The 70,562-nt window shown below is 41.9% G+C and overlaps 5 protein-coding genes across 10 annotated transcripts in view; 1 reads left to right on the top strand and 4 right to left on the bottom strand.

The window, feature by feature from the left end:
* Positions 1-73, bottom strand: part of nr5a5 (nuclear receptor subfamily 5, group A, member 5) — a 9,700-nt gene extending 9,627 nt beyond the window's left edge. Inside the window, exon 1 of the mRNA XM_017454532.3 lies at positions 1-73. This exon is cut by the window's left edge and continues 120 nt beyond it. The gene's annotated coding sequence lies outside the window, so the exon portion shown is untranslated.
* A 3,882-nt stretch (positions 74-3,955) lies between these two features.
* Positions 3,956-6,926, bottom strand: soul5 (heme-binding protein soul5). The gene is made up of 7 exons (XM_017454365.3): positions 6,787-6,926; positions 6,533-6,592; positions 6,106-6,190; positions 5,583-5,703; positions 5,302-5,441; positions 5,039-5,202; positions 3,956-4,845 (listed from the first exon to the last, which is right to left on the bottom strand). Coding segments are annotated over exons 1-7 (651 nt in total). The 5' UTR covers positions 6,789-6,926; the 3' UTR covers positions 3,956-4,766.
* A 3,578-nt stretch (positions 6,927-10,504) lies between these two features.
* shfl (shiftless antiviral inhibitor of ribosomal frameshifting) lies at positions 10,505-21,601 on the bottom strand. Of its 2 annotated transcripts, none has more exons than XM_017454359.3 (11): positions 21,452-21,601; positions 20,815-21,015; positions 17,961-18,096; positions 17,770-17,819; positions 17,636-17,674; positions 17,492-17,548; positions 15,031-15,072; positions 14,708-14,863; positions 14,214-14,317; positions 12,864-13,021; positions 10,505-12,012 (listed from the first exon to the last, which is right to left on the bottom strand). In XM_017454359.3, exons 2-11 carry the CDS (start codon positions 20,839-20,841, stop codon positions 11,786-11,788), a joined length of 996 nt encoding a protein of 331 aa, XP_017309848.1. In that variant the 5' UTR covers positions 20,842-21,015; positions 21,452-21,601; the 3' UTR covers positions 10,505-11,785. The 2 variants fall into 2 exon arrangements, with proteins under 2 accessions (XP_017309848.1, XP_017309849.1); XM_017454360.3 differs by having other exon boundaries at positions 21,365-21,544.
* A 59-nt stretch (positions 21,602-21,660) lies between these two features.
* zmp:0000001048 (retinol dehydrogenase 8) lies at positions 21,661-26,623 on the top strand. 4 transcript variants are annotated; one of them, XM_017454364.3, is made up of 8 exons: positions 21,661-21,767; positions 22,024-22,062; positions 22,488-22,608; positions 22,767-22,928; positions 23,124-23,303; positions 24,980-25,073; positions 25,237-25,420; positions 25,707-26,623. In XM_017454364.3, exons 3-8 carry the CDS (start codon positions 22,512-22,514, stop codon positions 25,920-25,922), a joined length of 933 nt encoding a protein of 310 aa, XP_017309853.1. In that variant the 5' UTR covers positions 21,661-21,767; positions 22,024-22,062; positions 22,488-22,511; the 3' UTR covers positions 25,923-26,623. The 4 variants fall into 4 exon arrangements, with proteins under 4 accessions (XP_017309853.1, XP_017309850.1, XP_047006542.1 ...); XM_017454361.3 differs by having other exon boundaries at positions 21,665-21,767; positions 22,426-22,608; XM_047150586.2 differs by lacking the exon at positions 21,661-21,767 and having other exon boundaries at positions 21,815-22,062.
* Positions 26,624-63,663, bottom strand: notch3 (notch receptor 3). 2 transcript variants are annotated; one of them, XM_053675442.1, is made up of 33 exons: positions 63,263-63,663; positions 61,212-61,278; positions 49,032-49,211; positions 48,341-48,676; positions 47,052-47,174; positions 46,727-46,960; positions 46,490-46,645; positions 46,025-46,210; positions 44,911-45,024; positions 43,185-43,298; positions 40,270-40,503; positions 39,788-39,898; positions 39,484-39,676; positions 39,120-39,265; positions 38,430-38,657; positions 38,198-38,350; positions 37,615-37,843; positions 36,577-36,778; positions 36,328-36,484; positions 36,040-36,224; positions 35,689-35,821; positions 35,355-35,609; positions 35,157-35,269; positions 34,552-35,072; positions 33,759-34,085; positions 33,516-33,667; positions 33,173-33,398; positions 32,999-33,089; positions 31,860-32,028; positions 31,372-31,676; positions 30,941-31,088; positions 30,676-30,773; positions 26,624-30,560 (listed from the first exon to the last, which is right to left on the bottom strand). In XM_053675442.1, exons 2-33 carry the CDS (start codon positions 61,240-61,242, stop codon positions 29,121-29,123), a joined length of 7,290 nt encoding a protein of 2,429 aa, XP_053531417.1. In that variant the 5' UTR covers positions 61,243-61,278; positions 63,263-63,663; the 3' UTR covers positions 26,624-29,120. The 2 variants fall into 2 exon arrangements, with proteins under 2 accessions (XP_053531417.1, XP_017309845.1); XM_017454356.3 differs by having other exon boundaries at positions 49,032-49,174.
* Between the last annotated feature and the right edge of the window lie 6,899 nt (positions 63,664-70,562).

The following is a 70,562-nucleotide window of genomic DNA, read 5'->3' as shown; positions in this document are numbered from 1 at the left end:
ACTCCAGGTGTGGACGCCCCGGGGACGAAGAGAGGGACAGGCTGAACAGCTGGTGCAGCGTGGAGGCCTGCTGGCGGACTTTGCTCCATGCTGAGGGTAATAAACCTACCTCTGGCACACCTTCACAGCGTGCAGAGAAAATGAGCGTAACACAAAACCACTGGTATTTCTACGCATTCCACATTCCTATACTATTGCAATTAGCATCGTGTCATTCCATAAATCTGCATATTCTTTTCGCATGTCTGGTGCTTTCTGGACTTACGGTACTACAGCGACAGGCAGTGTACCTGCTGGATGAAGTACCGTTATACCATAAACCATATTTCTTAATATAAGTAATAAGAAGTGATTTTCACACTAAGTGATAAATAGCCTGTATTTAATTTTTCCTTTGACACTTTAATCATAAAACAAACGTACAACTCTTGAATAGAGAAAGCCAGTTCAGGATTCGAGGGAATCTGTAGTGAAAGTAGATAAAAGAGTTCAAGGGTGACAGATAATCATGAGTCAGATGTCTGACATGACGAGCGAAAGATACGACTAATTGGATACCTTATGGCTTTTTATCTAAAACAGAAGATGTCTGCTGATATTCTCCACCAAGGACGTAATGGCATGGAAAATAGGTTATGCGAGATAACCACACAACGCAACGGAAAAATGAAATTAAATCGTATATAACGCCGCACTGACAACGGCATGAACGAAATCGGTCCTGTTTAGTTCAGGGAACGTCCAGCGGGTATTATATAATAGAGTTTTTATTGTTTTAAAGCTGTATTAATTTGTTAATCACAACAATGTACAAATAGGTATGGTGTCGCAGCAGGTAGCGGTGTCACAGGGTCTCCAGAGTCTGTGTGGAGATTCACGTGTTATCCTCACGTCCGTGTGGGATTCCTCTGGGATTTCTGGTTTCCTCCCGCCTCTCAAAAAGATGTATGCGTGAGGATTAGCGACTCTACATAGCCCCAGGTGTGAATAAATGTGTGCATGGTTCTCTGTGATGGACCTTTCCAGGGTGTATTTACACAACGTACACAAAACTGCAGCTTGTTTTATTCACTCATCCACTTATATGGCAAAGTTGAACGTTAATAAATATTATTTTTAACAACAAAAAAAAAAATCATGTTTCTTTACATGTAAGCATTTCCAGTTCCAAAGAAATCTTTTCCAAATCCAGGTCCAATCTTTGTCACAGGATTGGACTGAATTTGTTCTTTATCGCTGATATCCAATCCACCGCTGTGGCAAAATAAAACAACATCATGCTTCACAGACCCCATTTTGAGAACGACTGCGAAAGACAAGCCTAGTTTGAAATATTTACAAATATAAAATTATGTATATTTAATTGCAGTTTCATTCTCTCTGTGCAGTATTTGCCGAGGGAGCTCTCGTGGGTCGTGACCGAGTTAGACGCCACTCTAAGAGTTGAGGTGGTGCCATCTTTTGTACCTTTTAAATACAGTGGATATAAAAAAAAGTATAAAATATGTAAATGTCTAAAATCATGTCTGTTACAGTGACATTTTAACGTATTAATTAAAGTGAAACGCGATAAGAATACATTTTGGAAAAAAATATCAAATGTACAATAACCTGGTTGCATAAGTATGCACATCCCTAAACTAATACTTAGTTGAAGCACCTTTAGATTTTATCACAGCATTCAATCTTTTTGGGTCAGAGTCAGTCAGTTTGGCACGTCTTGACTTAACAGTCGTTTGCCATTCTTCCTTGCAAAAGCATTCTAACTCAGATGGGCTGGGCATCTCCTGTGCACAGCCCTCTCCTGGTCACCCCATTGATTTTTTTTCCATTGGATTAAGGTCTGGGTCGTTCCAAAAACTGTGAACTTGTGCTGGTGAAGCCATTTCCTTTGTTGATCTGGAGGTTTGTTTTGGGTCGCCGAAAACTGAAATTCCCCTTCATCTTAAGTGTTTTAGCAGAAGCCTTAAGTTTTTGCGCCAAAATTGACTGGTATTTGGAGTTGTTTATTATTCCATCCACCTTGATTAAAGCCCCAGTTGTAACGGGAGAAAATGGCCCCAAAGTGTGATGCTGCCACCTCCGTGCTTCCCCGTGGGGATGGTGGTTTTTTTGGTTATATGTTGTGTTTTTTGTGCCAAACATATCTCTTGTTATTATGGGTCTCATCAGACCATAACACATTATTCCGCATGGTTTAATGTATTTTTGAATTTATTTTTTGGTAAAAAATAAAAAGGCTTCCATCTTGCCACGCTTCCCCATAGCCCAGAGATATGAAGAATTCAGGAGATTGTAGGGAACAGCCAGTACTTGCCAGAAATTGCTGCAATTCTTTTAATGTTATTATAGGCCTCTTAGCCGCCTCCCTGACCAGTTTTCCCCTCAGCTTCTCATCAATTTTAGAGGGACGTCCTGTTCTCAGTTCTGTCACTGTCGTGCCATATTTTCTCCACTCGTTGATTATTGTCTTTACAGTGTTCCATGGTATATCCAATGTTTTGGAAAATGTTCTGTAACCCTCTCCTGACTGATTTTTGTTTTTTAACAATGAGATCCCGTACCTACTTTGTAAGCCCTTTGCGGCCCTTTCCAGCTGGATGTTACCAAGAAGATGTCAGGAAAATATCTAACTAAGAGTCTCTAACTATTTTTTTTTTTTTTTTTGTGGTATAAAAGGAAATTATTACACCTATGCCACACTTTCAAATTAAACTAATCAACTAAGACAGCAACAAAGAATTTGCTTCGAGTTTTGTTGAAAAACCATTTGGACGGTAAACATGGGAACACTGGGGATTGTGGGTTTAAAAAAAAAAAAAAAAATTTGGCTTAAAGCAGTCTTGCATTGTAACTGTTTTTTTTTCTTCTTCTCTCTAAGAAAACATTTTCCATACTTATAATATAATAACACTAACGCATGTCTTCATAACAGCATTGCCATCGTACCAGTGACGTACTTAAGCCCTAAAACAAACGGCGAGGGTCTTCTTTTTTTTTGTTCAGTCTTTCTTCTTTTTCTTTGTACCGTTTCATGCATTAGTTTTTCTCTCAAAACTGAAAACACCCTCATATTTCAAAGAAATATCAGATTGCAATTCCCAGAGTGAGTTGTGCATTTCCATGTCTTTTTTTTTTCCTGAGCTGTAACTGGGGGAAAAAAAACAACAATACCAAAAAAAAACAGCATAGAAGTTCCAGAAGTTTTTGTTTTACTCTACTTTACTATAGATTGCTTTAATGTAGATGTGCTTTTTATTGAAATAATTCAAATTCTGACAATTTATCACATCATTACTAAGCCGGTCTGGGAAATAGCCAGCTGCAATACAATTAATGATCACTAGGAGGCACAATGAATAAGCGTGAATAGAATAGACTGGATAGCTAAAAACATTCTGGTCCCCAGATGGAAGAGGCATGAGCTGAATACTTTCAGATGGTGGGAAAGGAGACTAACACGGTCCAGATATTTGTGGAATTCCTCTGATCCTATTGACTTCATGGAGCATGATGGAAGCCTTAGCATGATTAAATGTGAATTTCTCTGAAAAATAGCAAGTCAATAAGCTAATCTTTGAATTTCTTCTGGGTATTGCTCTAATGCTAAAAAAAAAGAAAAAAAAAAGTAGTGAAACATATAGCCTCGTACCTTAACTATTTCTTTAAGAGTAAGAAGGTACACACCGGGGGAAATGTTACACATCTGTTCTGGCCTGCTGTCTTTAAGACGTTTATAGGCTACTGTAAACAAGTGCACACTTTTTCTTTCAAATTTCTTCTTTTGTACATTTGATTATACAATTAAGAGAGGTAAGTTATAATAAATCTTATCTTTCGAAACTCTAAATAGCATATGCATAAAAGCAAATTCAGCCATGATAAACCCCTTCACTATCTTTTAAACTCAATGGAATATATATATATATATAAGAATGAGTCAAGAACCAGGAGATCTTCTTTCTCTAAATGTTTATTTGCATGCTTGAAGAACTTCAGAAAGGTTTAGCAGCTCAAATCTACAGACCAAACAGTCTGACCGTATGTCATAAAAATACGAAATAAAAGACATGAATTAACATAACGCTTCATCCAATGATTGTAAGAGTCAGTGGCACATATTTAAAACCATCAATATCTATAGCCATGGCCTTAATTTTGTTGTTTAGCTGTATTTATTTATTTATTTATTTATTTATTTATTTTTATATGTTTTCATATAAAAAAAAAAAATTAATCTGTTACACAATAAATTCACAAAAATATCTTGTAGTAATTGGGTTATTCAATCTTTTGGTAGTGGCGACCTCTGCTGCTGAGTTATAGACAAAAAACAAAGCCAAACGCTATTAAACATGGGGCTGCTGCTCAGTTCTTGCTTTCATACACTGAAAGGTATTCAAACCAATAAAATGAACAGTTCAATAATTAAAAAAAAATGTTCTGACAATAAAAGCCTTGAAGATTTTTAAAAACAAAACAAAACAAAAAAAAAAAAACAAATGTTACATTGGAATAATGAATCTGACTCAAAGGTTTAGTTCATCAACAATTATTCAAAAGACAGTTATGCTTTTTTTTTCTTTCCTTAAGTCTGGCATGAAACAATACAATCTGCTGTTTTTTGGAGCTGAAAAAAAAAATCAGAATATGAGGTAAATCTATGCGCAGTTATTCATTTATTTATTCATAAACAGCCACTTTATTTTGGGCTTTAAAGGTAACTGCTTTAGCTCAGATGTGCTGTAGATGATGCAGAGGCGTTGTTACTCAGCAGGTGGACACACCGGTTTTCCCTTGACCACATACCACACCTCATTATGTCTGTTCGTCAGCTTCATTGGGCTGGACACACACACACAAACAGGGAGAGAGAGAGAGAGAGAGGATTAAGTGAATGTTAGGATCTAAAACTTTCACTCGTTCATGTTGATTATTTTCCTATAACAGCACATCCCAAGATGGTTTATTCCTCTTATAACACACAAGTGCATTTTTATTTAATGTAGAATGACATGTTGTGTTTACTCAATGCTACCTGTTATAGCCAACGTCGTAGTGGTAGTCTTCATCGTAAGAGGCTTGAGCTTTATCGAGTGCCTCTTTCAGCTGGGCAGAATACTTTTTAGCTATCGGTGATACAATCCAGCCTCCGTAGCTCTTAACGTACACGTTCATATCCGGCATTTCCGTGAGGTACACCTGCAGTTCATGGACAAATAATGCAAATAATGTGTTTAGCATGCACGATTCGCAAACGTTCAGAGGTCACGATTTCAATGTTTTTCCCTGCACACTCACACTGGTGTCATTTGGCTGCGGAGCATGTTCCTGGTAGGCAGAGGGCAACAGGAAGCTGAGAACGTACACCGAGCTTTCCAACAAAGATACGTCCGCTTTCACTTTAGTGAGGACCGGAGCGGTCATGTCGATGTTGGCACCTGCAAGTACAGTATAAAAGTAGCAGATCTACTTAAGCAAATCTGCTCTAAAAAAAAGTCATATCGTCTGCATAACATTCATGAACACGTTCATCTCTCTCTCACTCACCATCAATCGTACCCACACGTTTATTGTCTCACCTGCTTCATTGTTACCGGTGATGTATTTGTAAAGTTTTCTGAAAGCTTTCACTTTGGCCACATCTATAAAAATGGACTCTACCTCTGTGGCCACCCATTTGGCCGCCTCATAATGACGCACCTAAAAAAAAAAAAAAAAAAAAATGCACAAGCTGCCAGTTTTATTCTTAAACTCGTTACGTAACGTTTGAATAAAAGAGCACAGAATTATACTTGTATGTATATACAGTGTATGTAATAGTTTCCCCTATTTTATTTAACTGAATCAAATATTACAATGACAGTCCAAACATTAAATATATATTCACACCGTTTTCAACCATATTACCCAGAACATAGCCAGTCAGACTCAACGTATTTAGTATTACACCATGAGCCATGAGCCTAAATTGGCTATGCAGGAAGAATGGCTTATAGCCACCAAGTGTAAGGGCTCAAATTTAATATGTATAATGAATGAATCTACAATCTGGGCTAGAAAGAAATCAGTCCCAGACTCGCTTCTGTCGTTTCAGAGACTCACCTCATATTCCTTTCCTTCACAGATCAGATCAAACAGCAGACACTCCTTGGTCTCTGTGCAATAGGATGTGGGCTCACTGGAGTTGCTGAGGAGTCAAAGTTCATGGAGGTCAAAGAAAGACACTAACTGAGACCGATCTAACTAATGAAAAGTCTAACTAATGAAATAATGAGCTGAATAAGATGACTTTTACATTTGCATCGGTGTAATGCTGCCCTGTAATTAACATCATGGCTGTAAAAAGCCTCAGAAACAAATCTGAAAATATTTCGAAACAATTTAACACTATTGGAGAGTGTTCGTTTGGTCACTATGACAAAACAACACACTTTTGTCAGCCTAAAGATAAACCTGACCCTGACTGTTTTTGTAGGGTTCGCAGAAAGCAAATAAAGTTGAAATAGAAGGATTTAGGTTGAACTCTTACCCAACTCTGGCTTCTGCTGTAATTGATAACAGCAACACAACTGCTCCGATTAAGCAATTCCTACACAAAAATAATCACAGCTTCAAGTCAGTTTGAAATGCCATCCTAATCCATTAACATCTCTGTAGCTGAAAGTGGGGCATAGTCATCAACATACCATTCACACCATAGTGCAGATAGTGCAAATGGTCTATAGACAGATTTACTGTGCAAAAGTTTAAAAAAATTGCAGTAATATAAAGAAGGTTGCTTACATTTTGGAGATGAAATCCTGTTCTGCAGTGTGAGGGGCAGATCTTTATTTAAAGCTGCAGATTATAAAAGAGTTCCGAAATGTGTTGTGAAATCAGTTATGAAAGCAGAGAAGTCCCATCCCACCCACGTGCGCTGTCTGGATGTTATAAAACACTCAGTAACCTTATCTAACTCCGACAGCACGTGTCATGGTGAAATGACGAGCCTGAGGCGGAGAAATGGTCATTTCCTTCCATCCATCTTCAGTAAACACTTTATCCTGGTCAGGATCGCTCGGATCCCGAGTCTGTCCCGGGAATACACCATTGTATATTCACGGATTTCAAAGGAAGGACTCGGTTTGCAGGTTTTTAAAAGCAATCAAACAAAACATTAGAGATAAACAGACACGATCAGGGTCATCCTTATCCTTTTTATGTAGTCCAAAAAAATATGACTAGGGTATGATGTAATTAGGCCCACAGCTGGAAAAGTTCGCAGTTATAAAAGCAAAGACTGGGGAATCAAGAGATCATTAGAGTACACAGTTCATAAGGACAGAAAAAAAAGAAGCAAACTTGTGTTCTGTAGAACCGTTTAGGTAGCTAACTACATAAGACTATATAAGACCCCTGAGAGAACCCTTTTTATAAATAAATAAATAAAAAGTATAAGCTAGGTAAGCATTTCCCAACTTTGAAACTTTGAAAATTGTAAATAAATAAATAAATAAATAAATAATTTCCGGCACACATCACGGCGTACCCGTCAAGTGCCGTGTGTGCGAGAGGCCTCATTCCACGTGGCGGTTCGTGCGACATTTTTTTTTTACTTACTGGAAATGGTTTTTAAAAATAGTGATTTGGATTTGTTCAACCTGCTGAAAGAATAAAGCTAAAGCTGAAAGTGTTTTTTTTTTGTGTGTGTGTGTGTGTGTGTGTGGGGTGGGGGGGGGGCACCATGTTTTCATTCATCAGTATCTTCACGAATAAACACAGTCACTCCACTCCACTACACCGTCAGACACAGTGATTACACCTCATTCTGCTGTCTTTATACATAGAGACGTTTACATTGACGTGGCCATGCAGAGTGATCGTCCTGTAATATCTTCCTTTTGTCTCTGTACATGAAGAGACATTTCCATTGACGGGTGTGTAACGTGTAAACAAAAACACAATGCAGTAATTTGCAAATCTCTTAACCCCATATGTTATTCCCCACAGGACATGGAAAACATATGAACTGCTTAAACTGAGGAAACGTACCGTTTTAAATGAAAGTTTAAATCCAATGGCCGCAAAACGTTTCAGAAAAGTTGGGACGGGGGCAAGAAACGGCTGGGAAAGTAAGCGTTGACTAAAAAGAAACACCGTTACAAGCAATGACGAATTAATCTCGGTTGACATTTGATGCAATGCTCACCTTCATTTTTGGCAAACAAGCATTTATCACACAATTTGGAACACCGCCTTATTATATTTTTATTGTGGAAGAACACTCACTCACTTTTAGTAAGTTGCAGTGGATCCCAGGAACACTGGCCATGAGGCGGGAATACACCCTGGATGAGACGCCAGTCCATTGCAGAGCACCATGCCCACACACTTACACTTAGAAAACCCAGCAGAAACCCATGCAAACATGTGGCGAATATGTGAAAATCCACACAAACAATAATGCAAGGTGGCAAAGTGACAGTAAAAGCTAAAATGTGAGCAAAGGTGCTTAATTTGTTGGCTACTTGACGGTTAATCATTGTGTAACGAGTCTGAGAGGCATCTGGGACATGCAGTCGCTGTGTGAGAATACCCGACTGACTTATATCGTAACTATCATTTTATCTCTTATAATCAATACTTAATTTTTTTGTCGATTCTTTTGTGTTTTCTTCTTTTTGTGAAAGGACAGAAAACAGATCGGAAAAACATTACCAAACATTTACCGCCTCCGCGAGTTATCTAAACTCTTACATAAGTGAGACTGACTGTTGCCACATGTGGCTACAAATGCAGCTGTTGTGGTTTTATGATCACCAGCTCACGCCACAGCAATGAGCCTGTAGTGGAACATCACCACCCAAACGTTAACTGTTTCAAGAGAGGACTACCTTCTCTTTTAGCTCAGGATGAAAAAAAACCATTCATATACACAGTGCAATTATAGGTCAGGCTTTGGAAAAGCTTAAGCACAATAGAAAGAATTCTAAAGATGAAAGTTAACAGATCAGTCTATATGTAGAGATGAGATGAGAGATATTAGTGCAACTCGAATCGTTTTCATCTTAGACATAGACAACACTGCATTGTGTGAATAGGGTCAGTTAAGATCAGGGTTGGTGAAATGTTAGGAATGCCTGTCCCTCCCTTCTTTTGTAGCTTTTGTGTTTTATTATTCTGAACCTAAATGTAGATGTGCAGGGTGTGACAACAGAATTCTCAGAAGGAATTTTAATCTGCAGTAGGACAATGTGACAGGATATTCTCAGTCACGTTACACCCTAGCCTAGGGATGAGAACCTAGCACAATAAATGTCATGTGTGTGCTGCATTCATGTGTATGGAGTGTTTCTGTTAATTTAAACAAATGTCTATTATTTTCACATTAAATACACATGCTGGTTTCATGTTCAGACTTGATTTGGGTCAAATCAACAAACCAGACACCAGGATAACTAACCCCAAGCCGACAGACAATACCGCACACTGTCAAGATCCCAATTTCAAACACAACACTCCAGCAAAACTAAAACAATACGATCTCAACAGGAATAAAAGCCCAATTACCATAAAGATGACATCTCAATAAAACAAACAATCCAGTCCAAATTCAACAAAGACAAAAACCCGAACGCAGATAAATCCCTAATCCTAAACAAAAGCCTAATCACAACAAAGGCAAAAGTCCAATCCCAAAAAAAAAAAAAAAACCAAGACAATGCACAAACTCCAAACCCCAACAAAAATAACAATACACCAATCCTAAACAACAAACACAAACTCCCAATCTCCACAAACAAAGACAATATACCAATCCCAAACAACAACATAAACAAAACCCCAATTCCAACCAAAAAACCCGAAGATCCCAATCCAATGAAAAATAAAATCCCAATCCCCAAAACACTAACAATCCAAAGACCTCAATCCCAAACAACAACATAAACAAAACCCCAATTCCAACCAAAAAACCCGAAGATCCCAATCCAATGAAAAATAAAATCCCAATCCCCAAAACACTAACAATCCAAAGACCTCAATCCCAAACAAAGGTGTAACACCAACCCCAACAAAGGCAAGGCTCCAATACCAACTGGGATAAGATGCCAATCCTAATAATAATAACAATAACAATAATAATAATAATAATAATAATAATAATAATAATAATAATATCCCAATACCAACACAACAAAATTTCCAAACTGCACAAACATGAAACTGACAATCCAATCCCAAGAAAAACTAAAACCCCAGTTACAACAAAACAACAGCACTTCTGTCAATCCAATCGTATGAGCTGATTGAGGGGAACGGTTCAGTTGTCACACAGAAAAAACAAACATGAATTGTGATAAATTCTGATTATAGTGACACATTCAAAACCTTGTTTGGATTTTGGGTTAAGGCTTTAGCTTTGCGTTGGAGTGGTTGAAGTTAGTGTTTATCCCATTCGTATAGGTTCACGGGCAGTGCTGCACAGTATAAGTGCAGTTTTAAGATAACACAGAGTAAATGGTGACATTAAAAGTGCTGTATTTTACACCGTAAAAAGAACACAAATATGCCTGGTTTATAAGGTGTTAGGAGAAAAGGGCTAGATTTTATGCCATTAACTTCATTTCTGACCACCCGCATCAGGAAAAATAAATAAATCCCTGGATCACATACCTCAGTAATCTTGTTAGACTAGGGGCAAACCCCCCCAAATATGGTTATTTTTCTAAGGGATGTCACTTCCCTGGTCTTCAATCTGAAGAAATTGTTAGTTTGGAAGTTCAAAAGCAGTCAAAGCAGAACTCAAAGGCTTTTTTTTTTGTGCTTCAGCTGGTATATTGTGTGGGTTTTAAATTAACAGCAATGTACAACAAAAACAGCTGTTCAAGAGTACAATTTCCAATAGATAAACTCTAGCAATATATTCACTGCTTTATACTCTCTTAATAAAACAGAATAACACTTGCGGTCTTCATAAAATCTAGAAATGACTCTTCAATCGTATGAAATGTTTAAAACCTCTGACGCATACACACACACACACACACACACATATATATATATGTTTATATATATGTGTATATATATATATATATATATATATATATATATATATATATATATATATATATTCAATCCCAGCAAAGCATTTCTAAGCAATGTTATGTAAGTATGGAAGGATGCTGTCTGAAACCCTACTACAGTGTCACACTAACCTACAAAAGCAGGAAGTGATTTAAAAGCAGGAAGTGATTAAAAGAAGAGACGCAAAACTGCATATGTTTCCCTGGCTGCATATTACCAAAATCATCAGCCTCAACATTTGCTTATGACTTAACTAACTACGAGAACAGTTTGAAGGTGATTTCAGTTTTTAAGTGCACTTTTTTTTTTTTATGGCAAGGCAACACATGACACACTTGCTGATATTTCTTCAACTAAACTGCCCTTGATAGAAAAGCATATGGATTGTTGACTGACTCGGGAAATAAATAATATTTGCTGACATACAATACGACCTTATTCTGTGTTAGGCACAAAAAAGATTGCATAGGTGTCAATCGAGCAAGTTTACACAGATAGAGATCCCTTAAGATTATAGAACATTTACAAACCACCAGCCCGAAAAATAACTCATGATATCTTCAAAATTCCTAGAGATATCGCTGCTTCTTTGAAACACTACTCCCTGCACTGTGCCACATTTAGTTTCACATTAGATGAATTTTACAATAATCAAACGTCTTTGGGTCAGTGCTTAAGGGCGAAGGTTTTGAGCTGTGGACGCACACTGGCATTCCCTTCAGCTGCTGGTGCTGCTTCCTGAGTCGTCGTTGTCGCTCTCTTCCTCCTCGCGGATGTCTTCCATGATGATGTCAAACAAATCCTCCAACAGGCTTCCCTGACTCAGGCACGTGTTCACCGTGGAGCCGCTGCTGATGTGGCGATCGCTGGGGTGCACCACCTGCGGCTTACCGTTCTTCTTCCTGCTGACCGGGTGCACGCACTCTGTACCAGGAACGTCAGGCTCTGCGACGGACACATACAAAATGTTAGATGTGAAAAACTACAAACGTTTGCTAAGCAAAGCGCTGCTCTCGGTTTGGTTTGATCCGTACAATTAGCTGGACGTTTAAAGCTCTCAATCTGACTGGCTATCTGAGATCGACCGATTGATCCATCTGAGCTTTTCAGAAGAAGGTCAAAGTTCACAGCGTCCCGTCTTTCAAAAATAATTAGGGTTTGGTTGGTCGTCTGTAGCGTCAGTCAAGCAACCTCTTCGTGTGAAAGTGGGCGGTCCTAGATGATGTATAATGACCACTGGTTTGAATTTCAGAACTTTTCAGTACGTTCGGTCACTTGGCACAGCTCTCTGTGTGAATCGGTTTCATAAAATCTTACTCAACCCTCTGAAATAACTATGCTATGCATTACTATGCATTTTGTAAAACATATTTAGATATTTTTTTTTTTTTTTTTTTTTAAAAAACAACAAAAAGCTCTTTTAAAAAATCTAAGATTCAGTGAAATCTGGCACAAAAACTTATATTTATTGTGTTCTAGAGAACTACAGAAGTTTAGGTTAATTTGTATTTTCCTAAAACTTAAAAAAGATAAGATAAGATAAACTTTATTGATCCCAGTGTGGACACTATGCATGAAAGGGTTCATTTCCACTTTTCTCATTTCTCTGTTAAATAGTAAGGCTATACACCAGATATAATGTTATAACCCATTTCATGCGGAAGCACCCACGCCCATGCGAAATAAATTCTAACCGTTCTTCACATGCACTGTTCTGACGAGTGTGTTCAGGTGATGAGGTTCTACACTAAAGCAGTCGTGTTACTGACACCTAGTGTAGAGCAGTGCTGTGTTACCCTGTCTGTTAAAGCAGTCCTCGGCCAGGCAGCTGTGCGGGTGTCGTCTCCTCATGCCTGGGTCCAACAAGTTTTTGCGTGGAGGCAGGATGCGAGATGGCTTAACAATGAAGCGACAGCCATAACACGGAGATCCCACGTCCATTCGGCCGAACCCCCTGGCGGAAAAAACAGAAACAGTCTAGGTAAAAAAAACAAAACGATTTATTTAGAATCGTGTCCAAGAAATAAATAAATAAATAAATAAATGAAAAGGATATACACACGTGATGATCTCATCCATGTTTTTTTTTTTACCTACTGGATTTTATCACTTAAAATCTATATTTTATTTCTATTCATAAAATTTACACGTGTATTGGACGTATCTGACGTTCTTCGAGTCATAATCCTGCCCCTACCGAGAAGGTGGTTTTTTAGAAATTCACACGTTTCATGTCTAATTCCAGACTGATATCAACGGTGAAAGATCTTTTTGTGACACAGGGCCGTTATAACCGCACTGCCTTTTCTCATTTTAAAACCTAAAAATGGATCTTCTATTACCACGCTTTTCTTCTTCCTCGAACAACCCTCCAGGATTTCGATTCACGCGCATCGAACACGAGTGGTCTCATCTATCGAAAAAACATCACTGTGAAAGACTGTGCAAAAACAATTCCATGCGATCGCGATTTCCCCAAGTGAAGCAGTTTTCCGCAATTTATTTATTTTTTTAAATCCGCAACAAAATCGAGCATCTTTTATAGTTCATTATAACAAGCTACTGTTTCTATCGCGACGCCAAATTCACAGGCGGACGCTCCACACAATCTAAAAACCGATGGATTATTTAACAAAGAAAAAGAGATAATCCTTTATTGTGTGAAGGAAACGTTTATTTTGCATTTCTGGAAGGAGTCTCCAGTGTCAGCGTCTTCTAACACTCAAGAGGTAAAGCTGTGACTTGAAGTTTTCCAACATGAGGAAGTCCTCAGGACAGAGGAGGTTTGCATTTTATAGTTTCTCGGTAACAATCTGCATTTTTTGTCGTTTTAACTTCAAGAGGAAGTGAGGGATGTTTATAGTTCCTATGATGTAAGTGATAGCAGGAACTTGTTTAGCTAAAAAAGTCAGCTAATGTGATTTTTTTTTTGATGTGTTTGTTTACAGTTAATATTTGGATAATATTTTTCCTTATGTGTAGAAGTATTCGATGATTTTTCCACCTCCCTAAGAAAGGCTTGGGCTAATAAAGTACAGGAACTTCCTTTAAGATAAGAAACAACAGAAAACAACAAAGAAAGACTGATGTGAGGTAGAATGGTTTAAAGTAAGGCTTGTAAGAGCACTGGCGATGGTTCTACGTACTTGAAAGATCGAGCACAGCGAGGGCACATGAACTCCCCGATGCCCCACCTCTTGTCTAGTGGCACAGGGTCGTATTTCTGTTTGCACCCGCGACAGCGAGACACCTGAAAAGGATCAGAGATCACACTGACTGATTCTACCGCTACTCGCTTTGAATCAGTCCACAGCAGCGTCACATCGTCTCTTATCTTTAACATCAGCTGCCAGTTACTTTCATATTTTAAGTAAATTTATCCATCCATCCATCCATCTTCAACCGCTTACTCCTTTTCAGGGTCACGGGGGAACCTGGAGCCTATCCCAGGGAGCATCGGGCACAAGGCGGGGTACACCCTGGACAGGGTGCCAATCCATCGCAGAAGTAAATTTATCTAAGAGTTCATTTTTAACTTACTTTTACAAGCGGATTTGTTTAAACAACCGATTGCACATTTACAGTTTGGATTCTTTTACCACGTCTGGATACGAGTTGATGTATAGTATGTGACGTTTACCGGCTTTCTCACAGGGACTCGTCTCCACCAGCTCTTGTCGCAAAACTCGCAGGCGAACTGGTGATCGACGGAGGGCATTTGGTTCTTCTGCACACGATCGAACATGCGCTTATTCTTCTCTGTCAGAGGCAGGTGATACAATTTCTTCCCGAGCTCCTACACACACAAATAAATGTAAACATGACATCTCCTAATATTTACTATGTGACGTAATCACGCCGTAGCGATTTGTTTCCCCTTTATATGGTCAGATGTTTTCATTAAGCTGCACAGGTGGAGCTTGAGTTTCACTGGGGACGGAATGAGGACTTTAGGTAACTGACCTGTATGTCTTTGTCCTCTTCAGGCCCCTTGTTTGCTTTAGACTGGACAGAGACCAGGAGAAGAGAGAGTACACATTAGCACAGAGGATCCATTGAAAGAGGCAGACTGTAATGTTGTAATCAACCTGTAACGATCATACGAAGTTTTAAAGGCACCTAAGAACAAGCATGACGGGTTGAGTCAGCGTTTTTACTCATATTTTTGGCTTGGTTTCACACTGCACATAATTAAAGGAACCAAAAGTAACGCTGTCCTTTGACACAGTTTAGCAGCTCACATCTATAGAAAAATGCTGCAACCCAAAACACGCAGGGAGTTTTGTCTACTTCCTGAAGTCGGCGTGATTCAGAGTCTGATCACTTTCTCATTACGAGCTCACTTGGAAGCAGACAGAGGCCACCTTGCTCAGACATTCCCAGAGCGGATGTTTTGGGCCGCACCCGAGTGCGATTGCAGTGTCCGTACCTGACTAAAGAGCTGCACCAAGGGAGAAAACACAGCAAGTTCCCTTCCAAATTGACTAAACGCTGCATGTGTTACGTCAAAATATAAGACATACATTTTCCTGTCCTGAAATTAGCTCCATCCCAGCCCCAGTTTAGGAAGTGTATTGTTGTCTTGGTAACACTTTACAATAACAGTACGTGAATGATCATGCACTAATACTTGAATTAATACTTATGTAAATATGATCTGATGATGAGTTAAGGCGTGTACTAATCAGGAACTAACAAAGAACTAAACTAAATCAAACACGATCTATAAGAAAGAATATGAAGTAAAGCAGTCAAACTAAACACGGAGACATCTAAGACTAAAACACCGGAAAATAATCGTAAATAACACTGGTTTTAAATGTCAACAGCATCTACTAAATGAATAAATGTTACTGTATTCGTTTGACCCTTGTGGGTAAAAGGAGCAGCGCCCCGGGCCCGAGCAACCCAGAGCACGTACTACTACTGCAGCGGGAATTGAAGAGAAATGATTGGAGAATGACGCACAACGGGTTGAGATGAAACGACTGGTGTTTATTATTAGTGCGTCTTTCTACGTTCGATAAGGAGGATCAGTGTCAATTATGAAAATAATCCAGTGTCATACCTGTGTACGCAGCTGCATAGCGCAAATTATATCAACAATTTCATATTATGCACATTTAAGTCATATTCTTTCTTATTTAGCATGTTTGATTTAGTTTAGCCCTACGTTAATACATTAACTACCAAACATGTACAGTATCTCGCAAAAGTGAGTACCCCCCTCACATTTTTCTAAATATTTGATGATATCTTTTCATGTGACGGCACTGAAGAAATGACACTTTGCTACAGTGTAAAGTAGTGAGTGTACAGCGTGTGTAACAGTGTAAATTTCCCGTCCCCTCAAAGTAACTCGACACACAGCCATTAATGTCTAAACCGCTGGCAACAAAAGTGAGTACACCCCTAAGTGAAAATGTCCAAATTGGGCCCAATTAGCCGTTTTCCCTCCCCGGTGTCATGTGACTTGTTAGTGTTACAAGGTGTCCGGTGTGAATGGGGAGCAGGTGTGTTAAATTTGGTGTCATCGCTCTCGCACTCCCTCATACTGGTCACTGGAGGTTCAACATGGCACCTCATGGCAAAGAACTCTCCGAGGATCTGAAAAAAACCCTGTTGCTCTACATAAAGATGGACATTAATGGCTGTGTGTTGAGTTATTTTGAGGGGACGGCAAATTTACACTGTTACACAAGCTGTACACTCACTACTTTACACTGCAGCACAGTGTCATTTCTTCAGTGTCGTCACATGAAAAGATATCATCAAATAATTACAGAAATGTAAGGGGTGTACTCACTTTAATGAGATACTGTACTTAATTTAGTCGTTATTCACGCATGAATCCATAAGACTCACATCTTAGTTATTACTTATAACTACACGCCTTAACTTATCATCAGTTCATATTTACGCAAGGATTAATTCAGGTATTAGTGCATGATCATTCATGTACTGTTTTTGCAAAGTGTTACCAGACAGTTGATGATTTCATTCTGTCTCTATTCTTTTGTGCCCGAACTTTACCCATTTGCTCACGCTGATGAGCCTGAGACTAAACGTAAGGGTGAACAAACGGGAAAAGTTTGAGCGCGACGAACATTCATCGCAAGTGAAAAACAAGGCAGTAGAAGGCTCTAAAAATGAAAAACTGTCCTGAGAAAAATACGCAGAGTCGAGGTTTGCATTGGAATTCGATTCCTGTGGGTGGTTTTACTTTCATGATGGTAGGAGAGAATTAAAGGCTATGTTCTTTAACATAGCGGTGGTAACGGTTAGCGTTGCTGTGGTTTAAATGTCGAATTTGTTTATATTTTGGGAAAACAACCAATTAAATTCATTATAAAAAAAACACAAGCAAGCACAAAAAAAGCGAATAACTGCAGGGGCGGGATTAGACTTCCGTGGTTTTACCTACTTTCTTAGAGCCCCTAGGATCGTTACTGGCTCCTGATTGTCCGTCTTTTCTTTTCTCCTGCAACATAAAACGTCATGGTCAAATCTCAGGCCTTACGGTGAAACGCAGAGGCGACGGATTAAATAATCAGCATGCGGGCGTTACCGTTTCTCGTTCCTCGTTCTGCAGTTTCTCGACCACGTTCTGTCAGTGAGCAGGACATGCATTCAGTTATGCAAAACAAGCTTTCTGCATAATGACGATTCGGACTCTCGAAGCGGACGACTCTCGAACCTTACCTTTACAATAGGATCGTTTGCCAGAGACCATCTGTCGTCATCGTCCAGGTCTGCGCATGGGATAGCGGATGAAATGGGAAAGGCGTGGAATGGATTGTGGGAAAGGGACGAGCAATGTCTGTTTAGTAAATCATGCTGCTGAATCAGGAGAAGCAGAACAAGTTCTGTTCAGAATAAACACTTCCTTTTACCTCGGTCTTTCATCAGGATGATCTCCTTCGCTACCAGCTGGTAGTTGTTCCCGTATCGGCGCATGAGTAATGTCGCCTTGTCGATCGAAATTTGTCCATGAAACATCTCTCTCAGTCGCCTGACACATTTTTCCAACTGAGTCAACAGAACGAAGCACAGAGTTCATATCCTTATATAAATATATAACTACATGACTACATTACACTGTCCCGTTTAGAACTCTACACATCCGTAAAGGAAAAATCCACCCTGGCTGAGCAGCAGATTCATTTTTAGAATTAAAATGTGGCTTTCAGCATCATCCAAAATTTATTTTGTAGCGAATTTTCAGATTTTTAAAAAAATTTCTTTCATCAACATGCTGGTCCATTTTGGCTAACAGTTCCCTACTTTACCCACAATGCTGTTCAACTGCCTGCTGACAGCGGTACAGTGGGATTCATCCCTTTCGCAATCTCTGCCTAAACGCAGTGATGCAGCGGCGCTTTAGGCCTTTAGTCTGTCCAGCTGTTCTCGCCTCCTCATTTGCACACTCTCTCTGAGAACAGATCAGAAGCTAGATTCATGAAACATTCTTCAGAATAAAAATTCTTCTTATTTTCTAACTTAAGAAAAAAGTGCAGAATGTTCTTTTTTCTTTTCTTTTCTTAAGATCGTTCCTAAGACAAAACTTTCAAAAATTCTAATTCTTAACATGAATGGTCTTAAAAATCTTTGTAAATAACTTCTTAAATCTAGGAGAACTGCCCGCTTGTCGTCGATCTCCAGAGGGTACGATTTTGAATGAATTTATTGGGTTGTTTCTAATATTAAACATGACATAATTATAAAACTTGCAACATATTATACACACTGTATAACTACAATGTATTTCGCTTATATAAACTAGCATACTTGGCTGATTGGTTTTAATTTCCAGCAAGTAAATTCTCCTATGAAGGTTAATGTTAATGTTAAACGAACACATCTCAAATTAAGATGTTTTTAAGGAAATATTTGAGAACTTCTCAAGAATTTTTCAACGAACTTTTAAAAAATTTATCTTAAGAACTTTCTTAACTTCTTTGTTAAGAGGGTTTTCATGAATCCGGCCCCAGCTTCCAAAGCTTCACTTCTGTCCAACTTCATCGCGCTCGGAATCTTGTAGATCGCTAACTAGCCGAGTCGAGTCTCTGCATCGGATAACTGCACTGTATTCTTTTGAGATTGAGATTGGAAATTGAGATAGAGATTGAGGTTTGAAATTGAGATTTGAGATTGAGGTTTGAAATTGAGATTGAGATTGAGGTTTGAAATTGAGATTTGAGATAGAGGTTTGAAATTGAGATAGAGATTGAGGTTTGAAATTGAGATTGAGATTGAGGTTTGAAATTGAGATAGAGATTGAGGTTTGAAATTGAGATTGAGATTGAGGTTTGAAATTGAGATAGAGATAGAGGTTTGAAATTGAGATTGAGATTGAGGTTTGAAATTGAGATAGAGATAGAGGTTTGAAATTGAGATAGAGATAGAGGTTTGAAATTGAGATAGAGATAGAGGTTTGAAATTGAGATTGAGATTGAGGTTTGAAATTGAGATAGAGATAGAGGTTTGAAATTGAGATAGAGATAGAGGTTTGAAATTGAGATTGAGATTGAGGTTTGAAATTGAGATTGAGATTGCGGTTTGAAATTGAGATTTGAGATTGAGGTTTGAAATTGAGATTGAGATTGAGGTTTGAAATTGAGATTTGAGATTGAGGTTTGAAATTGAGATAGAGATAGAGGTTTGAAATTGAGATTGCGGTTTGAAATTGAGATTTGAGATAGAGGTTTGAAATTGAGATTTGAGAATGAGATTAAGATTTGAAATTTGAGATCAAGATTTGAAACTGAGATTTGAGATCAAGATTTGAAACTGAGATTTGAGATCAAGATTTGAAACTGAGATTTGAGATCAAGATTTGAAATTGAGATTTGAGATTAAGATTGACATTTGAAATTGAGATGATCAGCTGATTTTTTCCCCAGTGTGACGTCAGTGCGGCACACGACCGCAATCGTCTCCTAACGAATAATTAAAATACAGCCCCAAGTGACAAATTAGCACCAGCATCACCGAACCCATCAGCAACATTTCAGTTTCAACACATTTAATACGTTTCCGTTCCGCTTTAATAGCTACGGGGCAAAGTGCACAGACTTCACAGCTTTTTATTTTGGCTGATACTTGCCCTCACTCTCCTAGCTGTGTATGTAAAAGCAAATAAATGCAAATATGGGGTGAAATATTCCTGCTCTTTTCCGTCTACTTAAAACACAGTTCCTGTTATGATGTTTTTAAAACACAGTTCCTGTTATGATGCTTCAAACACAATAAACTACCATTTTAAACATAAAAAAAAAATGTTTGTTTACTTCATATGAAATAGACACTGATAAAGTCTTATGGAATAATGATATATGTTTTACAGGTAGTATAAAAGGTAAAAATACAGTCATGATTTTAATTCATATAATGCAAGACTAATCTATAAGCAAAACAAATAAATAAATAAACAAACAACAGTATTTTATAAGCACACTGTATATGTCTGTGCTCCTGGGGATTTAAATAACTACCAGAAGTACAGAATAAGCTTCATGCACGTGGTGTGTACAGACACAGATCAATATCTCCCAGCTTTTCACATTATACAGCACAGTTCTGTAGGGTAAGACTAGGGTTTTACAAACATGAGTAATGAAGGAAGTCTTCGCTCATTTGTTTAATGATAATGAGTATGTATCCGGGCGTGACTGCTGCACCTACACCGACACACACGTTTACTGTGAACACAGGAACATGGTCTAAAACACGTATTAGATTTCTTACCTCCACTTCCTCATGAAGTCGACTCATTTCTTTATCACTGTTAAAGTCCTTTCACAGCAGGAACATTAGAAAGATTCCGTCCGGAAGCGCTGGAGCTGTAGACGGCCCTGTTTTCCTGCTTCACTCTTCACTCCACTTCACTTTCGGTTTCCATTCTCAAGGCTGCTGTTTCAGAGAACCACCAGCAGACGGCGCCAAACACTACATTAAAAAAAAAACTTGTAAATGTGTCATTTTCTTCTAATAAAAAAATTCAGGCCAAACCATCCAAAGATAAACATCAGCCATATTTACTTCCAACATTTTCTATATTTACTTAAGTTTAATTGATATGTTTGTGGAGGCCACTATACACACACACACACACACTTAAGTAGGGATACAGTTTTAGAAAAAGTAGACTAATCACTCATACACTACATAATACATATATACATATGTAAATTTAGTTCTTAGCATTTACTCTAGTTACCGTCTACATTTCATTGATAAACAAGTTCTACACATTTACTGTTTTGATAAAAAAAAAACAATAAAAAAATCATCTTACCTAAATGACCTTGAACTCAAATGAGTGTATGCTGGAAAACCTAAACCATATAAACATATAAACCACAACGGCAGGAAAATCACCAACCTGGCTATTGTTTCCAGTTTCCATGGTTACAGCGTGGCGCTCTCAATAGCACTTTGGGTAATGTAGTTAATGTAGTATTTTGCTTGGGCGTCGAAAAATGTGCACGATTTAAAGAGAGTAAAAATTGTATCGCAATAACTAGAGTTTATTACAAAGTACAGTCGTTTTACTAGCGTGTAGCGAAAATTTATGAGAGTGTCATTTCCCAGAATGCTTTGAGCTACGGCACGAAGTCCAAGGCCGCCATGTTTTAGACACGGTTGCCAGTTTGAGAGGTTTTACAACCTTTCCGCCTAGTCGCAGGATGTTTGTGTTGGTATGTACACGTTGTAATTATGAATCGTTTTTATTTTATAGGAATTTCGCAAAGTTTCGGAGATTTTATGTGTTTAATTAAACTGGTTAAAATCTTGCATTTCGATTAAAGATTTAAACATGACCTGGCAACCGTAGATATCTGATCAGTGTGTTGACCTGCTGAACGAAAGTGGAGTAATGGAAAAAATAATGCTATAATAAATAATAAATATGTTACAGAGTACATTTTTTTTATTGGTAAACCTCTTTCAAAGGCATTAAAGAAAGTGACACAGGCAGGAAAATCCAGACTGGTAAGAAACTTTCTAACAGGAAAGTCTTTAATATCCTTTAATGGGTCTTTTTCTGACTTTATTGCATGTAAATAAAAAATGTAATTTTTTTTAAAAACCTGTCATGGCTATTTATTTAAGCATATTAATATTCCATATAAGCATATTATTTTAGCATATTTACATTTTAATTATTATTTTTAAAAAAATATAAAATAATGTTATTATAGGTCAAATGAATTGTCCAAAACTAGGTCATACTGTATTCTGTAGTAATTTAGAGTCGTTCCAGTGTAATGCAGCTTCTCCAGACATTTAAAAGAAGATTAAGATTAAGCACAAATCTGGAGTAATCCTGAGTCCCTGCTGGTCCTCACTGTGCAGTGAGTTTAGAGTATAGAGGTGAAAGCGGAGGAAGCTGTAGCACTGCACTGTGTCTGAGACAGGAAGTGGTCACTGAATGAGGCATCATGGCAACTCGAAGAGTTTTGGTGACAGGATGTTCCTCTGGGATTGGACTGGCTGTGGCTGTGCGTCTCGCCAAGGATGAATTGCAAAGGTTTAAAGGTATGGTCTGTCTGGTCTGGCCTGGTCTATCTGTCTGTTTGGTCTGTCATTTATTTATGTAGCTGCAAGCCTGTATAAAACATGTTGGTTAGTTCATACTCTGTCTTGAGTGTACTGAGCTCATATACGGAACGACTTTTCTTTCTTTTTCGAGTCAGTCGTGGCCACGATGAGGGATGTGGAGAAGAGAGCAGCACTGGAGACAGCAGCAGGAGAGACGCTGGGCAGATCGCTGGAAATCCATCAGTTGGATGTCTGCTGTGAGGACTCCATCCGAGAGTGTGTGAACAGCCTGCCTGGCAGACGCCTCGACATATTGGGTGAATAAGGATATATTTGTCCCTTAAAACTTAACAGAACTAATAAGTCTTTCAGGTGCCATGTTAACAAAAGGAAATCATACACCCTCATCTCACAGGCTTCAGTACATAACTGTATCTGCTTATACTTTCTGCTGTCTTGGACTCGTGAACACTCGTCTGTTGACACTGATGATGGTCTTATTGTTTACTCAGTGAGTAATGCTGGCATGGGGATGATCGGGCCGCTGGAGTGCCAGAGCGTAAAGTGCATGCAGGACGTCTTTAACACTAATTTCTTCGGCTTGGTACGCCTGGTGAAGGAGGTGTTGCCCGACATGAAGAGACGACAGAGTGGACATATTGTGGTGATGAGCAGTGTGATGGGCATTCAGGGTATGAACAACTTGTTACTTGTCCTGCTCAGCTAATTCTAAAATAAACTAAGGTTTGTTTGACCAGGGCAATGCTAAACTCTGAGGTTATGAGCCCCATCTTGATTGTAATAAAGGAACCTAATTCAATATACAATCCTGTGAAAAAATAAGTACACCCCATGTAAAATGGTTGGCCTTTTGCCATATTTGGACAAGCAAACATTTGAACCTTCAAATGTTGAAGTTGGACATTTCAACAGGATAATGATCCTAAGCACACTAGCAAATTCACCAAGGAACGGGGCAAAAAGAAGAAACGGAGGGTTATGGAATGGCCTAGCCAAAGCCCGGATTTAAATCCCATTGAAATTTTGTAGGGGGATTTGAAACGGGGAGTATGTGCAAGAAAACCCTCAAAACATCTTGCAACTGAAAGAATACTGCATGGTCAAAAATTCCAGTAATCCGATGTCTGAGACTGTTGGACAATTATGCAAAACGCCTACAAGAAGTTATTTCTGCTAAAGGGGGCAATACTAGCTTCTGATCCCAAACGTATACTTACTTTTCCCACAGAAGAATATCACATCTATTGATATTTCTGTTGAATAAATGACTGAAAAAGCTCATTTTCCTTGTGGTTTTGTTCAAGTATATCAACTTTATTAATAGGCACCACTTCAAAGATGATCAAATGGGATTTTCCAAATATGTCAAAAAAGCCAACAATTTCCATAGGGTGTACATATTTGTTCACATAGCTGCATGTGTCTAGGCACTGGTCTTCAGATGGTCATATTTAGACATTTGCGCAGAATTGTATATAGTAGACTTTTCTGAAATGAAATATGTTTCACTTTCATCTTTTTATTGGGTCGTTTAAACATTTCGAAACGCTGTCCCCTGTCATCTACACAGAGTTTGTAAGCGCTCTTCTTTGTTTTGATGACGGCGTGATGGAGCGGGAGCATCGCAGGCATTCTGGCCGCTGTTTTCTGTGTGCGAGGAAATGACACGTACAGTGGATGTAAAAAGTCTACACACCCCTGTTAGAATGGCAGGTTTTTGGGATGTGAAAAAAAAAATGACCCTAATATAAATAATGTCAGAACCTTTTCTACCTTTATTGTGAAATTGCAACATACAGTAAGTATATTAAGTGACAAACACCCAGAAATGTTTTGGGGGGGGGGGAAGTCAACAACAAAAAACTTCCAATACCCAGTTTGCATAAGTGTGCACAGCCTTTTATAATTGGGAATGCGGCAACGTTCAGAATCAACCAAATCACATTCAAACTCACGTTAAATTTCACACTAAAGGTGAAAAAGGTTCTGACATGCTGTTTTAACGGGGGTGTGTAAACCTTTGATGTCCGCTGTAGCTAGCAGGGTTTGGGCTGACCTTAGGCAGACTGATTGTTTTTACTGTTGCGTTTGTTAAACTGATTTCTTACCCAGCATTATCTTTGCAGGAAGACGCCAAGGCAAGGTTAGAATGTAGTCTAAATATCTAAATAATCTTGGTAAAATATAGTTAGTTTTTTTTTTTTTTAAATAAGAAGTGTCAGAGTCACTGGCAGAAAAGCTCAAGTGATTATATTTGGTTGTTTTCCAGAATTCATCCATAAGGACCTCTGACTAGTTTTCCCTGCTGAGCACCTGTTGAGTACACCTAAATTTTGTTTGCTTGCAGGACTACTCTTCAATGATGTCTATGCTGCTTCGAAATTTGCCGTAGAGGGCTTGTGTGAGAGTCTCGCTGTGCAAGCTATGACGTTTAACATTAAGTGAGTTACAGTAAACACTAGTGAACCCCCTTCCCACACGAGGAACCGATCACTCTGAGATGACCTCGAACCGAATGAATAGATCATTTCCGTAATTCACATCGAGTTTTATTCCATGTTCTGCTCAGTATATCCCCCACTGATCCCACCACATCGTCTGCAGGATGACTTTGGTGGAGCCGGGGCCGGTGTTGACAGAGTTTGAGAGGAAGGTCTACGAGGACGCACAAAACATGGACCTGTCCGGTACAGACGATGAGACGGCCAGAATTTTCCGTGAGATTTACCTTCCTTACTCAGGAAAGGTGTTTTCATCACTCGGCCAGAGGCCCGAGGAGGTGGCAGAGGTGAAGAAATCCTCCATAAGATGTTTGAATTGTTGTTTTTTTTTGCCAACGATTAATTCGTGTCATAAAGCAAATTAAATTAACCACTCAAGTTCAAAATATTTATCAGTTCGCACACAGGGAGTGTTATCCATGGTCAAACGTGTACAAAGCAGGTACTTAGCATTAATTTCTTTTCTTTTTTAAATAAATTGTAATGAAGTGTTACAACAGCTGCAATCCAGACTATGCATTAAAAAACAAAACAACAACAACAACAACAACACCCACCTCTGTTCTATTGCAGCAAATATTAGAGCTGATTGTATCAAAGGATCCTCCGTTTCGTCACCAGACCAATCGTCTGTACACGCCCATGACCGCCATGAAGCACGCAGACCCTACAGGACGCCTGCCTCTAGACGCCTTCTACAGGATCATCTTCCAGCACGACCGTCTGTTTAACGCCAGCCTCGGCTTCATGCGCTTCTTACAGAAGAGGATGACAAAGTCTAAAGTGTGAAAGGAGCGAAACATCATCCCAGCCACGACTTTTGAATGAATATAGAAGTTAGGTCTAACTAGATGGCCACGCATGTGTGGGACTGTACAGATTTAATGATGCTTTTAAATCACGAATGAGACGTAATAAAACCTCTGGAGGCATGCTGTTATAGGAAAATAATCAGTGATGAGGTGTTGTGATGTGGCCCATTGCGAAAGTCGATTATTTTCCTATAACAGCATGCTCCAAAGTGTTTTATTCTTCTCATAGCGCAGCAATTTACCAACTATTAAGTTCATGAGCCGGAACAAACAAAAACACTGTAAGTGCAGAAGTGGGCGGGGCCGGTCAGAATTCCTTCGGGAATGGACGGAAACGAGACGCCTCCCGTGTACTCCTACACCCTCAAGGATGGTGAGGTATGCAAATCTTGGAATTTTTTTTTTTTTTTTAATGACATGATGATGGTGACTGTCAACTAATGTAAAAGTTGTTATTTAGTTTTATGTGTAAAATAATGGCATTGACTAATAATCAAATGACTTTTGTGTTACAGTGAAAGCATGAGGATCGCAGATTTAAGTGATTATGTTAAAAAACTTTCATTGTTGATTTATTTCTTTTATTCACTTTAATTACGCATGCTACAAGCAGTGAAATTTCAGAAGTGTAGAAGTGTGCTCACATGAACGCACACAATAAAGGACACGTGACAGAAATGTAGTTCCCTACTGTTTTATTAGAAGTAACTTATTTTACAACTTTATGCCTGTAGAAAGAAACAATGTGAAAAAGTGTTTATATACAATGATTTTTTTTTTTTTTTTTTTAAAAACAACTACTTTTAAACAAGTATAGGAATTAATAATAAAACACAGAAAAAATATCTATGGCTGTTCTAGTAATGCGAGACCAATATATAATCAGTCACATTCTCGGTTTCAAAAAAAAAAAAAAAAAAGGAAAAAAAAAAAAAAAAAAGCTAATAGACGGTACATTTACTTTTTGTCTTTTTTTTTTTTTTTAGTACATAATCATTTTTTTTTTTTTTTAGAAACATTAGACTTCTCTTACACAAATAAACCTAAACGAGATAATCGTATGTACAAAAGAAAATGCTGGAATTTTAAAAATGTCCAGAGCGCTGAGGAAGACTGAAACCTATTGGATAAAAAACAAACAAACAAACAAACAAACAAACAAAAAAAACCAAACAGAACATTTAAAAAAAGATTAGCACTTTTGTAGAAACAAAACAAACAAAAACAATCTCTGAGGTCCCAATAGATTTAACAAACATATTCCCAAACCGTCAAACACACTCTTCACTCAGTGTGTCTTACAAGTGAATCCTGCTTTTTAATGGAAGGACGAATGCAAATGTAATTTCCTACAGTTTTTTTTTTGTCTTTTTTAAATATAAAACAGGCATCCAGATTTGGCTTAGAAAACATGGAAGAATGTCTCATCTGAACTACTACAGCCATATGCTGTGGGAACAGAAACGGATCTTACACTCGGGATGGGATTTTTTTTTTTTTCCAGAGAAATAAGCGCCTGTACCTGCATCTGACAGCAGGGGGCAGCACTACATAGCAGCGTTCACTCCACTGGTGCGTTCAGGCCACGCAAGTCAGACGCCATCCTCCAGGCCGGTTGGGTGGAGGCTGCTAGAGATGCAGACTACACTGCATGCTATATAACACCTCCCTGAGGAGTGACAGAGCGCTAGCAACCCAGTAGCCACCTCTTCGGACCTTCACACACCCCTGACACACACACACACACACATACACACATACACAAGAGCGCAGAGTTCAGATGACCAACACGACAAGTTGGACTTGAATATGAGCGGACCACATAAAAACAAACCAATATGACCAAAAAAGAAAAGAAAAAAAGAAAAGGACCAGGGGTCAGAAGATAACTGAGAAAGTTCTTCTGGTCGAGTTGGAATTGTGTGAAATGAAGGGCTCTGGTTGGCAGTGATATAAAGGTGTCACTGTGAAGCGACAGGAAGCAGCAGCCTATAAAAACACAGCTTATCACGTCATAATGATGTCCCAAAGGTAACCAAGGTTATAACGTACAGAATAAAATAAAATAAAAAAAACATTAAAAACATCATATAAATTTATACAACCCCAAAGAAAAAAAAAAAAAACAACAACAACCCCCACACAGACTAAAAGGGCAGACAGGGAGTTTATAAGTGACCTCGGAACGAAAGCAAAAGGAAGGGAAGGGAATGAGAAACTGGGCCCTTTGTGGGCTCGTCTCTATCAAAAATTAACACTTGAACGCTGGCGTATTTTACTATAAGCGATAAAATATCCCCAACAGCAGCTATCAAATTTAAACCTTACACGCTCGGCCTTAGAAGTGCTTCAGAAATGCCTTTCGACATTATTGCCCCACATAGATAAGATAGATAGATAGATAGATAGATAGATAGAATTTACTCCTACGGAATGTATCGGTTCACTGTAGGTCAGTTCATCAAATTAAAATATATCACTAACTTAAACAATTTAAACACGGCTAGGTAATCTGTGACGCCAGTTTAGTGGAGTAACACTGGCCTAAATAAATAATACCACGTAAAAAGAGGTGACGTGTCCAGCTCGTTCCGTCTGTAACTCAAAATATAACAGGTGACTTTGTGGCAGACGCGAGGAAAAATAGACGAAAGAAATGAATCAACAAGGCGTGTAACAGCTATGAGGAGCGGAGACAGACAGAGCGAGTGGACACCCACAAGGCAGTTTCAGAGGAATGCGTTGAGACAATAAATAAAAAAATTTAAAAAAAGAAAGAAAGAAAGAAAGAAAGAAAGGATTTTCCTTCAACTTTTCTTTTAATCTACTTTTTAAAAAGTTTGTTAGTGTCAGGAAAAGCGTCCCCAAGTCTTTGAAATGAAAGACGTGGTTTTTCTTCTTCATATACTTTTTAATAATAAAAAAAACACTCACACACACACATACACACATACATACAAGTCCATCTGTGACAGAACGTCTTACTTCATTAAATTGTCTTTTGTTTTTAAGACAACACAATTTTCCCTTTACTCGTTTCCTCTGCAGACGACACCCGGCAGACTGTCCAATCGACAAACACCCAGTCAATCCTCAATCCAATTAAAATCTTGGAAACGGCTGACGTATTTAAAAAAAAAAGAAAAAAAAAGAGAGACACTCCTGGAAGTTCTGCTCACGCGAACACCTGCATCTTTCCACTGGATTCGGATGCGTGAGGGATTTGGGTGTGGGAAGAGGCAGGGGCGGAGACTGCCGGACTTGGGGTGGAGTCAGACCAATCGGAAACACAGTGAGGGGAGGGGCTAGACCATGGCTCTGGAGACTCGGGGGACGGGGTCAGGTAGGGGTGCTCGCTGGGTACGTGTAGGTAATGCTTGGGCGTGGCGTCGATGGCGGAGGTGTAGCTACGTTGGGAAGGAGGAGTGGGGTAATCCTCCAAACCTGCACTGGTGGTGCTGCTACTGGCCTGCACTGGGGGAGCCTGGGAGACCTGTGGAGGAGCAGCCTGGCTCTGTGGGACTGCTTTTGTTTGTGGTGGCTGCTGCTGTGGCTGCTGGGATTGCGCCTGACTCTGCTGCGGTTGCTGGTAGAAGGGTTGAGGAGGCTGCGGGGTCGGGGGCGTCGAGGCACCCAAGCTCGCCAGGGCCTGCTGGTTGGTAAGGCTGTGAGCGTGGAGCTGCTGTTGTTGCTGCTGTTCGGCGATGGAAGGCAGCTTGACAGGGCTGATGGTGGGCGTACTGGAGACTGGCGTAGGCTGCAACATGGGCGGCTGCTGGGTGTTACGAAAAACCTGCTGCTGGTGCATGAGTACAGCGGCAGGCTGCATAGCGCCGGGTGTTCCTGGGTGCACCATGTTCACCATAGGCTGGGTACACTGTGGGGTCTGTGGCGCACGGCTGTGCCAGTCGAACGGCACGCTCACGGGGCTCACCAGGCCCATGCCCAGGTTCATCTGGCCTGGGTTGAGGGCGTAGGTGTGGGTGGCTTGACTCAGCTCGTTCAAGCCGGCTAAGGAAACCGTGAAAGGACCACCAGCATCCATCATACCACTGTGCACCATTGGAGTACTGGGCATCGAGTGGAAGATCCCCGGAGAGGGCATAGCAGCTGGAGACGCTGGGTTAGTGACATAGCCGGCGTTACTGGCGCCACCACGTGGCGAGTCCAGCGAGTCCACAGGCGACAGCGTCACTGAACTGTCCAGCAGTGCACTCTGCATGTCCAGTGTCAGCTTCTTGTTCCGTGCCTTCGCGGCATCCTTCAGACTGCTCCCGTGCTGTCCGCCTATTCCTTTGGCGCCTGGCCGGCGGTTCTTCTTGCCCTGCGGCGTGTTTTTCAGACTAGGCAGGAAGCTGCCCGGTGGACACATGAGTGGCGAGAGCGCATGGCCGCCTGTTAGGTGGTGTCCTGCGCCGGCGTGGCTCTGCGGGCTGCGCACGGTGTTGTACTCATCCAACAGCTGCACGATGTCGTGGTGCATGCGCTCCTGAGCGATGTCGCGAGGCAGCCGGTCCATGTGGTCTGTAATCTCACGGTTGGCGAAATGGGCCAACAGCACCTTCACTGCCTCACAGCTGCCCTCCCTCGCAGCCAAGAAGAGTGGCGTCTCCTCCTGAAGAACAAATGTAAGTCACAGTCGAGTAAATAAACACAAACATCATGTGCGGGAACGGAAAAGAAAAAAAAACAAACTAATTGCTGCTGAACGGATCAGCGGACTTCTCTACCTTAAGGTCTTGCATGTCTTTATTGGCTCCGTTCTTCAACAAGGCGATGGTGGCTTCAACATTATTCACAGCTGCAGCCCAGTGCAGTGCAGATTTACCTAGATGAGGACACAAACGTGAACATCCTACACATGCTGATGCTGTAAAACACACCTTAACATACCTTTACATTACTGTATTGAATATGCAATGCATAAAAGAATGACAGTATTGCAAATGAGGGGGAAAAAAAGGGACAGACATGTAAGAGTGTAAGTGCACATACCGATCTCGTCAACAGCGTTAACATCAGCGTGGCAGGTGATGAGCTCCTCCACCATGCCCTCCACCGCCAACCGAGCAGCCAGGATAAGAGCTGTGGAGCCGTCGTACATGCGTGCGTCCAAATCTGTCGCCCGTGTCCTGATCAGAATCTGAGAAGAAAAGGGGAGGTGCTTTACGAACACCGTATTTGTCACGTATATGAGACGGGCCTTCTGTAGACTCTAGTGAAGGATCTCATACGTGCACAGATACTGATTTCCTGATTAAACACGGAGCTTTTTAGTTGATGCCTTTACATAAAGATAATCGTGCATTAAAGGTATATTCCGTGTTTTGACGAATCAAAAGTCAGCCCGTCCTTTCCGTGCTTCACCCCTAACCCACATCTAAACACAATACAGAAGGCAACACTTCACTAGCAATCCGCTCTACCTGGAAGACACCCTGAGCATCGGCAGCCACGGCAGCGTGTAGAGGTGTGCGGCCTGTGTTGTCCTGCGCGTTGGCGTCAGCTCCGGCGTCCAGCAGGCGTTTGGCAGCGTCGGCGCGAGCGTAGCGGGCGGCCAAGTGAAGAGCTGTTTCTCCGGTCCGGTCGGTCTGGGCACCCAGTGACGCCCCCTGGTAAATAAGGTCTGATATGATGTTAGCCGAAGACTCCTCAGAGTCATCCTCCTCAGCCACTTCCTGCTCGAGTCCTCCACCGCAGAATGAAGCCAGCATCAGTGGAGTGAATCCATCTACAGAAACACACACACACACACACACACGGGTCAGTTATTTATTTCAGGACATTCATTATTAACATTATCGTTACGTTGAACTCCGTGGAACGTCCACGATACAAGCTACTTCCAGTTATCAGTTACATCATAGCGGCTGCAAACAGTCATTCCCCGATGAACCGTGCATTACTGCCGTACCTGGTCCTCGCACGTTGACGTCCATGCAGTCGCCGTCGAATTCGCCCTGCGGAGGTGTGAGGGCCATGGACGGTGGCATGCGGATGTCTGCGGCCGCCAGGTGGTGCTGCGTCCACTGCCTGCTGTCCACAGCGTCCTCGCTGTCTGACAGAATACTCGGCTCCTCCACCTGTGGCGCGCACACACACACACACACACACGTACACGACCTCATTTTAGGGAAATCTTAGTTCCTGCTTCTCATCAGCAGTTTCATATAGATGTAGTTTCTGCCATCACCTCTGTCTCTGTACGATATAGACAGTATCTGTGTGTCATGTTAGTTTCTTTTTGAAGTGTTATTAATGCTATTAATTGTTCATTCCCAACAATGTTTTCTGTTCCTGGTGTGATTACTTTGAAAATGGAATCCTCACTCAGGATTATATATATATATATATATATATATATATATATATATATATATATATATATATATATATATATATATATATATACACACACACACATATACACATATATATGTATGTATGACTTAATAATATATATATATATATATATATATACATATACATATACATACACACACACACACACACACACACACATATACATATATGTATGTGTGTGTGTGTGTGTATTTTTTAAAATTATTATTATTATTATTAAATCCTTTCAAAGCGGCGCAAATGTGGCTAATAAAACGTTATTTACAATAACGTTTACATATAACTGCTAATATGTAATGTGTTTTTTAGGACGCGTACTTTGTTTATTTTTTATATTCTTAAAAATATGTAATAAATAAATAAAATAAAATAAAATAAAAAGCGAGAATGTGATTAGTTTGCATGCCTTTATTCCGAACCCATTTCCTACTCTCTACCTATCTAAAATGCGTTTAGAAAACACAGGACTTGACAGATTTATGTTACGTCATCTGGATGACATGCAAAACACTGGATCCTAAACATCTGATTCGGGACTTCCTTTTTTTCCCGATGTCTTTAAATGTCTAAATAGAATTATATTTCGAAGAGTACTCACACGAAGGTGTCTGCGTTTGTGATTATTGGGAACACTGTACTACACGTGACAAGGTGTATTTTCTCTCACTGTGGTAGAAAACAAGAACTCACCTTCAGTCTCTTGGCCTCGGGGCAGTCTGCGTCTATCCACTGGTCACTGTGGTCTCCCAGTAAGGACTCTTCCACCGTCTTTGGCATGTGCCTGAACGACAAAGCAGACCGTATTAACCCCTGTCTAATAAATGTTTAATATCAACGCTATTAAGAGTGTAATAAAGCACTCACTTCATGCCCAGAGCGTCCTGTCCCACAGGTTCTCTGCGGTTCTTGTTACTGCTGGTGTCCTTCTTAAGGAAGAAGCCTTCGGGGAACCAGAGCGTGCTGTGTTCACGTTTGCGCCTGGCAATCAGCATTCCCACCACCATGATGACCATCAGGAAGAGCACTGCGACGCCAACCAGAAGCAGCTTTCCCCATTGAGGCACCTCGTTCGAGTCATGTATCTGCTCACCTGAAGGGCAGTTCAGGGATCATGGTTTGACCGTTAAGAACTTGTAACAGTGAATAAATTCACAGCTCGTTAATTTATCGCCATAAAAACAAAACAAAAAATAAAAACAGTACTCACTGCGGACTTCTTTGAGCGGATAAGGGAATTTCCCGAGCATTTCCCGAGCAGAAAGAGCTCCCAGGTAATCTGCTGCACTTTCAGCCGTGGGGAAACAATTATCCGAGTCCTGGGAGCACAGCCGGTTATCGATCTCCAAGTACACGATCGATCTGCACCGAAAAAACCAAACACGTGTCATTAGTGCAAAAGTTGAACAAGAAACAGTGAAAGCGTGTGTGTCTTTTGCGCTAAAGCACTCACCCGATGACCTCGTTATGGGGCTGGAGTTCGCGCTTGAGCCGCGCCTCGCGCCGGGTGTAAGGCTTGATCATCGCATCGCCGTTGTGGTCGAGTCGGAAGCGGAGGGACGTGCGCAGGATGCTGCTGAGCTTCTGCAGGAAAGCCGTGCCCGTGCGGAGCAGCTCGTCGGGCGGCAGGAGCACCACGATCACCAGCACACCTTTTGCCAAATCTTCCGGAACAGTTCTAGCGCAATCCAAACCGTCCCAGCCGCACTCTTCGTTATTACAGCCCTGATCGCAGCGGCCGTCGGCGTAGTGGTCCATGCAGTACGTCTCGTAGATGGGACTGGGGCGAGACACGAGAAAGATTACAAGCCTTTTAGAATCATAGTTTAAAGGGACAGCATTACGGGCGATATCCAAATAAATAAATAAATAAATCCCACGATTTATTTCATGGACATTATTTAAATATCACGTACAATAATATCTCGTCTATTTTTGGAACCATAAATCTTTCCATTCCTAAACTTCCCAAGGATGGAACACATCGGGTCCAAGACATTATTTGTAGGCTGAATTGTTTTTGAGTTATTGAGGTTTGGATTAAACCAACTCCATTGAAGAGACCAGTTAAATAAGCGAATAATTATAATAACTGGATAATAAATAACTTTAATTATGGTGGGTTGCTACGGTCCACGGTTGTAAATAAAAATCCCAGACTCCCCGGCTGTGCTTCACGGCCCGTTGAGAGTCCACAGATCGCCCGCATGTGTGAATGACTGATACAGAGGACTCCAGACTCTTACTTGCAGACTTTCTCCTTGATCCTGCAGTCGAAGTTATCGTACAGGCATTCGGCCGTGTTGCACGTTTCGTCACACTGGCTGTTGTTGAAGACGCGCCAGCAGTGCGGGTCAACGCAGTGTGCCCACGGGTTTACAGCCAGCGAGCAGTCTCCTCCGTCCCAGTGGCAAGCGAACGAGTTGCACTCCTTGTCACAGACGCCGTCGTTGGCCTTGCCGTGGCAGTCGGGCACCGGGCAGACGGGCACCGACATTCGAGACTCCTGCTCACAGCGTTTACCCCGCCAACCTGGCAGACACTGGCAGCTGAAGAAGGGGAAGGAAACCTCCTCTCTGCACACGCCACCGTTCCGACACGGCTTGGACAAGCAGCTCTCGTTAGCACGCTCCTGGCACTGTGTGCCCACGTAGCCTTGTGGGCACGAGCAGCGTGCGCCACGCGGTGTCAGCGTACAGCTACCGCCGTTATAGCAAGATAGCTCGCGGCAGGACATGCTGCGTTCGCAGTTCAATCCGGTGTAGCCCTGAAACGGAGAAACAGCGTTCAAAGATTTATTCGAATAACGACTAGGAAGAGGAAGAGGAAGAGGTCGAGGACGGATGCTCACCAACTGACAGGTGCAACTGTATCCTACCGGAGAGCCGCTGGACACCGAGCACACGCCGCCGTTCTTGCAAGGCTGCAAATCGCACACGCCGAACCTGTTCTGACATCCTTGACCTGCCACATACAAGCACAACCATACTTATTAAAGATTTAACTAACTAACACACCCATCCACAAGACCGATCGCGTCCCGTCTCACCTGTGAATCCGGGCTTGCAGACGCACTGGTAATCATTCGGCAGCTGGATGCAGTCGAGGCTGTTGGCCGGGTTGCAGGGGTTCGAGCGGCACTCGTTGATGTCTCCCTCACATCGCTCTCCGGTGAACCCAGGAGGACAGTTACAGCGGTATCCACCCACCCGGTCTACACAGGTGCCGTTGTTCTGGCACTTCGGGGTGCCACGGGACCATGTAGGCGTGGCACAGTCGTCCTCGTTTATCTCGCACAGGACGCCTGGGTAGAGGATGTAACGTTAGCGTGCGCACTGGAGCGCTAACTGATGCTGACGTGAAACAAGCAGGATTAGACCTACCCCGTGTGCCAGGAGGGCAGGAGCAGATGTAGTGGCCCACCAGGTCGATGCAGGTTCCTCCGTTCTGACACGGGTGAGACCGGCACTCGTTGATCTCCCTCTCGCAGTTCTGTCCATCGTACCCTGGCAAACACTGACATGGGCCAACGTAGCGAGTGAGCGAACAGATAAACCGAATCGACATACCGAATATGAAAAAGATGACAGGTTTAGCAGTGTTAACTCCAACGCACACGTAAAGCTTCATACACCGGGAACGTGCTTTGCTAGCCGAACATCCGAATGAATTGCTAGCGAGCTAGTTAGTGTGGCGCAAACTAGACAGTTAGACCATTTGATCAAGCCACTCACGTCACACGTGTATCCTCCGACGTAGCCCCTGCAGGTGGCACCATTGAGGCAGGGTTTGTCCTCACAGTGGTCTACCTGACTCTCGCAGTAGCTGCCCGTGTAATCAGTCGGACACTTGCAGTAGTGTGTGCTCCCTGCGTTAACACAGTGACCGCCGTGATCGCAAAGCTCGTCCGTCTGAAGACCTGCAGCGCAGAATGCAGAGAAAAAACGGGAATGCAGAGATTAGCAGCGAACGACACGGACACGTCGAAGTAACGGCGACAAGACACGTGCGTTCACTTATACCTCTCTGGAAAGCCGCCACCTCGCAGGAAACTCCCGGGACGTCACAGTAGCGTCCGGACCAGCTTCCCACACAGTCGCAGGTGAACGAGCCATCCTTGGGTCTGCACCGGCCACCGTTCTGGCACGGGTTCGAGCGCCTACACCAGTCCACGGGCATCTGCGCAGCAACCGTCAAAACATCTTTAACAAACGGGTACCGCAAAAAAAAGCTAAATGATCTGTTCTGCAGTAGGATTGCAGTGTGCGTACCTGACACCGGTTGCCGGTGTATCCTTTGGAGCAGGAGCAGCGGAACGTCTTCACGCCATCGTGACACGCTCCTCCGTTGAGGCAGGGCTGCGAGTCGCATTCGTTCACCTCATACTGGCAGTGGTCGCCGGTGAACCCCGAGCGGCATGTGCAGGAGAAGCCGTTGATCTTGTCCACACACGTTCCACCGTTAAAGCAAGAACTGCAGGACACACATGAACCAGAGCAGGTCAGTCACATGTCTTGCCTTCCTTCCTTCCTTCCTTCTTTCCTTCCTTCCTGTATTCATGAGATTTCAAATCTACAGTGGGTAACTTGCGCTTCATGTAAACCAGTGGTTCTCAACCAGGGGGGCGACAAATCTAGCGACTTTTTGGACAAAACTTAGCGACTTTCCAAATGTCGCCAGTACTGTCCTGCAAGCGCGAGGTCTTGCTTTCCCGCTGCACTCTCACCTCTCTCTGTGTCTCTGTTCAGTGAGGGGCCGAGAGCCGGAGAGTTAACGATGTCATGGATAACGAGACGCGCCCTTCGTCCCAATTTACCCTTCGTCCCAATCATGCGTATGCGAATGTTTTTAGAAAGCAAGACGAATGGAATGCAGCATGTTTAACATGTAAAATAGTCCACTTTATTACAGCATAGTTCAAACTAGTTATAGTGTTCAGAAACATTTTTGATCATTCGAGTTCCATACCTGTCCGTTATGTAGTTTTATAAAAGTCATAAAAGTTTTTTTTTTTAAATCATAAAAGTTATGAAAAGTTATATATATATATACATACATATATACACACACACACACACGTATATATATATATATATATATATATATGTATATATATATATATATATATATATATATATATATATATATATATATATATATATATATATATATAAAATAAAAATATAGCATATATGGGGGGGGGGGTGTGCTACATGATAGGGGAGGCTTGTGGGGGCTTTGGTTACAAAAGGTTGAGAACCTCCGATGTAAACTATTAAAAGGCTTATGTTATGTTAAGCTCCTCCCACCTCTCGGTGCATTCGGGTATGTTGGTCTCGCAGTGGAGGCCGGTGAAACCCGGCTTGCAGGCGCAGGTGTAGCTGTTGACATAGTCGGTGCAAGTGCCTCCGTTCTTGCAGGGAGAGCTCTGGCACTCGTTTACCTCGATGGCGCACCGTGGCCCCGTGAAGCCGGGCAGGCAGGTGCAGTAGAAGGTGTTAATGCCGTCCGTGCAGGAGCCTCCGCTGAGACATGGATCTGCGGACGGATGGATGGATGGATGGACAGAAAGAAATCAGCTGCTGCTGTGACCATATTGACTGTCCTGTGGCCTCGTATTCACAGTCTGCTCAACACACCTGTGTACTGTAATGATGAATAATCTCACGCATGCTGAGTGTGCTCCTATTCAAACAGTACTTTTTTTTTATGAATTTCCAGAGCAAAAATGCTTAGTAACTAACAGCAGTGTCTCGAAACCAAATCTGAGCACACTTAAACCTTCCTTGCTTTCCTCCGAAACTCATGACTCAGGTGTGATCAAGCAGCTAAGCTAAGCTAATCTGTGTTAAGAACACTCCCAGAGATACCCTGCAGGTATCGATGACTCACTCGGGAGACAGTCGTTGATGTCGGTTTCGCAGTTAGGTCCCGTGTAGCCGTTGCGGCAGGAGCACACGTATCCTCCGAGCGTGTTGGTACAGGTGCCACGGTTCTTGCATGGGTTAGAGCTGCACTCGTTCACGTCAACGTTACACAGCTGGCCTGTGGAGGCAAGACGCAAATGAGCAAACTTCCTGCGGGAGGGAAACTCTACGACATGATAATTGCTCATCAGACTCACCTTGCCATCCGGGTGGGCAGGTGCACTTGAAGCCCAGGTAGTCGAGGGAGTGAATGCATGCAGCGTTGTTGGCACACGGGTTGGGCTCGCACGGCTCCTCGGCACAAGTGGGTCCGCTGTAGGGTGGCTCGCACCGACAGGTGAAACTCGCCACGCCGTCCACACAGGTTCCGTGATTCAGACAGGGGCTGGACGCACACTCGTTTATGTTTTCCTGACACAGATTACCTATGAAGGATAAGTACAAGGGAGGTTGTTATAAAATTCACATCCACATGCAGTTCGCCGAACTGTCCAGCAGGAGGCGATATAGCACAGCTCTTCAGTGCAGTCACAAGCAGACATTTTAATCCCTCTGCGCTAATAGGATTCACACGGGATCCTAGGGGCCTTTTGTATTCACAAAGCAGGCTGTCTGAGTTCAGAGACTAAGTTTTCTTGGAAAGACTGAACTATTTAATACACTATTACGTCAAAGGAAATACTCCTTCAAAAAAAAATGTTCCAGAATAAACTTCTGCAAGCTTTAAAATGTCATCATGCATGCACAAATAGGGAAAAATAATATCATGTAATAATTGTTTTTTTCTCAATGCAGTCAAATCCAAAATCTAGCTGCCTCGCGAAGAAAACGGGCATTATGATTTCCGTTTCCTGTCGACTTTAATAGACGCACGTTCACGCGCTCACCTCTGAAGCCCTGATGACATTTACAGGTGAAACCGTTGAGCTGGTCAATGCAGGTGCCGGCGTTCTGACACGGGCTGGGCACACAGTCGTTACGATCCAGATCACAGTTCTTTCCTGTCCATCCAGGCTCACAATCACAGCGATACCTGCAGGACACAAGCGACACTTGGAGTCACGTTTACTCTAGCAACATGTTCGCATGAAGTCATTGTTAAATTGTATGAGGCACTGATACAGGGTTTGCAAGGCAATTCTAACAAATCGGCAAATAAATTGAAAACGAACAAGCTGACAAGCAGTACCGAAAAAAAAAGAGAGTAGTAGTATGCAAAGGTAAGTCATATAAATATAGGCTGGGTGGTACCCGTTGGGATCTTCTCTGCAGTTTCCATGCACGCACGGGCTGTTGCTGCACACGTCCACATGAGAGTAGCAGTAAGGCTCATGAAAGCCGGCAGGACAAAGACAGTGGAACCCGTTCTCCTCGTCCACGCAGGTGCCTCCGTTACGACACGGGTTCGACGAGCACTCGTCCACCTCCACGTTACACTTTGGACCTGAAGGGGGGGAAACAGAAAGAGGCCTCATATTTCTCATTTGTGACGAGAGTCGTAACAGAGTAAAAAACCTTTGTAGATTTGTTTCTTTGATGAGAATCGATGGCTTACCAGTGAAGCCAGGTTTGCACACACAGTCGTAACGGTTTATACCGTCCTTGCAGATGCCGTAGTCACATGGGCCGCTGGCGCAGTCATCAAAGTTGATTTCACAATTGGTGCCTGTATGCAAATATTATTATGCAATGATACTGTTTACAAGACAGATAGCTGCAGTAAAAAAAAAAAGACTGATTAGAGCTGATAAGTAAGCGATAACACCCACGGAACTGTCCCGAGTAGGAGAGGGTGAAAGACACTATGACTATGACATGCCGTGTTATTTTCAGATATAGGGACACTGGCAGGTGCCAGCTTTCTAAAACCACGGGCTGAGGATTTTAAAAACACGGTGTTTGCTTACTCAAAACCGAATATTTTATTCAAGGTTGTCTACAGGTAAAACGCATGACTTTTTCAATGCTGTCTCCTAGCCAATCAGAAATCAGAATGTATTTTCCATATACACTTCAGCTTTAAGTGCTTTCCCCTACCTGAGGTCCCGTGCTGGCACTGGCAGATGTATTTGTTGACCAGGTCCACGCACTTGCCGCCGTTTTGACAGGGGTTACTATGGCACTCATTGAGTTGGTTCTCACACCGGTAGCCCGTGTAGCCTGGCACGCAGTTACAGGTGTAGCTGGCGATGCCGTCTATGCAGGTGCCGTGGTGGCACGGGTCGGGCTGGCAGTTATCGATGTTGCTTTCACAGAGTCTACCCTCGAACCCTGGAGAGACATTTTGAGCAGTCAGTCTACAGAGCACGGACATGCTAGTTAAAACGAACAGCTAGCTAGCTTAGTTAAAGGCATTAATCCATTTAGTCGAATAAATGATAACAGCGTTCTGTATTACTGCATTTAAATAGCTCATCGTACAATTATATTAGCTACTTTTATAGCCTTATAGTTAATGTTGCTAGCCAGTTAGATGTTTTTTTTTTAATACAGACAAATGCCTATAAGTATAATTTTTATTAACATCAGTCTGTATTAATGTATTTAACTAGCTAACTAGTTCATACATTTATTTGAGCTACGTTGTTTTAGCTACCATATTTTAGACGTGCTAGCTACCATTAAAAAAAAAAATCGAATCATGCTAGGTCCATTTTTTTCTAGCTAGCTTGCACAATGCCATCTTATTTTCCTTGTCAGCTTTCAAGACAGCACAGATCTACCAAAAAGAAAAAGTCGGTGAAATATTCTGTCACCAGTTATGAAAACCGACGATAATATTCAGTAATTATACATTATAAATTATAATTACTGTATATTATCATCAGTTTTCATTACTGCATTTAACTAGCTAACTAGCTTGTCACTGATTCATTTGGCTACAATTATATTACCTACTATCGCTATACGCTAGGTAATGTTGCAAGCTAGCTAGCTAGTTTATTCAGTTAAATCCTGCTAAGTCCATTTGTTTTGCTAGCTAGCTTACATAACGTCATTTTATTGTCCTTGCTAGCTATCAAGAAACGGCTAGAATCTAAACAGATTTTTCTTTTCTTAGCACAGGAAGTTAAAAGACACAAACATGCATTCATTTAGCCAAGCTGGCTAAAATATACTGTCACGTACTGTATATTTCAGGAATATCTTGCCAACCGAAACAAGAGACTGGGGAAACACTGCAGAGCATTCAGTTGCTCGCTAATAAAAATGGCTAACGTATGATATGTCCGTCTTTGAGGTAGCCTATCAGATTTGCACTCCAGCCGTTTCTGGCTGTTTCAGGGCTTTGTGGCTGTGCGTCAGGGTGGATTTCCTCTGAGATCTGTGGTGACTGGCTGAGGCGACTCAGACGTGACCTCATCTCCAGCGTTTCTATGGGACTAGATGTCTTAGGCTCTGGTCTCCCCTTTTTCTTGCTGTAGTACTGCGTTTTCATGCACTGCCTCAGCGATTCAGTGGTTGCTATTCACAGTTTGGTCTACAGTGTGAAGACTTCCTTTCTTTCACTCGCCCCTTTACTTCTTTCCCAGATTCTTTTTTTTTTTTTTTAACTCCAAAAACTTCCAATCTTTTTCCTCATTCTCTGTATCCCCCGCCCCCCTGCCTTTTTTCTCTCTCTCTGCAAAGTTCCTTTCTACTTTCCCCCGTTTCCTTTTTTCTTTCTCTCTAACTCTGTCTGGTGAAAGGTCCTACAGTGCGGCGCCCGGGTTCCTGTGGTTTCCATGCCAACAGGTTGTCAGGCAGCGGCAAGAGCAAGGAGCCAAGGGTGAGAGACAGAGCGACAGAATGAGAGAGAGAGAGAGCGCGAGGCTTTCACAGGCTTCACAGAACTGCTTTTGTACCGAAGAGCACAACGACAATACCTCGCACCCCTGCAAAACGGGACGGCCCAGAACAGGAACACGAGCCAGCAGAATACCAAGCAGCTGCTACGCTTAGACAACATACATACGGTTTAATTTATAATGTGTTCGAATTAATATATAAGAATATATAAAATGTGTTTACAGGTGAACATCTAAAACAGTGTTGTGGTGATGTAATAACAAAGTAATTCAACGAGTTAACGAAAAAAAATGATGCTTTTGCGGTTTAATTAAATAAAAATATTTCGTTTTCCGACTGAACAAACATTAGCAGTAGTATTACACTGCATTTAAGTCGTAAATTAAAACTGTCGCTTCCTTGCGCAATATTATAAGTATATTTAGGCTCTTAGCCTACAACCTATATGACTTCCTTTTCAGTATGCTCACTATGTAAGGTACAACGCAGTGGATATACATATTGGCCTACTACACATAAATCGTTTTTACGTAATTAACCAAGTTGAAAATATTTATGCATAATTTAAACAAACTATGTGAAAATTACAGCATTATATAGTGACCATGCGTTTATTTGCACATCCTTTTCTACATCAAGCTACAAGTTCAGCTGGTTTGAACAGTTTAAGAATCCTGTGTTTAGACAGATTTACGTGACCAAAGGTAAAATATCTGACTAGATCTCATCCACGGAAATTGGTTCGGACATCCCTGTACTGGACAAATTCCCACATGACCTCATTGAGGATATGGTGTATGTAGGAAATCCAGACCCCACATTCCTTCAGACGGTCCTGAGCGTTTGGGCCGTGCCATACGGCACTGTGTCGCTATGTTATTGTAGGGTGCAGATGAACAGATGTCGAGGTGAAGGCCGTGTGTAACCCCCCATCCTCAGCAGCTGCTGGCCCTGAGTGACCCTGTGATCCCAGGGTGCAGCGGGGGGATGAGCGGGATTAAGAGCCTGCTGTCGGTCCGATCATGGGTGCATAATGTCTGACCTTGAGATCAGACTCAATATCATTGCCAGCCACAGGTGCATGGAACCAATATCAACACTGATATTCTCAAGTATATGTCCACGCTCAGCACACAGACACACACACACACACACACACTTACCTTCAGCACAGCGGCACTCGTAACCGTTGGGCCTGTCGATGCACTTGGCTCCGTTCTGGCAAGGTGTGCTGGCACACTCGTCAATGTCGATCTGGCACATGGTGCCAGTGAAGCCTGGGACAGGCAAACACAGAGGTCAGAGGTCACAGTGAGGCAGAGGAGGACAAGTGTACACGCTACGCTCGGCTACAGAGGGCAGAGGTGCCTGGCCTAGGTCTCGACTGCTTGGACAATGCGTAAATCACAGGCTGTGGCTCTGAAATGTTTTGTAGTTAACAAAGTGTGGGTTTGGTTAAGAGTCTGGACAAGTAGCTGTCCAAAACCGAGATGTGAATTTCCCCATCTTTAGGGGGTCAAATTTACAATCCCAAACTCTCAAAATCCTTCACACGGGAACTGAAGAACACAGTTCAGAATTTCATTTTGTTTTCAATATGCAGATAACAGTAAACAGATAGTAGGGCAAAGTGCAGGATGGTCAATACAATTTTTTTTTTTTAAACAAAGACAGTAGATATGCTCTAAATGCAGGACACATCTATTTCACTAAACCACGTCTGAAAAGTAAAGGAACTCTCTCTAATTATTAGTGTTTTCCCAGCAATTTTTAGCTAAGTTTCTACATCTGGTTTCAGAGCATCAAATAAAACAAGGACAATGTCAGTTTCATTCTAGTAATTATTTTCTTGTTATTTAATTCACGATATGCCCTTTCTATTTCGCCCCATACTTTACAGAAAACGTTTTTGTTCCGCTATAACCTTTACACAGATTCTGGTACTGATCCAGATGCCTAGACAAATCTCGATTGCCTGGAGACGACACACACGGTGCTGTTTTTACGATGTTAGCACAAGACAGGACACCAAATCCACCTGCTTTTGTTCTCTTTCTGCTCTCACATCAAAAGTAACTCAATTTAAATAGGTGGAATTTATGCACAGCCATATACTAATAAAGATGCCAGCTAGAACACTGTTTGCAGTGGGCTCATAGTGTTGCAGTAATCACTTTGCTGTTCCTAAGAATGGTGTGGCTATGGATATGCACTGAGCTTTAATCACTTGGTGGCATTCATAGGCTGGGAAAACATGCGTGGGGTGAGTAAGTGCAACCTATAGGCTGGGGCCCCATGGAAATGTCCATTTTTGCATCTGCAGAATGCACCCGTGTTGATTAACAGTGTTTTGATGGGATCTGTGCTGATGCTTAGGGCAGGAGGTTAGAAAAAAGGGAGGGTGCGGGTTGGGTCACTAAAATTGTTTTCTTCATGCGCCAGAAACACCCCCCCACCCCACCCCCCCTCCACGTCCTAACCCAGTACTCACACAAACTCCACCGACTCAATAGCTAGATGGGGGGTGCAACGGGGGGGTTGTCTGCCCCAGATGTAAATTGCGGACCTGGAAAAGAATCTCATTAGCAGGACTGCTGTTCCCCCTCTTATCCTCTAAAAAACCATAGAGAGAGAGAGAGAGAGAGAGAGAGAGGAGGAGAGACTGCCATCCCCTTCTTCTGTCCTATAGATGAGTGGGGGCAGAGGAGGGAGGAGGGGGGCACAATGGTGCCTTTGTTCCGGCACGCAGTCCTGCTGCCCCTGAAGGCCTCGCTCTTATGAGTAATTACGCAGAGCACCATCAGGCCGGCTCAAGACGCTCCATCAGTCTAATATTAATCGACTTATACATTCCACAAGTGGCACTTTGGGAAAAGGGTGTGCTCTTACCTGGCTGGCATTTGCAGGTGAAACCGTTGACCAGGTCTCTGCAGATGCCGTCGTTTACGCAGGGATTGCTCTCGCACTCGTCTATATCTACCTCGCAGTGTGTTCCAGCGTAGCCTGACCAAAACAGAGACAGAAAAACCTCATTACCCACACCGCCATAATTTCTGGGTTTTTAAACAACATCCACATCCAGACCCTCAGGAGCCTTCTGACCACCCCATCTCATGATTATTCTGGCCTTCTCCTACACTTAAAATGAGGTTTTAAGGGTTATGAGTGATGGCTGTACACAAAGTACAAAGCTTCTCTAGTGAACCGACCCACTTTACAACGTCTATGACCTGCATAGGCCTCCATAAAGATTATGGACTGTGGAAGCTGAAGCAGGTCATAAGCGGTGCGAAGAGGTTCGGAAGGCATGTCACCTGGTTATCATCATCATGCCGTTAGCCATTAGCCGTGTTGTCTTTTACAAACATGGACGACGGAGAACCCAGTAGCCAGAGCACAGAATCAGAACCAGCTGACGATGAGGACGCAGGAGAGCAAGAGGTGTCTGTGGAAATGAAAGGAGTTTTTTTTTTTTTTTTGGGAGAGTGGGTAGGAGGTGGGGGTTGGGGGAAAAAGCGATGGGAAAAAGTTTGCTCTCTCTCTGTGTGCACGAGGGGCACGGAGAGTAGCACAGAGAAGCCCTATTGTTGCCGTTCATTCCCACCACTCCACTGCTCATTATCATGCAGCACACTCTCCTCCCCCGCTCGACTCCACTAGCCCTATAGACCTCACACTCCCAGCCCTCATTTGTATATTCCTAAAGACCACAGGATGAACGTAATGGCTGGGCATGGGACTTTAAGAGTGTGTGGGTCTGCAGTCGTGTGTGTTGGAAGCAAGAGTGTCAGTCTGTTATCCCATGATTTTTACATGCCGTTACGGCTCGAACGTACGGTCAAGAGCCCCCACGACTCACTTTCCAAAAGAGGTTATTATGTAATACATGCTAAGCATTACTCGTTGCTCCTTCATGACTCTGGTGACTGCTGATTGTACAGTGTTGTGATAGTGCAACATCAAGCCTGCTCTGGAGCATGTGACGCGAAGTCTCTGGGCATACCGGGCATGCAGATACAGGAGAACTGTCCGATGCGGTCGAGGCAGGTGGCGTCATTCTGGCAGGGCATGGACAGACACTCGTTGATGTCAATCTCACAGCGAGGGCCGGTGTAGCCACGGCCACACTGGCACTGGAACGATCCCTCTGTATTCACACACTTTCCAAAGTGCTCGCATGGGTTGGCACCTGAAAATATAGTTTCCATTTTCATTTCAAGAAATCCAAGGAAGAGTACCTAACTTAGCAGGGTAGCTCTGCAGGCTCTGCAGTTAAACGGTTCCCCGGTACTACATGATATTTTCGTACTGCACATGAAAATTTTGAACCGTGAAATGACTAATTCAACTAGAATGCACTAGAAACTAGAACGCTGCATCCTTTTCTTTCGTTTACAAAATGTGTCATTGTTTGTCATGCGAATAAAGCGCACCGAATTGAATAGTGGTAGAGTGAGGGTAAACGTACCGATGGAACACTCATCCATGTCCTGGTTACACGCTCCACCGACAAAGCCGGCCGGGCATGTGCAGATGGCACGGCCGTTCAGAGGGTTGGTGTCGCACACGGCACCTTCGTTGCAGGGGTTACTGACGCAGGCATCATCCAGGTGGCACAGCAGACCTGCAGTCAGAAATCAGAATAGTTCAGAACCAAAGCAGTGAAATGAGGGGTACAATGGACTGTGCGTGTAGGGAACCATACCAGTTTTGCCCACTGGACACTCGCAGAAGAAAGACGCCACACGGTCATGACATGTAGCTCCATTAAAGCACACGGCAGTGGCGCAGTCGTCGATGTTCTCGCTGCAGTCGTTGCCGGTCCATCCGTTCACGCACACACACGTGTGGCCGCCATTGGTGTTGAAGCACGTGCCACCGTTGTGGCAGGCGTTCGGCTGCATCAAGCACTCGTTTACGTCCTCGGCACAGTACTGACCTGACGGCGCAAACACACAGGGTTATCACACCTGGGAAAAGATCCCAAATCTGGTATACACAGGTCTTACTGTGCGTACAAAGTCAAATACCTGTCCACTCAGGTGGGCACTGGCAGTTGTAGGTGTTGACTCCATCTACACAAATCCCACCATTCATGCACTTGTGGCCAGGACAGTCATCCACATTGACCTCACAGTTAAGGCCACTGAATCCTAGAAGCCATAAACAATTCCAGATCAGTAAGAGAGATACGACATGATAAAACAGCAATACTGTAATACATTATACCACAATACATTAGTACTGACTCTCTGGTACTGGTACTCACAAGAACATGTAGCTGATTGAATGTTAATATATAATTTTGTACTGAATGTTTTCTTTTCTCTCCTTCCAGACCTATATTACGGCCTTTCTGCAAATTTCATAGTTATGTCACGTATTATGGGTCCCATGGATCTGGGATAACGATCCTCTCAACACACTTAGTACTGTTTGACGTTATAGTATACAGTAGTAGAAGAGTAATCATTTGTAATCCTATTATTAGGTGTCACTCAAAAGAGAACAGGTTTCCTTTTGAGTCTGGTTTCTCTCACGCTTTCTTCCTCATGCCGTCTCAGGAATCCTTTTCCTTTCCCACTGTTGCCTCTGGCCGGCTCATTAGGGACTTCTGTAAAGTTGCTTTGTGAAAATGTCTATTGATAAACGCTCCGTACAAAATAAAGACATATGCCACTTCTATACTGTACTATAGAACAGATCCTTAAATTCTTACTGGCTGTGGTGCAACCTTCTACAATCGTGTGTAAATCATCACTACTTCAAAATGTAAGCAGTCTTCGAGTACCGTGATGTGATATATGTGACATTTTGCCCTCCAATAGGTCACACCTTATAACTCTGACTCACTCAGACTCTACAACGATGACTAGCCAGGACATTAAAAGGTCTAGTGGGTGTTGGAGTGTTTACACTCTCTCCTGGCAGTTCCCACAGTAGCATCAGGCTGGCCCGAGCGAGGGCCACCCTCCCTGCTAAATTTGCTTGTTTTAGATTCGCTCACATTTTCAATGACTTCCTCTCTGGCAAGGGCCATTTCCTGCCTGCTCCCTAGAGGGATCGCAAGAGGGCCATAAACTAAATTCCTCCCTGATGTCAAGCAGCCTTGCTTCTCCTCACACCGCCCACCCCCTACTTTCTTCTCTCCCTCGCTCCTTTCTCAAAGCTATTTATATGAGGAAGACATTTGACCCATACGCGTCCTATAGCAGCGGCAATGTTTGGGAAAATCGTCACGGGAGCCCAGAGGCTAAGGATGTTCATGAGTGTGGGAATGCGGTCATGGGAGTGTATATGCGTGTTCATTTGTATGTACCTGGCAGGCAAGCGCATTCATAAGTGTGGTCCCCAGTTTGATGGCAGGTCCCCCCGTTGAGGCACTGAGATGGCGCGCAGGGCTGAGTAAGCACCTCACACGTGCGCCCGCTGTAGCCAGGAAGACACTCGCAGAGAAACGAGCCATGTGTGTTCACACACATGCCTCCGTTCAGGCACTTTCCCGGCTTGCGGCACTCGTCGATGTCGTTCCGGCAGTTCTTGCCCTGGAAGCCGGGTGGGCACGAACAGTTGTAGTGGTTATTCCAGTTGGTGCAGCGGGCACCGTTAGCACATGGGCTTGTGGCGCAGGCATCGATCAGAGAGCAGTCCTGACCTATGCATACATAGTGAGACAGAAAGCTTTAATCATCCGGATACTAGAAGGATATTCTCAAATTCCTGGAGTAAGAAGACAAAACAACAAAAGAGCAAGAGACTGTGAGATGCATATAGGAAGGGAGGAGGAGATGGGCGAATATTATATTACCTCTCAGAGTGTATTTTTAGTATGTTCTACAATACACTCTAATATAACTGTGTACTTTGCTCAGAACAGGGAATTGCACATATGCTATGGATGCAGTGGATAGGTGGAGTTTAGGTGCTTAAACCTTGCATGGAAACATGGTGTCTAATACAGCGTAGCATAAATAACATGATCTTAAACACACACTTCCATTTAGGTTTACCTCTAAAGCCTCTCTGGCATACACAGGTATACTGCGGTATACCATTCGCCACTTGACTTTTGCAGGCGGCTCCGTTATGGCATGGCGAGCGGTGGCATGGGTCTAGGTGTTGGCACAGCGGTCCAATGTACCCGGGCCGGCACCTGAAGGTTTGAGCATGAAGAATATGGAATGAGAGACCTGGCAAACAAGGAAGAAACGTTCAGCATTTCTTAATGCAGTCGGGAGCTCCACCTCTCAATGACAGTCCTGCCAAGATCTGACACAGACCGTCTGGCTTTTTCATTACCACAACTCAGACTGTATATTAATACTGCCTGAACTGGTTCATGTCAAGACAAACACACACACACACAGACAATTGCATGCACTGGGACAGATGCAATATATCATTTGTTCTTCTCTGAAATGGACAAACCCACTATCCAAATTCCCCCAATATTCCCAAGCTTCACCATTTCTCTCTGTCTATGCCAGCTCCCATTCCACCATCATTACTCTTTCTGCAGAGTCCAGCCAAACACTATTTCCGTACTCAGACGAAGACAAGCCAGTCAGCTAACAGCAGGATTTACCTACTTTACTCTCAAGATAAGCATGTAACAAAGGCCTAATATACAGCACAAGGCTTCATTTGCTCAATAAAAAAGAGAAGCCACTCAAAATACCAAAGAGAACATGCTATAGAAATTAGATGTTGGTCAAACTGCTTTGTAAAGGACTTTCAGTGGTTCATTCCATTCTGTGTTCCATGGCTTTCCTTGTGTGTTGTATAGTATCTTGATAGACGGCTTAGCGCGACCTGAAACTGCACAGGCGAGATAACACACAAACGGCTTTTGGGTTTTAAAGGTCGTCTCTGGGGTCTGAGCCAGTTCGCCTAGTGTGTGCAGGGTAACCCTACACTCACCCGGGGAGCCCACGCTACAGGATGGGCGCCCACATCAAACGGGCTGTTTGAAGCTGATGACAAGGCCTGTTATGGCTGATCGCTCCCGCCCTCAGGCTCTCTCTCTTTTCACTGTAAACCAAACTCCTGGCCAGTGAAAACAATGGCTTTTCCTCGGCTCTCTGTTATAGGAAGGCCACTTTTTTTACTCCAAGCTATCTCATCCTTTACTGCCTCCTTTGTGACCTGCAGCTCCTCCCCTTGTACTCATCTGATTGGTAGTTTTTTGTGACTCCGACGGGGGCTTGTCTGTACCTATGTGGCATCTGGCCTCTAGGGGGCTCTAGACTGGCTCATAAAAAAAGAAAACTGCTCTAAAGTGTGGTGACGGGTTTTTTTTTCTTCTCCTCAGCATGCCAATGAATGGAAGGGGGGAAAAAAGCCACATTTGGCTAGATGGCCCTTCCAAAATGACCAATGATTAGGGTTTGAGCTGTAGTTCTGGAGTTCTTGTTCAGTTACGAGGGCTATGCCTCCTCCTTCAACTTCGCTCCAGGCCCCTGGAGCATTGCACTGCCTTCCCTATGAAACCTCTTACATGCTGGGAGGTCAAATGTCAAAGGTCAGCAGTCTGATTGTGATGATAATGTTTGCAAGGCTGAGGAGCTAGGGGGTGGGGTGTCTGTTTTAGGCTAGAATGTCTTCGAAGTATTGTGGAGGAGATGGCTGGGCAGTGGTCTAGGGTCTGCTACAGAGGGAATGTCATGTCATACTTCCTGTAATCCTCAGTCTCCTGCTCTGAAAACAGTCACCCTATCGCCGAATCGCAGATCTCTGTTGCCCCAGCAACCTCACAGACGAATGAGCAAGTCTGACACACCACCAATCAGCCCCTACCCTTCGTCCCCTCGGCTATTTGTCATGGCTTGCCGGGGTTTATTTAGAGGCAAATTAACTATGTCTGGAATTTCTGGTGTCACTGGAAAAATGAAACCAGAGGTCTCGGCACAAAGGACGGGCTGGAGGGACGGGCTGGAGGGACGGGGAAGGGGACGCACATCGAGGTTTCTTTACAAGCATGCAGTCTGACACTCCAACTCTTCAAAATCTGACCAGTCGCTGTAAAAAAAAAACAACCCCACTGGAAAAGCCTCTGTGTCCTTACAATAATTCTTTCTTCTCAACAATCCCTTTGAGGATCTAACCGGTGTGCATGTAAGATGCAGAGTATGTCACGGAATCTCTTACTAATTATCCCGGCTGGTGAACGTTAACAAGCCATACGTTAAGCTCTTGTTTTAAAACTGTAAAAGATTGTGAAACGTAAAATAAGGCAGAGACAACCGTTCTTTGGAAGACATAGATCGGGTCTTGAAAAGCTGCATTTGGGATTTTAAAGAGATACCGGATTTGTTGGAACTTTTACAGAGTCTAGGTGTCAGAACGCATTAATGCGCGTATGTGGGCGTATCGGGATTCGTGAATTCACAATCCGTGTCTGGATTGTAGTCCTTGAAGAATGCCTCTGGATATGAACTGAATGTGCAGATATTGGTCAGGCAGCCACAGGAGGGAGGACAGGAAAGGATAGGTTATTTGTCCTCATGTGTAGTACGGCAGCCAAAACACACATTCTTTTGTCTCAAATTTGGCCGTGCCTATCGTTCTATTCCTACAACATGGAGCCAGGAGTAAAAACGTCTCGTTAACGTACTCCAACATAACGTACATTTCCAGAAATGGATGCTGTTCTAGATGTTTCTATCCACTGTAGCAAGTTGTAGTCAATCAAATGCAGATTATTATTCGTTTCTCAGTAGGTGCGGGATGTTATGCACCACGGCCAACACGACAGATTCAAAGTCTTGACCCCTGACCCCTGAGGAAGCGAGTCCGGTACTGGTCTAGAGAGTTGGCAGAGATGATAATTCCGGCATGTCACAACACTCCTGAAAGCTCACGGCAGCTGCAGCCGAGTGCTTCCTATCTCTCCACATCTGTCCACATCCGTCAGCCCAGTTCCAGCTGGTGTTTTCCAGGGCTTACGAGCCAAACAACAGCACCGTTATGCCTTCTTAATAAACTTTACACACATTCATGCATTCTTCTGATACAACCCCATGCATGTGAGTGCGCCTGGTACACACCCAACACAATACCCATGATAATATTTGGTCTGTCAATAAAAGTAAGCTAAGGTCGACATCTGATAGAGTGAGTAGAAGGCAAACCACTTCAGACACTGATGCAAAGAAAAAACAAACACAACCACAGTAACTCCCATGCGCAGACTATTGCTCAATACACACACTCAAACGAACACTGGGTAATGTTTATCAAGCTCCTGGGAGCAAGAGTGCTGAGTGTAGGATCGTTTTTTTTTTCCCGTCTCACAATGCATCACCCTATGATCGTATGTACTGAGGGAGTTGATCCTAGATAAGCACTCTTAATCAGAGAAATTTGATAAACATGTGCCGAACCTGGGACTTACAAACCTGGTCTGCTCCTCTTGGAGTGCTGGTGGGAAGAGTAAAAGAAAGCTGCCTTGAACATAATACTTATTGTACAAAGAAAAATAAACAACACCGCATGTACTGTAAGAACAGATCTTCCCTATGACAGAATAATGATATATATATCACTATAAAGTGTATCAAAGTAGTTGCATGGGAGGTGATGAGTCAAGGTTTTTTTTTTTTTTTAAGGATGCTGATGAAATGATTTATGTGTGTGAATCTCATCGACTCAGCTCCTTATGGGAACTCTATGCTGTTTTTCCTGCTCTGGAGGTCAACAGGGCAGGTAACTGAACACCACTCTTACCAGCGTTAGTCCATAGAATCTTAAGGTCGTGGCACCTGTAGAGGAGAGGCGCAAACACGATGGCTCATCACAAAAAGGAGCTCAGTTCGGTCATGGTCTGCCAGCCACTGAGCATGGGAGAATTCCTGTTGGAAAAAGTCCAGTCCTCCCAGGTACTTCAAGACAAGCATCCCACAAACAATAAACATACATGGCATAGGGAAGGTGCTTCTCATGGTGCAAAATGGTTTTATGTTACTCTGTGTGTGTTTTAATGTCATATAACTATAAAAAAGAAACGACCTGGAATGACTGATTCATTCATTAGAAAGAACGAAAAAAAAAAACCTATATGAGAAACTCTTTGCAAAACCTGGTCTGCTACAATGTCTGGCACATAGCACAACCCCCATCCCAAACTCTACAAGTGGGGAGCAGCACAATTCCTTTGTAAAGAGTCCATACTGACACCACAGTGCCAACAAGAACCCCCTCCACTCACACCCACACATCCACCCACCCACCCACCCACCCATCCAACTCCCCCTTTTCTCATAGAGGAACCAAAGTGGGGGTAGGGGGGCATTTTGTGGCCCAAATAAAAGAGCTAAAGTAGTCAGAATCCCATTGTGTTAGTAAGGAGGGAGGGGGAGGGGGCAGTGACCCAAACAGCCAGTCTTTCAGGCCTGTTCTTATACGGACCAACAGACCTCAGCTGTAGCCTGGCAACAGTAACCCATGGCTGGGGAGAGACAGAGGAGGGGTGCGCTTTGGAGACAGGGTTTCATAAGGACTGTTTCAGGACCCGAATTTTCTCCCTCTGTATGCACGGCTGAATTAGACATCACAGTCAAAACCAATAAAACTGAAACTGAATGTGAGTTTTCCCAAAGAAATTCCAAGGTTTGTCCATAACAATAGGCCTAACAATGGGAACAACCTGCCTATTGATTGATATTTCCACCAACAAACCACTAAAAGAACATTACCCCATCCACAGAACCAGCGACACATTCCCCTTGCATCAACAACCAGTCCGTTCTCAAATCTGTGCTTTTCTTCCTGTTCTCCTAAACTGCACTGCCTCACGTTTATCTCTGCTTTAAAGATCAGGCTCAGATTGGAAGGGAGTGGTTTTGTTATTTAACGTGATAATGATAATGATGCAAGATAGCAGAACTGCCAAACCACCCCCTGGCCAATAAAAAAAACAAAAAACCAAGCACTGAATGCACGACCAGAAAACAAGACAGTGTACAGATCTCTGCTACATCTTATACTGTTGCGTTTATAATTAAGTTTTGTTTGAGAGGCTAAAAGTAGCTCAGAATTTCTCCTATTGCTAACAAGGCAACCATAACCACATCGCATGTACCATGGAGTCGAGGTCTTCCAAAACATTCTTCGATGTGTTTTGCCACAAAAACCCTACCCCACCACCCAAAATGGATCAAATCCTTGGGAACTTTCGGAGATGGTCAGGCCTGACAATAAATACCACAAACCAGGGGAAAGATCTCTTAAAATGGTAGCTCTGTAAAACCATTCAATGAATCATTTATTTCTCAACCACAACATTTAATTTTCATGTTACTCAACAAGACTTTTTCACCATTAGCTATTATTTCCTGTTCCTCGGCATTTACACAATCGTACAAATGCTGGAAAAATGAGTGAAAAGAAATGTTGGGGGCAATGTTGCGCAAGGAACTCAAGATCTCTCTTTTTTTATCAGTACCCCATGTCTTTGCAGGATAATATATACATTTATGTATATTTTGGAATTTGGGAATTTACCCCCATTTGGGCAGGTACGATCACTAAAGTCAGGACTGAAACAACCAGTCCAACATCGGTGGTGTTTCTTCCAACGGATCCTTCAGCAAATGTATTTCCGAACCTGATAAAATGGAAAATGTCCCATAAGTATCAATGTCACTCTGATTCAGACCAGGCACTCAGTAGGAACTCAGTAGTCCACAGTGCCAAAGAGCAATAACATAGCTTTATCACCCACAGATTCAAACAAAGGCCGCCGTTCCTTCTTTTATCCCCTTCACCGTCTAATAAACACCAAAGCAAACAGCACCACATCGTAAAACCTGACCACAATGCACCTGCATGGCCAACTCTCAGTCTGAGTGGATTAGATTTGTGCGGAAGCCATCGTTATCCTGGGTTTTATCACTGAACAGGTAGCACTGGGTTACTGATATTAATAATGTCTCTCAGGCCCACAAAAGGACCCGCTTTCCATTTGTGCCAGTGAAATATCACACAGGGTCTGTATGAGATCCGAATTAAGCAATATGATGAGCCAGACAGGGGGTAAGCGAAACAGAGGGGTCAGGAGAAGTCATCGCTTCCTGTTCTAGAGCTTGGGAACTAGTACAGCCTTCTCACAGCCTCTTACATCGTTCATTCCCCCATATGGTCTCGACGTGCGTCCAATAAGAGTGCAGTTTACCAGGTTGCTCCAGCTTACTGTACATCGGATCAGTTGATTCAATCTGTCCATCAGATGAATACAAACTAATATTGGTGCAAGCCTACATGGCTATGTCAATTTAGAGACGCTCGAAAATATTGTTCAAAGCATTCCACTGGACAGTGCTCGAGACAGCCGGAGAGGAAGAAATCTTATTAAACATTCCTCCCTAATCCATCAAAAAGAAAGTAGGATGAACAAGCTGCATGAAGCCAAATGTGTCTTAATGAGCAGGCAGTGAAGACTGTACTGAAGTTATGCGTTTTGCTTTGCGTGTAGCTAAGTCTTAAAACGTAGAAATCAAATAATAGTAGCGATTATGGGTTAAAAACGAACATAGAAGATGTTTTGGGGCAACAGGCAGTGTCTGTTGAATGCCTCTGGCCACATCCATCTGTTCTCAAGACACAGAAATTCCACGGATCATCAAACCAATCCTCAATTTAAAGACTCACTTTACTACCGAGGTCAGGGTACCACCATGAACAACACACAGTACTCGTTCTCAAACCGAGGAACAGAGAGACGAGAGAGAACGCTCGTCTCCGCCTTGTGGGTTTGCTGACGACGTTCTTTTATCTACAACCCACAGTTCTTAGAGACTTCGCAAGAGAGTGACCGAAGCCGTCATCCGTCTGGTAAGATGAGCTTCCACATCTCTTCACTGTGTCTGTATGTGTGTGCGTAGAGGCCCTCCACCTCCGGTCCTCCATGAGCCTGTCTGTCTCGGCATGGGGCAGCAGGCCACTCAAAGGCAGCACCTGGCCCTCCACTCTTCTTTTGTAAAGGGCTGACTTCAGTGGATTACCATCACAACATCCACCAGCTGTCCCCTGGATCCCGGCTCAACCCCCTAGACACCCCCCTATTCCTCCAGCTGGAGCCTCTCTGAATGACACCCTCACAATCTGCCTAATTATCTCGCTGCTTCAGCTGGGACTTTATCCCACAGTTGAACGCTGCTTGCTTGTAAGCACTCCACACAGGGGTGGGATGAGATCAGGGGGCTACTGAAACAGGCACTCCAATGAGACTTCCTGACTCTTCACCTAGACTCACATTCCTAGACTCACCAACAAGTGCTATGTCACACTTTGTGATTCGGATCTCGGCAGAAGACTGACTTGAAGCATGATGGACCGTGTACCAAGTTCTAAGACCTCAACCTACGTCAATGCTTCTAAACGTAATACAAGTTCAACAAAGCATTACGGCATCAGACTTGACCAAATAAGACCGGACCGTTTGACGTGGTGATGGCCCACGAAGAACGTTAACCCTGAGAGTAACCCTCCACCGATATGACTGTGGACTATTGTGAGCAAGCACTCATGGGAGAGAGTTACTCAGGGATTACTTCTGTAAGCTGTCAGGTACTACGCTGGTCACTAAAATTCTAGGGGCAGTGCACCATGAAGTGAAAAGGGGCACAAGTAAGTGAAAAAAGAGTGGTATTTTCATAAATTGTAGGTCACAGACCGGACAGGTTAGTCTTTGGTGTCAGACCAATAAAGCAGTCAAGTACCATGATAACTAGGACAGTCACAATAGCTGTCCCGGGGCAGAATTCACATAATATTAGTCACCTGAGACTGCTTAGAAAGAAAGAAGGTAAACATGAAGTCTAAACAACCTAAAAAAAAATCTATTTAAAAAAAGCACGCTTAGCAATTCATAGCAATTTGGCACGGCAAGATCAATTTGCTAAACAAAATATCGACCAAGTTTTTTTTTCTAATTTGTGCTACTAGTTGCCTGGACTTTATCCATTATTTTTGCCTGTTTTTCCAGCATTCTCATTCACCCTTTTCTTTTCTCGCATTCCCCCTCCTGCGGTGCCAGGTTACACGTTGCTATCTAAAAGAATAAATGGTCCTTTTCTGCAGTTTTGGATCTGGTTACGCCACGTTCCCTGGAGAAAGAGGCAGGAGGTGTGGTGGAGCGAGCTTGATGCTCTCTGAGCCAGTTCGACCGCTCTCCTGAGTCAAGCCTCTCGGTATGGTCGTGTTACCGCTCTGTAGTATGACATTTACTGTCCCCTTTCCTATTAGAAGCTTTTATTTAAAACAGAAAACAAAACAAAAAAAACCTCTCTGGGGGTCCAAAAATACAACATTACAGGACTTTCAATTTGGATTTTAATTACTTACATATCCTGTTATGACACACCAAGTATGCCTCTGTGCTCGAGTATGCGAGAAACAGGTCAAAGGAGGTTCATAAACCCTGTTAAATATTTACCTACACGTTTTAATACCGCTGAACCTGATGTCTGATGTGTAATGATTAAAAGACAGGGTTGGCTGTTCGTGTCCTACATATGTGCTTTCGGCTTGGGTGTCTTAAAGCGGCCACGTCTTTTATAGCCGATGTATTACTTTATTGGAGATCTGAAAGCAGGAAAAGAAAACCGCTCACCTTTTTATCTATCCGACTCTCCCTTAGATGGGGCACTGGTAAGAATATAGATCTAATCCGGCATTAGTTCTGTACGAGTGACATGGAAAACCCGATGTTGGGTCTACGAGCAAAACTCTGTGCTTGCCTTGATTCTTCCTCGCTTGGAAAAAAAGCGTCGTGTCAAGATGATTAAATGTAATTATAGACATTCTTATTCACCTGTCCCCTGTTTGTGAGTCTGCATAACGTTTCAGGGTTTGACCTGAACTGAGAGCTCATTCTTCATGAGCTGGTCAGTAACCAGGTAATAACAGTGCGCCTGAGGATACAACATTCACCGGGAACAAAAGACTGAACTTAGAAGGAAAGAAGAAGAAGGAAAAAAACAAAACACCTCGAGGGACAGAAAACAAAGACAAAAGCAAATGGGTTACGGATAAAGTATGCGCTGAAAGACTCGCAGCGTGCCTGTTGGTTTAAACATTAAATTAGAAATGCTTTAAAGATGTAGGGCTCTTAAATGAAGTAAAATTGACTGCAGTTAAAACCGAGATCACAGATATTCTCTAAAGAAAAAAAAAAAGCTTATTAAATCAAAGCATGTCTGCTTTTTTTATTTTTTTTATTTTTTTTTTTTAGATTAAAGGACATTCTTGTGGCACAGCATATTATATTTAAAGTCAAGTAGTAGTCATGCATTACAGAGCTAATAAAGTGACTATAAAAGAGAGCTATGAGGGCAAATCTTATTATACCGAATAACCACATTATCCCATTTCATTTGTTTCCACAGCTTGCGGATTCTTCATACGGTGCAATATGAGTAAGTGTAGGGACTTCGGTTTGAACAACAACATAATTGCTATTGCCTGGTGTTATATGCAGCCACAGAGACGATTTCCCACATTTTCCTGAGTGTTACGGGGCAAAAACCCTAATCATGAATGAAAGCTAGAGTGTGCACACACACGGGCATACAACGGTTCAAATCAGGCACGAACGCTAAAACAACAGCCCCAGGCATTCATGTGATAACAATCACTTTGCATTAGCATACAGAGCGAAGACAAAAGCTGTGGGAAGCGGTAGAAATGGATGACCCAGAAAGTCCAAAACACTGCAAAGCAGCGTCGCTGCTGCGTTTTAGCTTTATTTCCCTAAACCCAGCCACTTGAAGGATCTTGTGGACAGGTGCAAGCGGCCCATGTGTCATCTAGTAGACATGAGAAGACTTGAGCAACATTGTTGTTCTATGCGCCTGGCAACCCATTCAGCCTCTCAGATCGAACACCTCAAAGCCACACAGCATGTTCGCTATAAAACAACAGAGAACGAGGGCCTGTGCCAAAAACAAAACAAAAAAATCCAAAATGCAGAAATGAAAGAAAGATGATAACCGTTGCCTTGAGACTGGCAACATTCCAACCTTCTTTCCAGCACAGCTGCAAGCGTATCCAACAGCCTCGTTTACAATCTGACACTTACGACCAAGGCTAAATCACAACAGCTAACCTGTACGCATGAAACAGCTAATGTCGTTAACACCTACTCCTTCCCTTTTCAAAACATTCAGTTAGGCGAGGTGAAGAGGTTAGCGCCTGAGAAGCTAACTGTGAACTGTGATGTAGGCTGTGTGTTCATTCTCCTGTTACACAACAGCTAAAGGAAAGTTTTACGTTTCAAAAGTTTCAAAATAGCTTCATAAAATCACATCGATTTTACTTTAGCCAAAAAACCCCCCAACCAAACAAACAAAAAACACTGCTTGGTTTTACACTTCAGCGAGTCGAGCACGTTTACCTTCGATCTTGAAACATTTTTGGTGATTAACACTTCCAAATTCCTAAAAGGCTTCTACTTTCTACCCTTTCTTTAAGGGTTCCAGCAGAGTGACAAACTGATTAACCATCAGAGGGCTAAACTGAAACTATATCTTGCTAGCGATGTGCTAATGACATTTTTTCCGAGTAAATATTATGATGTTCCACAGTAACGCTGACTTACCATAACTTTAAAGAAATAAAAAAAAGTCGGAAAATGTTCTTCAGAGCTGTGTTATACAAAAACCTTTTTGTTTCACTAAAGAACCATTTACTGGTTACTCAATCATTTTGGACTGGGGCGCTACAAAGTACGTTTAAACTTACACGGTCTGAAATGATTATTTGGTTATTTGTAGTACCGAACAAACATGGTACAGGACTAACATCCTAAAGTGGTTCTTCGTGAACCCTTCTCTGAAAGGAAAACACCCTTTTATAGGGTTCTACCAGAGGGACAACAACAACCCAAGAACCCTTAAGTGTGCTAATCTGAAGCTATATTGCTAGCAAAGTACTAATGACATTTTACTGATTAAACATTAAGTTGTTTCACAGCAGTGCTGACTGACTATCACCTTATATATATATATATATATATATATAAAGTATATAAAGCCATAGAAGAACCCTTTTGGTTCCCAAAACAACGTTCTGAAGATTCCTTAACCATTTTGGTTGGTGCTAGAAAGAAGTGAGTAATCATTTCCGACCACAGATGTTTAAATGTCCTGTGAAACCACTGGAAAAAAAAAGTTCTTTAGGGAAAAACAAAACAAAACAGTTATCTGGAATTGCTCTAAAGATAACAATGATAATGCGTCTTTATTGATCACGTATACATTACAGTTCAATTCAATTCAGTTTTATTTGTATAGCGCTTTTTACAATAGACATTGTCTCAAAGCAGCTTTACAGAAATATCAACATGGTATACAGATATTAAAGGTGCAAATTTATCCCAACTGAGCAAGCCACTGAGTGGCGACGGTGGCAAGGCAAAGCTCCCTAAGATGTTTTAAGAGGAAGAAACCTTGAGAGGAACCCGACTCAGAAGGGAACCCATCCTCATCTGGGTGAAATTCTTTTCTTCGTATACCCCAGCATGTTAGGAAGTTGGGGTCAGAGTGCAGGGTCAGCCATGATGCAGCGCCCCCTGGAGCAGAGAGGATTAAGGGCCTTGCTCAAGGGCCCAACAGTGGCAGCTTGGTAGTTCTATGGCTTCAACCCCCGACCTTCTGATCACTAACCCAAAGCATTAACCGTCAAGCCACCACTGGGACACGGTTTATTGGGAAATGTATGTATGTGGGATGTCTAGATTTCTCACAGTAAAAGTTCTAATGTGTCAGATGATGTGATATGGACCAAAACCAAAACAAGTGTAGGATTACTACATTAAAGGGGCTGAGATCAAGTTAAAATGGACGATATGGCCGACTCAATAATGAGCACAGACTGTAAGCGCTCAAGTTCTCCTATGAAACTTTTTTTAAAAATTAAAATAAACTCCTGCGTGATGTGTTTCTCAGTAAAAAAAAAATCTCAATGAAACATCAGGGTTGAAATATTAATGAGAATAATGTCAATAAACTGGCAGTAGTGAGCCATTTCCCAGACATTATCAAGGGCTTGCTCGTCGCTGACAGGTGCAGTTACTCTGAGCTGTGTCTTTCCTGCTCCTCCCACTACATCACTAATGAAAATAAAACAATGATGGCTACTCCTAAAAGAGCAAAAAAAAAAAAAAAAATTAAATCACGACCGGGGAAACTTACATGCATCTCGAGTCAATACACCTTCCCCCATTTTCACATGGTCTTTGTGAGTCCAAGCAGTGCAGTCCTGAGGAAAGACAACAAAAAAAACACACAGGCACATTTACACACATACACACTCATTGCATAGTGATACTCTGTGTTGTTGCTGTTGCTACTGTTTGCTCTCTCTCTCTCTCTCTCTTTTTGTGTGTTGCATTTCAGAGCTTTGACTGGGCACCTTTGCTCTCACACACAGTGCTTTTTTGGCTTGTTATCTGTGTGTGAATGGACGTGTAAACGAGATAACCATTCAGATTCATTCACAAAGACTTCAAAACGTGATTAAGAGCTCGTTCATGCTTTAAGTCTGATCGAGTTCACGCTTTTGGAGCTGTTTCTTATCAGCTGAGTTTGTGCGTAATTGCGCAAAGCTCCTGAACTGCGTGAATGCCAGCACTCGCCTGTTGATCGGATCTGTTTGAAAAGGATAGAAATGTGAACTCTGCGTCATAAACGTCACACGTCACAGTTCCTAATCATGTGTTTGGACACTTATTTATTATTATTGAGCTCGAAGTTTTGACGTGAGAATGAAGGATCAGCTTTGATGGATGGATGAAGGATTAATTAAACTGCACCAAATACGCACAAACAAGCAAAATCATTGCTGTGCTACGTTTGAAACTTTAATAAAGATCTAAAAAAAAGTTTTTTTTATCAAATTGCACGAGCTTTCTCCCATCCCCCAAATGAACCGCAATACAAAGTTCAATTCTTTATGGCTCTTTGTTCGTAAAACACACAGGGGGCGGGGGTACCAAAGTTACAGATCATAAACCAAAATCCTCATCCAATCCCACAGGTATAAATCCCATACAGAGCTTATATTACAACGCAAACTATCTCACACGTTTGCCTCTTGAAAAGCACGTTAAAAACCCCACGTGTGTAAAACGTACCGTGGAAACGCCGTACGAACCTCAGTGTTGCCCGGTATTTAGAAAATACTCTTTTGCATGCAAATCAGGGTCGGATCAAAATCAGACCGCTCCAAATTCTGTTTTAAATCTCTCTCTCTCTCTTTCTCGCTCTCTCTCTCTATCTCTCTTCCGACTTGTCGACTGTAAACTAGTGATGTTTTAAAAGCGTGATGGGTTTTGAAAACACTTCCAATCTGGCAACCCAGGTGCTCAACATGCTGCCGATTTCACCCCAGGCGCTTTATTCACGACGGTGCAATATTTTCTCACGGTCTGCTTTGCAATCACTCACTCACAACAGGGCAATACGGATTATATTCGCACTCAGATGTTCATGTACATCAGCCCTACCTACTTGCAGACTTTCATAATAAATAAATAAATAAATAAATAAATAGCCCAGCTGCCACAAATAACCCTTATATCTACTGTATGCACTATGCATGGATACAACGGGCTCCTCTTATAATGAACACACACACACATCATACATTTACATACATTAAGGATTTAATATAAACAGTGCATTTCATAGGATTTAATGCAAACACTGCATTGCATTTTGTTTGATGTGGCATATTTGAGTTACTCTTTGCAACTGTAGCGCGAGAGCTCTGACTCGTCGCACCTCCAAAGAAACTCCACTCGACTCGCGCGTGAGCTTGCCCAGGACGCTCATACGCAAATAATATTGTGTTGGTGATTTGCATATTACTAAAACGTGTTCATTGCACAAGTCGCGACAACGATTAGTAGATACATCATTCATCCTTGCTGTTGGATTTCCTCCAACCCAAAGTGATGAACCAAGCAGTTGAAGGACTTTAAATAAGGAATATAGGACTGACTCGGAAATGCATCAAGGGTAACAAAATACACTTTCTTTATAAAAAAAAAAAAAAAAAAAAAATTCTGGTGAAAATGCATGGGCAAATCTAAAACACGCACTGCTTTTCTAAGCCAATATAGATCTTCTGAAAGAAGTAAAGAAGCACGAGCGTGCCCTCCATCCCATCCGCACCGCGCGAGCAGGTTCTCTGCAACTTTCTTTCAATGAAGCAACAAATGAAGAAAAAGAGTGAAGCTCACCTTCAGACATCTGCACGAGACCCAAAACTGACAGCACTACCCAAAATCTGTAATCCCTCATATTTGTGGACATCTTATCCATCTCCTCTGTTGAAAGCGTCAACAATAATACATCCTTTTAAAAATCGAGAAAAAGACTGAAGTTCCCAGGGATCACTTTGAGAAAAAGCAGCCTCATAGAGTGGGGGTGGTTTCTCTTTTTCTTTCGCGGAAACTCTCTTCTTTTTTTTTTCTTTCTTTTTTTTTTAAAGCGTATTTCGGCGTTAGTCCAGTGCCGTATTTCCTCAATGCAGCTCGGCCGCGGTCGCAGTGCGACTCCGATCTCCTCCAGCAACTTTTGGGGAAAGTTTCTCCAACTCCTTCTCTCCTGCACTGAGATATCACTCCGCCCCTTCTCAGGCCTCAGTGCAATAAAGCGAGCAGTGAGAGCAGGGATATCCCTCCGCCCACTGAATAGAGGTGGAGAACGCTTCATTTTTACTTCGTGATCTTACTTGTGTTATTTAAAACATTTCTACTTCTGGTTATAATTGGATATATATATATATATATATATATATATATATATATATATATATATATATATATATATATATATATATATATACAATATTTTGTAACATACTTTTGCTTAATTACATTTCAAGACTTTTTTTTTTTACCCCATACATTTTCATTGTTATTTCTTACAATACATCGAAATCGTGACACAGATATTTAAATTTCACCCAGCTAGCAGTTCATTGCTTTAACCATGTAAAAGACATACAAATATACACATGGATTAGAAATGTTTGCTAGATTTCCTTTAATTTCTTTAAAAAGAATTCATAATCAAAGGGAAAATCCAAACCCCGCCCACAAACATATAGCCTCAAGCTTCTGAACGCATGGATTCAGTGGTGTGAGCAGTTATGGGGCTCTTTTCTTTTCTTTTTCAGTTTTCTTCTTCTTTCCTTCTGTTCTTTCTGTCTTTTTAAACCCATCTTTTCCTTTTCCGGTTCCTTGCTTCCTTCTTTTTTTCCCTTCCATTTTTCTTTCCACCTTAATATTGTTTTTGTTCAGTTTTCTCCTTCCTTCTGTTCGTGCTTTCTTTTTTTCCTTCCCCCTTTCCTTCCATTTAATCTTTCTTACCTTCTTTCTCCTTCCTTCCTTTCTTCTGTCGAGTTCTCCTTCCTTTCTCTCTTCCCTTCAATTTGTTCTTTTCTTTTTTTATTTTCTCTTCTACATTCTTTCCTTCCTTCCATCTGTCCTTGCCTTCTTTTTCCTATCCCTTTTCCCTGTTTTTTCTTTTCTTTTTCATGTTTTCTCCTTCCTTCCTACTTTCTATTCTAGCATTCTTTTTCCTTGCCCTTTTCCCTTACATTTTTCTTATGTTTTCCTGTTTTTCCCCTTCCTTCCTTCCTTCCTTCCTTCCTTCCTTCCTTCCTTCCTTCCTTCCTTCCTTCTTTTTCCTCTCACTTTCCCTTTGTTTTTTCTTTTCTTTTTCATGTTTTCTCCTTCCTTCCTACTTTCTATTCTAGTATTCTTTTTCCTTTCCCTTTTCCCTTACATCTTTTCTTATGTTTTTCCTGTTTTTTTCCTTTCTTCCTTCTCTTCTTGCCTTCCTTTCCTCTCCCTTTTCCCTTTGTTTTTTCTTTTCATTTTCATTTTTGTGTCGCTCCTTCCTTCCTTCCTTCCTTCCTTCCTGTGTTTCCCTTTCCTTTTATTCCTTCCATCGTTTTTAATTTGTCTTTTTTCCCCCCTCCAAAATTTCTCCTTCTTTCTGTCCTCCCTTCTTTCTGTTCCTTCTTTCCTCTCCTTTTCTTCATCCCTCCATTTCTCTCCTCATCATTTCTCATTGCTTCTAACTTCAACTGTCTCAACATAACATCGTTATGTGATCGCTTATGCAATTGAACAAAATGGGGGGAAAAAAATGTCTTATTAAACTTTTACTTTCAGTTAAAATCACACGTCTGGACGTATTTGCACTTTCGCTCGGTTAAGTGCTCTTCTAACCGAGATTTGGACACACTATACCCCCGTTTTCACTTAAGTTGAACATTTTCCACACTCCCTATTCCAAATAATAAAGTTAAAGACTTCATGGCAGGGATTGAGCAAAGCATTACCACATGAAACATCCCGGGTTTATGAGAGAAGTTATGTGTTCAGGTTCCTCGATCCAGGAAAAATAAAAGCTTTCTGAGCCTTCCTCGGAGTATTATTACTTAAATAACTTGTTTGCTTCAAGCATTCAGGGGAAAAGACAAGACCTGGACAAACTAAAGCAACCCAAAGCAGATGTCCCTTAATGTAAGTGCAAGTCCTAACTGTTGTGGTTGTAAAACTTGGTAATGAATAGTAATTCAGCAAACACAACTCTGAAACTGAGATGCTGTGCCGCTTTGATCTGACCTGTGAGCTCCAAGAAGTCCGGCCATGCCAAGAATTACACCCTGTATTTGTGCTTTCGTGACAAGTTCATCATCTTTTTTATTTTTTCTGAAAACAGGCCATTACTAGATTACTGAAAGATTTTGTAAAAACATTTCATCCAAGTCATCATCAAAGATATGTGATTTATTTACCCACTGCAGTCAGGGACCCTTTTAACTGTAAAAAAAAATAAAATAAAAAAAAATTTCCATGGACCCCTTTAGTCCAGATTTATTTTATGAACTACATACATATTATTCTCGTTATATTATTTTCGGCAATAACATTTTGCCTATTTATTGGAGCGTTTTAATTCCTGGACTTGAAAACAACTTAGGTTCAAGTTGATATATTAATAGACTGAGTTGCTTTTGATTGATTGAGGTTTGGATTAAACCCATCCAGTTCAACTGACCAGATCAATGGGTTCATAATGATAAGAACTCAATAATAAATATAATAACTTTGATAACGTTGTGTTGTGAACAACAAAAATCAACCTCATCACCCCCTAACATTCCATAGGATTCATGATAAAAGTGAAAATCCTAACCCCGCCCTCAAACACAGCCTGGACCTTATGAGCACACGGACTAAGCCTTGTGAGCAGTTATGAAATTGAAAGTGTGATCTTTTCTTTTTCTTTTCCCATTTTCTCCTCCCTTCCTTCTGTTCTTTCCGTCTTTTTCCATCCGTCTTTTTCTTTTCTGGTTCCTTCCTGCCTTCCTTTTTCCTTTCCCTTTTTCTTTTCATTTTACCTTTCTTTTTTCAGTTTTCTCCTTTCTTCTGTTCGTGCTTTCTTTTTTTCCTTCCTCCTTTCCTTCCGTTTAATCTTTCTTACCGTCTTCGTTTTTCTCCTTCCTTCCTTCCTTCTGACGAGTTCTCCTTCCTTTCTCTCTTCCCTTCAGTTTGTTCTTTTCTTTTTTATTTTCTGTTCTACCTACCTACCTTCCTTCCTTCTGTCCTTGCCTTCTTTTTCCGCTCACTTTTCCCTTTGTTTTTTCTTTTCTTTTTCATTTTGTTATCCTTCCTTCCTACTTTCTGTTCTTGCATTTCCCGCCCTTTCCCTTTCCTTTACATCTTTACTTTTTCCTGCTTTTCCTTCCTTCTTTCCTTCCTTCTTTCCTTGCCTTCTTTTTCCTCTCCATCTTCCCTTAGTTTTTTCTTTTCTTTTTCATTGTTTGTCTTTCCTTCCTGCGTTCTGTTCTTGCATTCCCTTTTTCCTTTCGCTTTCCCCTTACATCTTTTTCAAATTTTTTCTCGTTTTTTCCTTCCATCTTTCCTTCCTTCCTTCCTTTTTCGTCTCCCTTTTCCCTTTGTTTTCTCTTTTTCTTTTTCATTTTCCCCCGTCCTTCCTTCCTTCTTTCCTTTCTTCCGTTCCTTTCAAAACAAGTTCATCCTCTTTTCTTTTCCTTCTCTAAAGATTGAACAATTTTTCCAAGACATTTCACCCAAGTCATCATCAAAGATCAAACATATGCCATTCACTTTACCCACTGATCAAACGTTTTGGAATTAGGGTCCCCCACGTATCCACCTACCCCCGGGTTATGCTCCACGAACCCCACTTTGAGAAGCACTGACTTCTCAAAGTTCTGAGCATACTTTTCACAGAGATGATGTCTGCGAGGGTTGCACAAAAACAAAACCATCTTTGTGAGCCCTGCAACTCTTTCTCATCGGTGGTTGTGTATGAGTGCTCCAGTACTGCAGGTGGCGCTATTAAAATCCGACTGACTACAGGAAGAAAACCGCTGACCCTCGAAGTCTTGATTCAGCTTGGTCGTGTAGCGTGTTCGTCTGCCCAGCTGACCTGTGCACAACATGACGAGCGAAGCCTCCACGTGACATCCGACATGACTCTGTGAATCGAATTGCTCATGAAAGCCTGCATGAATCATACACAGGTTTTTAGACAAACAAATGACTCTCTCTGCCATGTGTTCGGTTGTGCTTGTGTTTTCGTCCACGCCGCATCGCGTGATCAGTCGACGGACGATGGTGCCCGTGGGCCGGAAGTGAGTGTAGACGCCGGTTCTGTACACCCTGCCCCGCTGTACTCTTTCTCTCTACATATAGAGCCTCGCTTGTTCTGTGGCACCGAGCAGAGCTGCTCGCTTACAGAGACAATGCTGCGCATTTGAATAAGAAAAGGCCTGCTGCATTATGACACAGTTTCTCTCCGCAGGAGGCACAGTAGGAGAAGAGGGGGAGCGCAGAAACGTTCAGAGATTTGCTCTGACCCCCACTCACCACCGTCCCTACCCGTCCTTGAATAAATTAACGGCGAGCAAGCGAGGTTTAAGTGCAGCGAAGTTCGTTACGGAGAGTGTTTTGGGGTTCGCCTGAAAAGAAAGCTTACACTCACTCACTCACTCACTCACTCACTCACCAAGCACCTGGAACATTTTGGCCCTGGAGTGTGGTATTGTTTACTACACAAGGTTTGTACGTGCTTTAACACGCTGACACATTTACGAGGACTAGTCTCCTTTATTTTATACCAGGCCGTTTTTCAACAGACGCGCTTTTATTCTTGTGTTTTGCTTTCCAAGCGTACATTTATTTTTTTAGTGGAGAGTTAGAAATCCAATCCAAGCCGTTGTGTCATTTTATTGAATGGAAAACAACAACAACAACAACAACAACAATGCAAAACGACGATGTTTAGGATATTATGGATTTGTGGCTTTTACTTGAATAAAAAGCACAGCAGTCTTTAACAATGTCAGTCAAAGTGAGTTAAACAGAAACGCTGTAATTAAACGGATTGATGCAGAGTGATTCTCACTTGTGGTCGTAATAATGCACTATTATAATTTGTGAGGTTCTTGTGAATTAAAACCAGTCAAAAGATGTATTAATTTGTATTGTGGTACATTATAAGTGTCATTCTTGTGATTGTGGCATTCTCCTGTTTAAATAAATAAACTTCTTCCTTCCTTCCTTCCTTTCAATCCTTCCTTTCTTTCCTTTTCTTCGGTTCCCTTCTCTCTGTGCTCCTTCATTCCTAGAAAAAAACACTGATGTATCATTACACAACACTGATGTATCATTATATTTCCTTTCTTTTTCTTTTCCTACTTCCATCTTTTCTTTTTTCTCCTTCCATCCACTGTTACTTCTTTCCTTCCTTCAGATTTATCCTCCTTCCTTCCTTCACTTACATCTTTTCTTTTTTTATCCTTCCTTCCCCTGTTAATTCTTTCTTCACATACTTCTTTCTTTCTTCTTTGTCCTTCCTTCCTTCCCTTCTTTCTTTATTTGTCCTTCCTTTCTATCTTTCGTTCTTTCTTTCTTCTTTGTCCTTCCTTCCTTCCTTCCTTTCTTTGTCCTTTCTTTCTATCTTTCGTTCTTTCTTTCTTCTTTGTCCTTCCTTCCTTCCTTCCTTTCTTTATTTGTCCTTTCTTTCTATCTTTCGTTCTTTTTTCTTCTTTGTCCTTCCTTTCTTTCTTTCTTTCTTTCTTTCTTTCTTTCTTTCTTTCTTTCTTTGTCCTTTCTTCCGTTCTTTCTTCTTTGTCCTTTCTTTCTTTCTTTATTTGTCCTTTCTTTCTTTCTTTCTTTCTTTCTTTCTTTCTTTCTTTCTTTCTTTCTTTCTTTCTTTCTTCTTTGTCCTTCCTTCCTTCCTTCCTTTCTTTGTCCTTTCTTTCTATCTTTCGTTCTTTCTTTCTTCTTTGTCCTTCCTTCCTTCCTTCCTTTCTTTATTTGTCCTTTCTTTCTATCTTTCGTTCTTTTTTCTTCTTTGTCCTTCCTTCCTTCCTTTCTTTCTTTCTTTCTTTCTTTCTTTCTTTCTTTCTTTCTTTCTTTCTTTCTTTCTTTCTTTGTCCTTTCTTCCGTTCTTTCTTCTTTGTCCTTTCTTTCTTTCTTTATTTGTCCTTTCTTTCTTTCTTTCTTTCTTTCTTTCTTTCTTTCTTTCTTTCTTCTTTGTCCTTTCTTTCTTTCTTTCTTTCTTTCTTTCTTTCTTTCTTTCTTTCTTTCTTTCTTTCTTTGTCCTTTCTTCCTTTCTTTCTTCTTTGTCCTTTCTTTCTTTCTTCTTTGTCCTTTCTTTCTTTCTTTCTTTCTTTCTTTGTCCTTTCTTTCTTTCTTTCTCTTTCTTTCTTTCTTTCTTTCTTTCTTTCTTTCTCTTTCTTTCTTTCTTCTTTGTCCTTTCTTTCTTTCTTTCTTTCTTTCTTTCTTTCTTTCTTTCTTTCTTTCTTTCTTTCTTTCTTTGTCCTTTCTTTCTTTCTTTCTTTCTTTCTCTTTCTTTCTTTCTTTCTTTCTTTCTTTCTTTCTTTCTTTCTTTGTCCTTTCTTCCTTTCTTTCTTCTTTGTCCTTTCTTTCTTTCTTTCTTTATTTGTCCTTTCTTTCTTTCTTTCTTTCGTTCTTTCTTTCTTTCTTCTTTGTCCTTTCTTTCTTTCTTTCTTTCTTTCTTTCTTTCTTTCTTTCTTTCTTTCTTTGTCCTTTCTTTCATTCTTTCTTTCTTCTTTGTCCTTTCTTTCTTTCTTTCTTTCTTTCTTTCTTTCTTTCTTTCTTTCTCCTTCCTTCCTTTCAATCCTTCCTTTCTTTCTTTTTCTTCTGTTCCCTTCTCTCTGTGCTCCTTCATTCCCAGAAACCCCCCTCAGTTACACAACACTGATGTATCATTATATAATATTTATACAGTAAATGAATGAAAATACAACAGAGAAATAAATTGTTGTGCATGTTGGACTTTGCTGAGTTTGGACATTTGGTTGAATTGTACAGCCGTGGTCTGGATCATTGTGGCTTTGTGGTTTTCAGTAGAATAAAAACTGCTGTTTGTAATAGTAATAATGTTGTCCATTCAAACCTGCACGTAGTCTTTTAGCTGTCACTCAAAACTCGAGTCACAGAAATACTGCAATTTATTCACGATAAT

Source organism: Ictalurus punctatus, chromosome 24 (assembly GCF_001660625.3).
Source record: "Ictalurus punctatus breed USDA103 chromosome 24, Coco_2.0, whole genome shotgun sequence".
In the NCBI taxonomy this organism is placed as follows: Eukaryota; Metazoa; Chordata; class Actinopteri; order Siluriformes; family Ictaluridae; genus Ictalurus; species Ictalurus punctatus.
The sequence above is the reverse complement of the archived record's forward strand: the minus strand, read 5'-3'. Positions and strand labels throughout refer to the sequence as shown.

Excerpts from the sequence above, each read along its gene's own strand:
- soul5 (XM_017454365.3), bottom strand. Across the intron at positions 5,442-5,582 it reads CACCGGTAACAATGAAGCAG|GTGCCAACATCGACATGACC; the intron begins GTGAGACAATAA and ends CTGTACTTGCAG. Across the intron at positions 4,846-5,038 it reads TACGACGTTGGCTATAACAG|CCCAATGAAGCTGACGAACA; the intron begins GTAGCATTGAGT and ends GTGTGTGTCCAG.
- shfl (XM_017454359.3), bottom strand. The coding sequence starts at position 20,841 with ATGAGTCGACTTCATGAGGAAGTGGAG. Across the intron at positions 17,549-17,635 it reads AGAACGAGGAACGAGAAACG|GAGAAAAGAAAAGACGGACA; the intron begins GTAACGCCCGCA and ends TTTATGTTGCAG. Across the intron at positions 13,022-14,213 it reads CGCTGTGCTCGATCTTTCAA|GGGGTTCGGCCGAATGGACG; the intron begins GTACGTAGAACC and ends TTTTTCCGCCAG.
- zmp:0000001048 (XM_017454364.3), top strand. The coding sequence starts at position 22,512 with ATGGCAACTCGAAGAGTTTTGGTGACAGGATGTTCCTCTGGGATTGGA. Across the intron at positions 23,304-24,979 it reads CAGTGTGATGGGCATTCAGG|GACTACTCTTCAATGATGTC; the intron begins GTATGAACAACT and ends GTTTGCTTGCAG. Across the intron at positions 25,421-25,706 it reads GGCCCGAGGAGGTGGCAGAG|CAAATATTAGAGCTGATTGT; the intron begins GTGAAGAAATCC and ends GTTCTATTGCAG.
- notch3 (XM_017454356.3), bottom strand. The coding sequence starts at position 63,344 with ATGGATAAGATGTCCACAAATATGAGGGATTACAGATTTTGGGTAGTG. Across the intron at positions 40,504-43,184 it reads CGAGTGCCGCTGTGCTGAAG|GGTTCGAGGGTAGACTCTGT; the intron begins GTAAGTGTGTGT and ends ATGTCTCTCCAG. Across the intron at positions 35,073-35,156 it reads ACAGTTGCACCTGTCAGTTG|GGCTACACCGGATTGAACTG; the intron begins GTGAGCATCCGT and ends TCTCCGTTTCAG.